The sequence below is a fragment of the Chionomys nivalis genome, chromosome 7, assembly GCF_950005125.1.
Source record: "Chionomys nivalis chromosome 7, mChiNiv1.1, whole genome shotgun sequence".
NCBI classification, from domain to species: domain Eukaryota; kingdom Metazoa; phylum Chordata; class Mammalia; order Rodentia; family Cricetidae; genus Chionomys; species Chionomys nivalis.
The window spans coordinates 90,332,747-90,404,835 of NC_080092.1; the positions used below are offsets into that span (position 1 = coordinate 90,332,747).

The following is a 72,089-nucleotide window of genomic DNA, read 5'->3' on the forward strand; positions in this document are numbered from 1 at the left end:
GAAATGAAAGAATCCAGGTTTTATGTGTTACATGTTTTACAGCCACCTCTTACTCTTGGTGACCACTTTGCAAAACTTACAAGGTTGTAGCCCTTGACACTTGTAGATACTTCTGAGGTCAGGGGGTCACATGGCCTTTGTCCACCTCTGACTCTGAACCATTTCTGATTGTTTGAACTAAGTAAGAGTTACTGAATCATGCTGATGGGACCATCTATCTGTCTTGACCAAACCTTCCTTCAAAGTTGTATGTTCAAGTTTCCAAAAGCCACGAGACTTCTTTTGACTTTACAGAAACAATTATTTTGAGCCTGCTTGTCAATAAATGGTCGTTTAATAAGTAGCTCCACAATAGAATAGATTTACTCTGACTTTTGCTTTTCTTACAGTCTAGAAAGTTGTTAAAGCAACAGACCATTATTACAGAAATAGGTTGTGCGTAACCCTTTGACTGGCTTATAATGGAACTGTATTGCAAACCATAGAGCCCTCTATTCATTGATATATGCCTTTCAAAGTTGCCCTTACAAGAGGCAAGTACAAAGTCATTGATTTGGACAGTTTAGAAGGAAAAACGTAAACCATGGGAACTATCTGTGTCAGTGGAAGAGTTCAAAAGTCAGCTGATGACCAATTGAAAGTCAAGAGGGTGAGGACAGGACCACCCACTCTGATAAGACAACCGTGGAAGGGAATATTGATCCAGGCTCCTTAATATTCTATGAATATTGATTCCAGTGCAGAAAAGACCAGTTAAGAAAGGCATGTCCTGTTGCAATTAGCTCTACCCATTAATATTTGTGACATTTCTACCTCTTAAATCAGTGTTAGACAAGATTCAGAGGCCAGGGGGAGCATAAGAACAGTGACCTGCCAGCTAAGGTCAGAGCCACCTGGTCTGAGGAAATAGCAGTTAAGGTCAAGTTCCACCTCCTCGCTGACTTCCCATTCTGCTTTTCTTCTGGCTTGAGACTGAAGTCAATATTTAAGGGATCAAAAACCAAATCACAAATGACACACAGGAGATTTTACTCCTGGGTAAAATAAGCCGACTAACTAAATGCTTAACTACACATTTTAATTTCTGGATAAGATTGTGGTGCGAGTGAGAAATGGGTAACCGAAGGAAGAGTCAGCCCGCTAGGGTGTTATAACAAACTACTGGATACATTGTACTGGCAAACCAGCTTGAATGAGAATGGCAGGAACTTTAGGAAAGGATTGAAAGGTGCAGTCTTTGTAGCAAGCTTTCTTGTTGGACTGTCTTTGGACTGCCATCCTGCAGATGATTACCTAAAAATTATTATTAATTATGAAAGCTTGACCTTAACTCAGGCTTGTCCCACTAGGTCTTATAACTTCAGTTAACCTACTTCTATCAATCCACATTTTACCATGTGGCTTTTTACCTTTCTTTCAATCTGTGTGTCTGACTTCCTCCATGTCTCCTTGCTGTCTCCTCCTGTCTTCTTCCTAGAATCTTTTCTGTCCCCAGAAGGTTAGTCCTGCCAAACCTTTTCCAGTCTATCTGATGGCCATCCAGCTCTTTATGAGACCAATCAGAAAGTGCATTAGTAAAGGCATCTTCACAGTGTAAACAAATATTCCACAACAGGTCTTGTTGGAGGAAGTATGTCACTGGGGGTGAACTTTGAGGTTTCAAAAAAAGCCCATTCCAAGCCCAGAGTTTCTTTCTTCCTGTGCACTGAATATAGAACTCTTGACTACTTCTCCAGTACCATGTCTGCCTGCATGCCACCATGCTCCCTGCCACAACGACAATAGACTAAACCTCTGAAACTGTAAGCAAGCCCCAATTAAATGGTTTGTTTTATAGGAGTTTCCATGGTCATGGTGTCTCTTCACATCAGTACACTCACTAAGGCAGTACCTTTATGAATGACAGAAATTTACTTCTCACAGTTCTGGAGACTGAAAGTGTGAGCTGAGAGGTTAGTGTCTGGAGAAGGCTTCTCCTCAAGACAGCTGTCATCACTGTGGCAAAATACCCACAGTCAGTATAAGGAAAGAAGGGTTCGTTTTTGGCTCACAGTTTGAGAGTGCAGTCCATCATTTGGGGAAGGCGTGGCCGCAGCGTGAGGCAGCAGATCACAGGGCATCGGCAGTCAGGAGACAGAGATAGATGGTACTCAGCTTACTTAGTGTGTGAGCCTAGGTCATGGAATGGCGTAGCCCACCTTAAGAGTAGGTCTTTCCTGCTCTGTTGAATATTTCTGAAGACACTCTCATAGACACCCAGAATGTGCTTCTGTGGTGTGTCTAAATCCCATCAAGTAGACAGTAAAGTTCAACCATCACAGGCATTGTGCCTGCCCATGAGGTCTTTCTATGCTCACAAACTTGTTACTTCTCAAAGACCTCGCCTCCTAATCCTATCAGAGTTCAGGCTACAGATAAATGATTAATTGCACAAATTTCTCCTGCAGTTTATAAATATATTGTTTGTAGTTTCAGGAGGCGAAGGAAGATTTCTTATCTGGAAGTAAAGGAGTTGAAGGGAAGGGGAGGGAAAGGAGGCAAGGGGAGAGAGGAGGGAAAGGGAGGGAAGGAAAGGGAGGGCAGGGGAGGAAAGGGAAAGGTGGTACGATTTTGATAAATCATAAAGAGCAGCACCCCATCCTGAAGGCTGTAGCAGTTCTCTATAGGTGTTAGACCCTCCACCTTATAAAAAAGCCCAGCTATGAAAGCGCTCATGCTGGCTCCAGCTTGGAGGCAAACCAGTTGTGTGTCTCAGGTAGAGATAGTGACAAACCTGTGAACAACTTTCCATCCAAGTCTGTGTGGCAGGTTGACATTTTCATTTATGACCACATGAGTCTGCTGCCACGGGCTCTGGAAATGCCAAGTTACTTCCTGAGCAGTTGCTCCTGAGCCAAATGGCCATTCCCAGAGCCTGGAGCCCAGACTGCCTTTTTCAAGTTTTGTGTTAGCATGCATAAATTATACATAATAATGGGGTTCGTTTTATTTCCATACCTGAGTATAATGTATTTCGATCACATGTACTTCTCTATTACTTTTGCCCTCTCCTAATCCTGTTATACCCTTCCTCTTCCCAACTCTAGACTGCCTTTTAAAGATGAACTCCAAACCCAGAGAGGCCTTACAAGCTGTCCTTGCACTTTATATAGGAAGCAACAAAGGGTTAAGCCCCAGGTGACTCTGTTATCAGTGGCAAAGCTGAGACCAGAACTCAGATTTCTGCAGCCTCCTTCCTAGACCTGCCACCTCCTTCTGACTTTCTAGCCTGGCATTCCACGACGGAAGTTCTCCTGTTTTCACAGAAGGATTCATTGACCAGTAAGTTAACCTTCCCACTCTAGTGTTTCCAAGATCTTCTTTGCAGGTGTGTGTGTGTGTGTGTGTGTGTGTGTGTGTGTGTGTGTGGCGGGGGAGGGGCATGGTTAGCTCCTGATGATGGTGCTCCAGGGACTAGTTCTGGTGTAGAGATGAGGAAGTGTTGTCAAAGAAGGAAGGCTGCACTCAGGGGGTGGAGGGACACAGTCCTCCTTGAGGAAGGTCTTTAAGTCTGCATTTGAATTGTTAATGTGGCATCTAAATGAAGCCCTAACAGCTGAGTGTCAATAGCTCATTAACCAACTCATAACAGAACCATGGCTATGGAAGCTGTATTGAGGGAAGAGAATAGTCCATGTTGTTTGGGAGGCTGGAGTTGTTAAACCGAATGCCTGCACATGTTTTAAACAGTAAAACAATGATGACCATAATGTGTCACCAGACTGTTATTCTGTAGAGGGCAGTGATTGGAGCTGAAACATTTGTCCCTCCCAGCTTTCCTTATGTTTATCAGCAGGCTCCCTTCCTTGGTCTTGCCTGTCTCCTCCTCAGCCCTTAGCCCAAAATGTGCCCTTCGGGCTGGCCCGATTGCCTGGGTGCTGTGGGTGTTGAAATCCCCTTCAGTGTCCTCCTGTGCTGCATGAGTTACACTCATCACGGCACTCAGAGTTTGACTGTGCCCCAATAGGAACAGGAAGATCTGGAGGTCCGGGGTTTATTCTTTCTGCACACTCCTGTGTCTCTGCCGCTTAACAAGTGCCCGTGGAAGAACGGGGCTCCAAGTAACAATGGCAAATAGCAAAATGCATTCTCTCCTTCTCTTGGCTGAGAAGATGAGAGGCCTCCACATATCTGTGGGTTCTAGGGATTCATCAGGTTTTGAACACAGTTGCTTTGCTACTGTCTGGAGGTTCAGCTCAGTTAGTGGGGTGCTAGCACAGCATGCATTGAACAGTGGGCTTGAGCCCCAGCACTGTACAACCTAGCCCATATGGTGGCCCGTGTTTATTGTACACACAGGACTGAGTCAGTTATCACCAGGAAACTTCCAAATTGTGCCTAATTAAATTAAATGTGCCTAAAATAGATTGCCCAGTGTTGGATTCTTGAAGTGTGAACCAACCCCATCTACTGAGTCATGTTGAATTGGACTTCCTTCTTGCCTGAAACTGATAGACACTCTGCTGGTCTCCGTGGTCTCAGAGACCACCCATGAAACTCCCCTCCCAATACCCAGGGGTTGAGATTCTTTGTTCGGTTAGTCTTCCATGCTCTAGTGATATCTACACATTTCACTCCTTAAAAAAACAGCTTCATTCAAGTCAAGATCCTTGCTACACTGAGAACAATGGTAACTTGCTTCTGAAATGTCTATGGGAAGTGATCTGAATGAAGACCTATATTCTCCAATGTGGAAAAACACCTCATGACTACTGTACCTTCATTTGACTCAGATAATTTTCCTTTTTTTGCTTATGGGAATACACAGGAAACAGTTCACCATCTCTCCGTCATTGTTCATCTATAATGCTATAGTTACATCCAGAGTGGGTAGGTGGATCTGGAGAGATAGACGGTTAGGAGACCGTGCCTTAGAGTACAGAAGAGAGCCAAACATCACACCTCCCAAGAAGGTGCAGGGAGTTCAGGGCGAGTCGGAGCAAGGCCAGGTTGATGTGGTGTGCTTCATGGCAGACGGGTCAAATTATATCTCTCGTACTGAGAGCCTCGTTAAGGGCCTGCACCTTGGAGACATTTTGCCCTATCAAGGTGCATCATTAAGGTGGACTGGGCATAATAACAGTAATTCGAGTGAACTTAAAAGAGAAGTCTAAATTAGAATGTGTATTCACGTTTCATCTATTGGATGAAGGAAGTTCACTGAAGGAATCATTAGCAAAATAAGCAGGTGAAGGTGAGCATTGCCAGCCGTCATGTGCAAGAGCTAAGAACGTACAGCACGCCCCATTGACTCTGGTTTTTGTGTCTTCTCCAACATCATTTCCTTACAGAACAGTTCACAACAGCAACTGGGTCTACCCAGTGATTCAAGTAACGCCAAGTCAGGACTTTTCTGCAAGGTTGCCTTGTCTCTATTGGCTGCATTCGTAAGTAAATCTTTGCATTTGCTAAACATACTAGTTATGTGGTTCTCTGCTAGAGATGGCTCCCTCGAGGTATCTTGGCAGGAGGGTGGGATGTTTTCCCCTTCATTAGCTGCATCCCACTGCAATCTTTCACCCAGTAACAGGAAGATAGCTTCTTTGGAGAAGGGATGGGGAGAGTCATTTTTTTGCTGTACCTTATAATAGAGAACAGGGGAAATGCATGGCATGGGTGTGGGAGTCTGGCTGACTTACGGTGAAAAATAAACCTGGTTTCCTGTCTGACTCTTATTTTCATTCTCCCTCTACTCATCCGAGTGGCTGGTAGCTACTTCCTGGCAGGACTAACATTTCTAGGCAGGCAGTGAAGGTATCACTTAAGAACCCAAAATACCAACCCCTGCAATTTTCTAGAGCTTCTCACCTTTCACTCATCAGCATATTTTCTTGAAATAATGTTGTCTTTTAATCAGACCTAACTCATAGTGTTACGTGTGTTGAATGAAGCATCGTAATTTTGAAGCTATACAGTCCTCTAATAATATGCCTCATTAGTTTGAAGAGATGTCAAGTCTACAAAACACTCAGTTGTCCATTTTCATCCCTCCATTATCATCCATCCATCCATCCATCCATCCATCCATCCATCCATCCATCCACCCACCCACTCATCCACCCATTGACGGGGCTAGGGTTCTACACTGAGGCAACAGCAGGTGCCTAGGACCTGAAGAACAGCAAGATCAATGTTCCAAAGTAGGTGTGTGCAGGGAGTGTATTACTAACTGAAGCATGGTGAGGATTGCGGGGAGGAAGTAGAAGGTGAACAAAAATACAGAAGGGAGGAGAGAGAAGATTGGAGATCGAGTCATGGAGATCTCTGGGGACCAGGAGTGAAGAATCCTGGTGACTTTAAGTATGATGGGAACACAATGGTGGGCTCTAATGCGCAGGGTGACATAGTGCTCTCTACAGTTCATAGGCATAAGTTACTGTTTGCGAGAGAAACTGTAGGAGGCCAAAACCAGACTGTAGGTTCCAAGTGACATGGAGAGAAAGGGGAAGATTCAGGCTATTGACCACCACCACCAACAAAAGCCCAAACAAGACAACAGCCAGGCGGTGGTGGCGCATGCCTTTAATCCCAGCACTCGGGAGGCAGAGGCAGGCGGATCTCTGTGAGTTCGAGTCCAGCCTGGTCTACAAGAGCTAGTTCCAGGACAGGAACCAAAAGCTACGGAGAAACCCTGTCTCGAAAAATCCAAAAAACAAACAAACAAACAAACAAACAAACAAACGACACTGAGAAAGAAGGAAAGAGAGTCACCATTTATGGTGTCTGAGAATGTGGCTTGAATAGCGAGTTTTGATACTGCTGGATAGATGGGTGTAGGGCTTGAGTATGACTATTGATACTGCTGGATATGTGAGTATATAGCCTGAATAATGAGTATTGATACTGCTGGATACGTGAGTATATAGCCTGAATAATGAGTATTGATACCGCTTGCTAGAACAGAAAACACCGAGGACGTACATAATTCGATGAGGGAAGAGAGGAAGCAGTCAGTCATACTTGTTTTTATAACTACATTTGCTACTTCCGTGAATCCCTGGAGAGAAGGCAGAGGATATGCAAGACTGACATTGGTCCTCGGGATGTATTAAAATCTGTGAGACCAGAACATTTACCTAGAAGGGACATTTACCTAGATCTCTCCAGCAGTTAGAGATTGATAAGAAGAGAAGGAACCAGAAAAGATGGTATCTTTGTCAGCTCAGCTTAGAGCCAGTGGACTCAAAGGATGGGAGAGACACCAGTGAGTCATCAGACAGTTTTTATTGAGACGTAAAGGACTGAATTCTTATGCTAGAAATCAACATTGGTAGGTGCATTGACTCTTAAGTTTCTCCGTTAGATGGGGTACTTACATCATCTCTGAATGACTTGGAGTAAGTTAAAACTTGCTGACTTCCCATGGGAGTCCTTATCCATTGTGAGGAGTGGATAGGGACCAGACTGGAGAGAGGTGAGGGGGGAGACAGGAGGAAGGGTGGGGGGGAGAAATGTGATTGGAATGTAAAATGAAATTAAATACATAAATAAATTTTTATTTATTTGTGTATGTGTGCATGTACATTTGTATGCATATGTGTGTCTGTTCATTTGCATGTCTGTGTTTAAGCTTGGAGGCCAGAAGATGTCTTCTACCACTATCTACATACCCCTTTAAAAGTTTTATTAATTTGTTTTAATGTTTGTGTATATGTGGATATCTAAGTTTATGTGTAACAGGTATATGTGTGGTGTGTGTGTGTGTGTGTGTGTGTGCAGGAGCCTGTAGATGCCAGAAACAGGCATTGGATTACTTGGAATTAGAGATACTAACAGTTGTGAGCCAACATCTGGATGCTGGGAACCAGACTTCAGTCCTCTAATAGAGCAGTAAGCACTCCTAACCACTGAGCCATCTCTCCAGCTCTACTCCCTAGGGATTCCTTTTGAGGTAGCGATAGGTACAAGATCTCTCCTTGGACCCAAGGCCCATGCTTTCTATTCTAGGCTGGAAACCACAAGCCGCAGTGATCCTCCTGTCTCTGCCCTCCTCCCTGGGTTTCCAGGTCTCCACGGGATGCCTAGCTTGGTATGTGGATGCTGGGATACAAGGAGCTGTGGCCCTTGTCATTGCACAGCAAGTGCTGTCAGCTATGCCATTGTCTCTCTGGCTCCTAGAAAGGGTAAAGTTTCTAACATTAGCTAATATAGTAGTTACTTTTCTTGTTCCTGTGACAAAATAGTTGACCCAGAATAACTGAAATAAAGAAGAGGTTATTTGAGGGTGTAGTCTGTCACGGCAGGGAAGGCGCTGGCAGTAGAGGCTTGGGACCGCTGGTCACATGGCATCTGCAGTCAGGGAGTGGAGAGAGATGAATGCTGATCCTCAGCTTGCTTTCTCCTTCTCATTTGGTGCAGGACCACAGTCCATGAAGTGGTGCCATCCACGTTTTAAGGCAAGTCTTCCCACCTACATTTACCCAGTCCTGAAACTCGCTATCAGACCCGTTAAATGATTCTAGATCCCGTCAAGTTGACAACATTAACTTGCAGACCTAGTAACCTAGTATTCTTAAAAAATTAAGCATCATGGAAGCTGAGATGTCCCTTAACCTCTTGTTTACCCAGTTAGTTCAGTGCAGGGTTAAAAAGGTATCAACAGCCTGGGTTCCCATCCTGTTCTCACCATCCACCAGCTCAGGGACTGTGCACAAGTTATTCCTATCCTGTTCTCACCATCCACCAGCTCAGGGACCGTGCACAAGTTATTCCCATCCTGTTCTCACCATCCACCGGCTCAGGGACCGTGCACAAGTTATTCCTATCCTGTTCTCACCATCCACCAGCTCAGGGACCGTGTACAAGTTATTCCTATCCCGTTCTCACCATCCACCGGCTCAGGGACCGTGCACAAGTTATTCCCATCCTGTTCTCACCATCCACCGGTTCAGGGACCATGCACAAGTTCTTTAAGCTTCCCCAGCCTCTCTTCTCTAACAGACTGTTCTGAGTTGTTAGCCATGATTGCATGACTGTGTATGTGAGCATATGTGCACATGAGGAACAATAGGAACAACACAGGAAATGGGCTTAGGGCTCTGCACGTGCTCATTCTAGGCATGACAGCTATGAGAGCCACCTTTCTCTGCCTCCAGATGGAATTTTCTGCCGCACAGTGTGCTCATTTTTACTGTTGTCATGGTTTTCCTTCATTTTTTTTTTTTTGGCCAAAGATAGCATTGAATTCCTTTGATCCTCCTGCTTCCACAGTAGTGTGTGCCCTCCTGCCTAGTTCTATTGACTTTTTACATGTTTTGCAAGTACTCTGGTAGCTGATATTCTTAGCCCTACGTCTTTTATTTTAGGTCTTTAATCAATAACCAAGAAATAGGTTCACCTGTTGTGCCAGGCACTGGGTACAACCTACCACTCATCCATCCATTCATCCATCCATCCATCCATCCATCCATCCATCCATCCATCCATCCATCCATCTATTTATCCATCTATGCATGCACTTAGCCACCCACACATATATCTAAACATCCATCTATTCATCCATCCTTCCCCTTGGTGTCTCTTTATTGCCCACTGACCTTTTACAATTTAACATTGATTTTATGCAGTCTTGTGACTCCAATTAGTTGTGGCTGGCTGTGCATAGTTTGCTTCCTTAAATAAGCCTGCAATTTCTTGAGGGAAAGGAGAATATCTCCTCCTTAAAAAAATAAGGACAAAGCAAAGGGCCAGATAATCAATGGGCATATAAAGTACTCATGTTAAAGTAAAAAAAATATTTGGCCAGCCTGTTGGGGAAGTCTTCCAATGACAGCCCCCTTTTGGATTCCCTTGCCAGATGGCCGTAGTGTGGCCATTTTCTGAACGTGATTTCCAAGATAGGCAGAAGTACCTCAATTACACAAATCACACATTGCTGCCTAAGGAAAATGCCTGCCAATTTCAGGGGAGTCTGCTGACATCCAGTTTTGTTTGTTGCAGCTTTCAAACATCCCATTTGCCCTCTGTCGCAGAGGCATTCACCTCTGAGTCACCTTTTGCCCTTCCTGACACCTTCTTCCACCCCTGGCAACAGCAGCTGCCGTAGTGCACAGCCACACCCGATGTTCTGATGCCTGAGTGCCATTTTCCCCTATCTATTCATTATCCAGACACTTAATGAGTTGCCTTTGGGGACCTGGCATTGAAATAAGGTGGAGGAAAACAACAATGAATAATGTATGAGCGTCACTGTCTAAGAAAGCCAAGCCCTCAAAGTGGACAACAGAGACAACCCCAAGTCATCATGACGAATAAGGGACCAAATAGAGTAGAACTGGTTCTATCTGGCAGTTGTGGGGTGCTTCATGGTGGTGATGGGAAGCAGGTATCCCCAAGGAGGTAAGGATAGGAAGCGCAGTTGTGGCAAAGGTAATGTTACGTGTGAGTCCATGGTAGCCGATGGTGTGGGGGGACTCTGGGTACAAGCTAATGAGCTAAAGTAGACGGTGAGAAGAGAAGAGAAGAGGCTGGAGCCAGTGGAAAAGAGCCCTTTGGGGCACACCAATAATTTGGGGTTACTGTAAAACATGGGGCCATTGAGGAAGTGATTCAGAAAGTTCAGTCAGTGAGAATTGTCACCAGGCTACTGCAAATGAAGATAAAAGGTGATAAGCTCAAAACTGAGGTACTGCAGGGATGTGGAGGTAAAGGATCCAATTAACTTGAACAGTTAGATGCTTAGAAGAAGGGTAGAAGCAACAGGTCCAGGTGCAGAGGGGCAGGACCATTAAGGATGACCCAAGATGTCCATTTACAACAGTTAGGTAATAGACTTCATAGAAGATAACAAGCTTCATAGATGAGATGGAGAAGATGGGAAGGTGAAAACATCAGAACAGACATGACGATTTGGGACATGAAACAGCCAGGCGCATCTAGAACTCCAGGGAGAAGTCTGCAGACAGAAGCAGTATCAGTTCAGAGCTTTAGAATGTGACCCTTTGTTTTGCTTGCAGACCAAAAATTTTGGTGCAAAATGGGAATCATTATCTTCATGAGTTTCAGTATTAGGCAGGTTAGGTAACAGTTCCATCACGTTCTTTTATCAACATGCTGACTTTGTTTTGTGTTGACTGCAGATCTGAAGACATTGTAAGAATTCATGCTGGCTTTGGGCAGACTGAGCTGCTCCTAAGGTTTTCAAGTTGAAGCAGCTAAACCAACCGCCCTCAGCAGAATCTTCCAGACCTGTTGCAGGCACGATACCTTCCTTCCTCACCTTCAGTATCTCTAAAGCAAAGCTCAAAGGATACTGGGTCCCTTGCTTACTTTTCTGGTATCCCAGGAAAACAAAAACAAAATGACAAAACTTGTTTTGGAAAAACTCCCCAAACCTCACTGTTTGCATGGTGTTTACTGCAATTGCTCAATTGCATGTTTTATTTATTTATTTTATTTGTATAAAGTTCAGATTAAAGAGGTGAATCTCTGAACAGCTGAAGACTCTGAAACTCAACCAGATAAAACTAATATCTAGAAAAAAAAAAAACACGGAGAGAAAAACAGTCCTCAAACATGCAAACACAGGACATTTTCTGAACATATGGCAGCGTTTAGCTCTAGTCGGCAAGAAATAAGAACAAAATTAACAAAGCCCAACTGTGAATGAGGCTGCTTCTTCCTCTCTGTTTTTCTACATTATGTGGCTGCCTGAAAGCTGGGCTCTGTTATAAGCTTCAAACTTTACTTGAAAACACCTGTATTAGTTAAATGGTAAAAGTACACCATTTCCTGCACCTTCTGTCTGGGCTTTGGTTTTGAACGTTGAGAGTTGAATCTGTGGTTTGAATCTTGGAATTCAGTTTTACACAGAGTTTGGGTCCTGTGTGTTGTGTGTTTGTGTGTGTGTGTGTGTGTGTGTGTATGCAGGGCTGAGATTCCAGGAAGCACCACCATCATCTACCCAGTTGCTTAAACCAGACACCAGGAGATAATTCAGCAACCTTTCAGTGCTACCCATGCTACCCACTCAACATCATCAGATAGGGCTAGTCCGCTGAAACCTGTCTCTCCCATCTTGTCTCCATGACACTGGCATCTCTCCTCTCCAATGCTCTCACGTCACACATATGTATTAGGGTCATCCTTCACTTTATCATACAGGGTTACATAAGACCATTATCTGCCAAGTATGCAACTGTACTTCAAGCACATGCCCTTCCCCTTCTCGTCTCTGTTAGTCCCCTTTATTCCCAGACAGGCTTGTTTCTGCTTTCATGTGTCATCTCTCTCTCTATGATTTCATGTATCTATTAAGTCTAGGACACACAAATGGGAGAAAACATGTGAAAAACATGTGGTACTAGTATTCTGGAGACTGACTTACTTCACATACTCATCTACAGTTATAGCCCTTTGGTGTAGAAAGTCCTTCTGTCTTTGTGTTGCTCTCATTGGTTAATAAAGAAACTGCTTTGGCCTGTTGATAGGGAAGAACTTAGGTAGGCAGAGAAGGCAGAACTGAACTCTTGGAGGAAGAAGGCAGAGTCAGAGAGACACCATGGATCCGCCAGAGTCAGACGCTGGGAATTTTACCCAGTAAGCCACTGTCACGTGGCGATACACAGATTAATAGAAATGAGTTAAATTAAGATGTAAGAATTACCCAATAAGAAACTAGAGCTAGTGAGCCAAGTAGTGATTTAATTAATACAGTTTCTGTGTGGTTATTTCGGGGCTAAGCTAGCCGGGCGGCCGGGATGAACAAGCAGCCCCTCTTTGCAATAGCCCTTTTCTTTATGGCTGAAAAACAATTCTGTTATGTGTAGAACAACTCATTATTTTCATCCATTCCATTGCTAATGGACATTAGGTTAGAGAGTTAAATTAGTGACCTTTTGCTAAGAGACACAATCCCACCATGCCTCTCTTAAAATGACTGGGCAGCTTTCAAAGCTCCCCCATCAGCCTCCCTGCCCCACTCAACTGCCAGGAGGTCAGTGTTCTCGTTTTTATGTATAGCTCTGGAAGGCAGCAGTTCCAATCAGAGGACACGAAGCCATTAGTATTTGCTGTACAGTGTCCCTTCCTCTGGAAGGGCTATGTTCTAAAACTCTGAGTATCGGAGACCGATTGTACTGATCTATCTATATCTATATACACTGTTTTTTCTATACATCTATGATAAAGTTTAATTTATAAATCAAGCATGACAGGAGACTTTCACCAATAATCATAATGCTTTATGATAAAATTGCTGGCTTTACTGCTCCTGTACTGTGAGGACATTAAGAAAATTAAATGTTACTTGAGCACAGATGCTGTTTTCAGGAGGACTGATCTTCAAACCGAGACAGCTAGAAAGCAGGTACCACAGGGAGTAGAGGTGTAAATGGGAGATTCCTACCCCAAGAGGGAAAGGGACCCACAGTGTGAGGTTTCTCTATGCTCTTATGGATAACGCACAAATTGAAATTTATGAATTGCTTATTTCTAGAATTGTTTTTTTTTTTGTTGTTCCGTGTGTTTGAACCAAGGTTGGATTGAGGTAGTTGAAATCCCAGAAAATGGTGGACTGCCACAAATGCCCGAATTATTTCACCAAGAGGACTGAGCGTGGGGACCAGCAAAGTTCAGGGCAGGCTGGGGTAGGAACCAGCAAAACCAGTGCATGGGGAGGGGGGCACTCTTAAAGTTCCAGCCTTTAAGTCTTCCTTTCAGGGTTCATTTAAAGATGCCATGGTAAATGATAGGGGTTAAAAATCCGAGGGTTAAGAAGTCTACTCACAGTGGGTTCCGTCTATCTATATTTCTTTGTTCTTTCTCTTTCTCATTTCTATCAGTTCTCCCTGTTACAAGCGTTCTCAGTCATATATACCCTTTAAACCAGCAATTTCCCAGCCCTAGCAGGTTCCAGGCCAGAATTCTTTTGTCCCATAAAAAAATCTGAGAAAGAGTACACACATACACATGCACACACACACACATACACACACACACACACACACACACACACACAGAGAGAGAGAGAGAGAGAGAGAGAGAGAGAGATCTGTGTCTGTCAGCTCAAAGGTGGGTGTGGCTAGTGCACGTCTGGTGAACTCCTCAATGGAGAAAGTTAATTAGGAAAGGATTTCAATCACCAGGGGATTCTAGAAGGGGAAGGTTAGTATGCTACACTGCATTTTTAGGTGGTAGATAAAAGAGCTAAAAGGTTTATTCTCAGTAAAATTATGAATAGGGCACCGATTGTTTAAATCAGCCGCGATAAACTCTTGGAATTTCCATTTTCTTACCTTCATCGTAATGGTACATTTCAGTTGAGCAGTAGTGTGGACCGAGTGGGGCAAACTCCCCAAAGTCCTTAACACACTGCCTGGGACAAGGAAATGAGACCCAAGACAGGACCGTGTGGGTACGTATTGCCACCTCTCACCTCTGAGCGCCACCTCAGTCAAGTTCTAGAAGGAGACGGCGATTCCCCCATGCAGATTTTGGTCTGTATAATTTAATGAGCTCCCACACAGCTGTGTATAAAATAGATTTGTTGGCAGTCATGGAGGAAATTGACAGTTCTTTCCAGCCTTGGGCATACGGTCAAAGTGTTGGAAATCTATCCTGTGTCTCTCAAGTTCTTGTTTCAATCCATTAGAATTCACAGAGCTTCAGGTCAGCTCAAGTTCTGGGTAGGAGGCTACATTTTGGTTAAAAGAAATCACACAGGTGAAGCGCAATGAAATTAACTCCCACCCCCGACTCCTACATGGGGCAGTACCATGTGTGGGAAATCTTTCTTCTCTCGGGAATGTAAGCAGATAGAGGGGTGGTTCGTGCCAATGGGAGAGCCTCCACATAGGCGACCAGGTCTCACACTGAATGTGCAGGATGGTTTCTTTCTAACAGAGACCAAGTTAAGTGGTCCACAGGCTGGTAAATAAGGCCATGGTGGGGTCACCTTAGGCGGATGCCCACTGTGGGTCATTCTAGGTAAAGACCTGGATAAATTCTTGGCTTCCTTTGCTGACGGTCTGATCTCTTAGTGAGTAGAGGAGAGCACATAGGAGCCTTCTGTTTGAGGCTTCAGTCAGGAAGGGGTAAGGAGTTGGGAACACAAAAGTTGGGGATGCAACAGAGAAAGATACCATCGCAGAGCATGCAAGATTGCTCATTGCTGAGTGTACGGGGGCTGAGACCCACATCTCCCAGGGCCAGCAGCTGGGTCTGCTACTTCCTAGCTATGTGCATTTATGTTGCTGTACCTTCATTTTCTCCTCTGTAAAATGGGGATAATATGACTCCCTGGTTCATATCATGGTTGCAAAATTAAGCAAATCAATATACTGAGTATAAGGGATGCTACTCAGTGAATGTTGGTATTGGTGGCAATTGAACTGATACTTGGAAACAGGAAGTGTAGATGAGCATAGTCTCAGAGATAAAATTAATTAAATTGAGTGTAAATAAGATATTATAATTGATTCTACTTTAAAATTCAGAGCTGAGAAATATAGAAACTGTAGAGAGAAATTTGGCTTAAGAGAGTGTGGCAACCTTTTCTAGAAAGGGTGAGATAGTCAATATTTTAACTATGAGCTGTGGGGTCTTCCTGGCAACTAGTTAACTGTGAGGAGTAGCTCACATCAATACACAATGTGTTAACAAATGAACAGGTCTTTGGTCTAATAAAGCTTTATTTTAAAAAAGATTTGTGAATTCTCATTTGCAAACCTCTGGGCCAAAAGAGATGAGAAACACACCACACACCACACACACACAGACACACACAGACACACACACAGAAACACACAAAATGTGCCTGTTGATGATGCTTGGGAGAAGAGAAGCAAGAAGACAAGTGAACCCACAGAACTTCACAGAAGCTGCTTACTTCATTGGCAGGGATGGGGGAAGGTGACAAAAAGGAGGGAAACTGGTGTCCTCTACCTCATGTAGTTCAGAAACCAACATCATAGTGGTGTGTGTGTGTGTGTGTGTGTGTGTGTGTGTGTGTGCCTTTTACAGATGAAAGGGTCCATGAATCTCTGGGAAAGTTTGACTGAGGAAAGAGAGAGGAATAGTTTTGTGGTGTGCTTTTCTCCTCCTCCTCTTCCTCCTTTTCTCCTCCTTTTCTTTTTCTTCCTCTTCCTCCTCCTAACTCCTCCTGACAGACTTCCCCTTTCTCCTTAGAAACCCACTCCTGCAGAAGCACCTGCTGCTGTCTTTGTTCCTAAGGCAGCCCCCATCCTATCCCTCTTGGGTAATAAAACCTTGGTGCTGAGAATTTGCTGTCTGGATATGTTCTATGCCCACTCCGAGGCCTCTTTAAGAACCGCACATTCCGCAGACACTTCTGCGAGGCTCATTCGCTGATCAGAACTTCAGCGATATGGTTGGGATGTTGCTGGTCTAGAGCCTAAATATAACTATCTTGGACTATCTTTAGCCCTTTGATAGCAACTCCTTGCCCACCTCTCTGACCTCACATCTCTGTGACTGGAAAGTTAAACCTGTTGGGATAGAATAACAGACCACAAGGTTCACCCTACCGAGAGACTGAGAATGTCATCAGATGGCATCTGAGGCCTATAGCAGAGATCTCCCCGTTGTGCTTTAAGCTGCCTACCTGATCTCCCCACAAAGGTGTTTGAAAGAGTCTTCTGATTTTCTTTATTTTGTTACAATTAAAACTTCATTACATTGTTACCAATTGGAGTATTGATTTGGGATAACTAGAATCTGTGTTTTTGGCTGGGGTTACTCATTTTGGGTTCTAGAATAAACTATTTCTAATCTAATTGAGAGATGCATTAGGCATCCATATGGTCTAGTAGTTTTATTGATGACCTGGAAGTGAAACTGATGACCCAGAAGCAGTTGACCCTTTAAGAGATGTTGGGTCTTGCTGCCATGAGACCACTTAATACCAACCACTGAAAACAGACCTTGACCCAAATACAGCCATAGTCAGTGAGGTAAGACATTGACAGACAATCCAAAAGTTCCAGATGCAAGAACATATTGTCTTCAAATACTGAGATCTGTGGCAATTATCTTTAAAAATACTTTTGAACAGTTTTTATTATGAGTATATATTGTTTCTAAACATCCAAAGAAAATGGAAGCTGTTTAGGGTGGAAGAATCCATTTGGCGGAGCAGCCTATTGGTGTTTAGAAATCATATAAAAAAAGGCTTCTTTTCATTGAGCGTAAATAGACATTTCTCCTTGTAACGGTCTGGCTTACAAACCACCAAGTGTCCCAAATCTTAATTGCTTTCCCATCAGCCATGTGTCCTTTCTTGACACCAGATCGTCTCTCTCAGTACACTCCCAATATGACTTCAGTAGCACCCTTTGAAGTTAGGGTAGAGATGAGACCCCCATTCCAGCCAAAGAGGAACTGTCTGTGAACCCAGGAGAGGCACAGGCAGAATTTCTCTCCTCTCTCTGTTTCTCTCTCTCCCTCCACCACTCTCTCTCCTCACCCCCCTCCCCAGCATTAGCAGTGTGTCTGGCATGCCACACTGATGACCCTTTGATAGCCTGGGGACAGCCAACCAGCAATTGCCAAAAGAGCAGGACTCCTGGTGCATGGGATCGCAGCCTTCTCCTTCCCTAAGTTTGTAAGTTTTCAGGCTTCTGAGGAAAGAGGTGCCTTTGACACTTCCTAATGGTTCAGCCCTCCCCAGAGCATCCACACAGGACACCATAAGGCCATCTCTTAGACGAGCTGAGCATTGTCATCTGCGAGGCTGGCTCAACAGTCTTGGATGCCCTGATATTATCTGTTTTCGTGTACAGTTTTGCAGTGAGGGACCACAAGGCAGTTTTGCAATTTTATTTCATGTCGTTATATTTTGTTGCTTTAACTATCGGGGGGAATAAAGGCGTCTTCATGTGGCTCACTGATTTCTCTTTCTCGTGGTGGCTGTCATCCTTTCCCAAGCTCAGCTCTGTGGGAGACAGGGGTAAATCCCGAAGATTCATGTCACTGAGGGATGAAGTATTTATTCTCTGCATTCGAGAACTTACGGGCAAGTCTTGGGGCAACACCAGCCTTCGCATCTCCTACAAGGCAGAGAAGAATCATGGTGAGAAGGAGCATGGGGGTTGAGAACACTTGTTGACATCACCAAAGGAAGCTGTCAACGGGAGCAACCTGCTGAACCTACCCAGGTTCAAACCCAGGCTTTACTCTAGAATACCAACAGCTACAGATAAATAACTGTTTTTTTTTTCCTAGCTCTTGATACCATGTGGAGAGTGAGCATGGTGCTCATTGGGCAGAGTGCATAAGGATTAAGTGTTCGCGCAGTCTTCAGTGCTGCACCCAGGAGACGTTTGCTAGAGAAATGGCCCCTGTGGGCTCACATATTTGAGCGCTCATCCCCAAGGGGTGCTGTTTGGGGGGAGGTTGTGAACCTTTAGGAGGTGGGGCCTTGCTGGAGGAAATACATTATTGGGGGCTAGCTTTGAGGGTTTACGGCCTTGCTCCACTTCCTGTTCTCTCTGCTTCCTGTTTGTGGAATATCATCATCAGCCATCTTCCTGACGCCATCATGCTGCAAGTATCACTGCTATTGTGGGCTCTGTTTCTCTGAAGTCATAAGCCCAGATAAACCCTTTCCTTCCTCATGTGATTTTGGTCAAAGTGTTTTTATCACGCAACAGAAAGGTCACTGCTACAACATGACATGTGTTAAGAACTTAACAGCTGGGCGCTGTACCTTCTAGCACATGGGAGACAGTCTCTTCCCACGGAGAAGGCAACCACATCCACTTCTTGGGACTTGTTCTGCAGGAAGATCACATGTGTGTGTGTGCGTGTGTGTATGTGTGTGTGTGTGTATGTGTGTTTGTCAGAAAGCAGTGCTAACAGAGACGACTCTTAGCTCCTTCTGAGTAACCAGTTTATACCTATTCTCCTTAACGACTTACCATGATTGCATCTGCAACACTCTTTTGGTTGGTGGCAGTGTTTCCCTGGAAGCACACAAGCTCCTTGGGGTTGGGGGCTTATATTTCATTCCCGGGTTTGGGTCCTGACAGAAGCACAGTGTCTGAAGAATATTGGCCAGTGGACAGAAGAAGAATCTGGCTAGTCTCTAGAAAGTTTGGAGAATTAATAGTTTTCAAGTTCAGCTTCCCATGGGAGTCACTGGTGGTTAGTGTGACAACCATCTGGTTTGCTCTGGTCTCAGGGAGCTGGGATGTTTGCTTTTAGAACAGGGACCTATGGGTTTTCTGAGGCTCATGGCTTCACATGCTAAAAGTTGGGGGCAAGTATGCCATTCTTGGGAAAACCAGAATGAGTCGGCCACTTCATCCACGGGGCTTCAAGACCTGTTGATGTGATGTCTGGGATCCAACTCCAAGCTTCTTCTTTAGCTGTTCTGAGGAAGATTTGGATGCTAACACTTCCAATAGCCTGGCTGATTCCGATGTTCAGATTCACATTTGTACAGATGTGTAACTGTCGGTTCCAGCATACCCTGGAGGGCTCCAACTAGTTGTAGTTGATATCCTGTCTCTTCCATGTTTGGGTTCTGGTTGTTTAACCCCATTAGTGGCCCCCTAAGTTTGCCCATGGTGCCTTCCAAGATGCATAATTTTTTTTTTTTTTTTTTTTTTGGTTTTTCGAGACAGGGTTTCTCTGTGGTTTTGGAGCCTGTCCTGGAACTAGCTCTTGTAGACCAGGCTGGTCTCGAACTCACAGAGATCCGCCTGCCTCTGCCTCCCGAGTGCTGGGATTAAAGGCGTGCGCCACCACCGCCCGGCAAGATGCATAATTTTTGATGTGTGCCACAGCAGAAGCAAGGTTGGGGTATACCGACTCAGCAATAACATACAAAGGCACTAGGCACGGAATCATTTAAGAAGGCAATTACAAGCCCCCACCTGTCCAGAATGGTCTGCATAATTGAAATCACGAAAGTCTGGGATCCATCATGCGTGCGCGCACACACACACACGTGTGTGTGTGTGTGTTGTGTGTGTGCATCCATGGACACATGGAGGTCAGAAGAAGATGGTAGATGCCCTGCTCTATCATACTCTTCCTTATTTTCTTGCGATATGGTTTCTCTCGCTAAACCTACAGCTAGGCTGGCATCCACTATGTCCCAGGGATCCTCCAGTTTCTGCCCCACCCCACCCACAGTGCTAAAATCACAGGCATGAATGGGGCCATGCTGAGATTTTCTATAGATGCTTGGGAGTTTGAGCTCAGGCCCTCATGCTTGCTCAACTCATCACATCATCTCCCTCAGTCCCTGGGATCTACGTTTTAATCAAGCTTTCCAAGGAGTGTAGAGGCACACTCATGTTTCGGTTATATGATAATTATACTTTCTTCCCAGTCTACATCTTCCCTTGAAATCCTCTCATTTCTGAACATCAAAGCTCTAATACTGCCTCTAATCTTCCCCTGGACTTCTTTGACAGGTAACGGTCCCATGCAACTTAAGAGACCATGTATAATGGCAGATGGGAAGATGATGCTCAACTCATCCCTTCCTGTTCTGTGAGCAAGGGCGGGAGTCTATTTTTCTACAGTCAGGAGATTAGAAGCCTGCCATTCTAAGATACCGAGCTTTGGAGTTTAGTTTTAATCCTTTGTTACTCATCATAATTGGGGGCCAGAACTGACTAATACACTCCTGAAAAGGACAAAGAACTGAGGTCTGGCATTAGTGCCCCACCCCAAGACTTAATTTGAAACTCACTCACCGTGGTGGCCAGAGCCTGGAAAGGGGAGAAGATCTGTCCAAACTGATAGCACTTGTGCATGCTGACGTCACCAAAGCGGCTACGGCGTTCCTTCCAGCCTGCCAATCTCTTCTCTGCCTTCATGTCTATAAGGTGCCGGAAAGGGCCCTGCTGGGGCAGACGGGTCATACGTGCCTGCAAAGGGACCAGTTACCATGGACACACCATAAGACAAACTGTGTTCTATAACAGGGGGCTCTTGTTCATGCCTCTCATCAATGAGAGTGACTTCTATTGACTTTTGCCTTCTATCTTTTTAAAAAACATTTTTCTATTTTTATTTTTATAAAAAAACTATCTTTTTTCATTTTACGTACCAATCCCAGTTCCAACTCCCTCCCCTCCTCCTGCTCCCTCTACTCCCCACCCCACTACTCCCTATCCACACCTCAGACAGGGTAATGGTGTCTTCTGTCTTTCTGTTGCTTTCATTGGTTAATAAAGAAACTGCTCTGGGCCCCTGATAGGGCAGAACTTAGGTAGGTGGAGAAATATAGAACTGAATTCTGGGAGGAAGAAAGTGGAGTCAGGGAGAAGCCATGGATCCTCTACCTAAGATGAATCCTGATTAGAGTCTTTCCCAGTAAGCCACTGCCACATGGCGATACACAGATTAATAGAAATGGGCTAAATTAAGATGTAAGAGTTAGCGAGTAAGAAACTAGAGCTAATGGGCCAGGCAGTGTTTTAATTAATAAAATTTCTGTGTGGTTATTTCAGGTGTAAGCTAGCCAGCCGGGCAAACAGGATGAACAAGCGGCCTCTCCTACTACAGGTTAAGGCACATTGCTTTGAGGAAGGACCAAGGAAGGACCTTTCTACTATATCCAGGCTGAACACAGTATCCCTCCAAAGAGAATGGGTTCCAAAATGTCAGTACAAGCCATAAGGACAAATCCTGGTCCCAATGCCAGTAGTCCCACAGTCTGCTCCAGCCATACAACTGTCATCCACATTTGTTGGTTTCTTCCCTGTCTGGCCAGAGTTGGTGAGCTCCCATTAGCTCAGGTCAGCTGTTTCAGCAGGTGTGCCCATCATGGTCTTCCTTCCACAGGTCGCTTACATCAGGCATTTTGACCCAGTCACCAGAAAAATGATAATTGTCATTGTCTCCTTCGTTCTCCCTGTTTCAGATCATATTACCTTCATTTCATCGCTCTCTTCTTGCCTTGTCCCCTTGGGCTGTCAACAGGTTCCAAGCTCTTCCTGGACAACACCAGTTTCTCTTATACAATTAGTGCCTCCTCTTGCCCGTGTGTGGCAGTGGAATAGCATCCTTGACTCCTCCCAGAAGACTTTTTCCTTGGTAGTGGAGAAGTCCCAGCAATTGCTATCTCTATCCACATCTTGAGTTCTTTGTTTCCACAGAGCCGGGAATGCGGCCAGTAACCGAGACTGGTGGCTAATGGCTCTGGGCAACTGAGAGCTGAGTGTCTCCGCTCCTTCTAAGTAGACATCTGGCAGGGTGAGGGTATACTGGGGAGTAGGAGGCTGGACTCACCGCAGGAACTTGGTCCCAGTGAAGAAGTTAAACCACATCCTGTCTCCCACATAGCAGGAAATAAGACCATATTTTGTTTCTTTCAGCATCTTCCAGGACTGACCAGAAAGACACCAGACAGGGAGTGATATAGCTGTCCCGAAGCAGGACAGAGGAATTGACCGACATTAGAGGCCAGCATGACCTCAGGAATCAAGCCTCTGCCTTCCCAGATGGAAGACTGAGACTCGGCGAGGTGAAAGGCAGGCTTATTTCGGCCTTGTCACCTTCTCTGGCAGCAGAGTTAAGTATCTCAATATAGGTTTAGTGCAGTGGCTCTTTCAAAAAAAGGCTGTTTTCAGGGTTCACCCTGAAGAGTCACAGCTTGTTGACAATGGACCTCTGTTGGAACAAGACAACCTCATCTGCTCTGACCAGAGCTGACCTCATGTGGAGCTCTCTCTGCAGTGAAAGATGAGGGAGCCTTCCATCTCTCAGCCCTGCCAGCTCTGCTGTCCACCCCAATCCGCCGTGCCAACTTTCTTTAGACGGCTCACGCTACCATCACCATCACCACCGTCATTCACCATCATCCTACTTTTGGTCTAGGATCTAAGTTTGCATCTCTTCTGCTTGCATCCTACCAACCCCAGCTTCTATTTGCTCTCTTGTCTTCTCTCCCCTTCACTTCCATTCATCTTTTAAGATTCTGATTTCAGCTTCTATTAACTTATCACCTTCGCTGGAGACCCTTCTAAAGTCTTCTCAGAGTTAGTTCCCCTCAGGGTTCTCACGGCATCCTCTTAGGTCTCTGTCCCTATGTGACTTACTGATAATGTGTTTCTATCTGGACCTGTCCCAATTAGACCCTAAGGGTCTTGTGATCCGGACCTGTGTTTTAGCCACCTACACGGATCACACACTGTGTAGGAAGTTCCCTACAGATATTTGTCACCCAAGTGAGCAATTGGATTTGGATTTTCTGGATAGATATGTATTCGGGATTAAAGATTCAGAATAATTCTGAAGTTTTGGGGAATCAGATTTCTTGCAAAGTGAAAAGAACCGTTGGGGAAATCAGTTAACCCGTTAGTGGTAGGAAAGACAAAAGGGCCTTCAGGGCATCAAGAGGCAAAGACCAGACCTTTAATACCTTCTGCCATGGACACACACACCCAGCAGAAACTCAGGGCAATGAGGCAAAACGGAGGTGTCCCAGGATAGAAAATGCACCAGGAATCTCAACCTCAGAGAATTGTGACTATGTGACTATGAGTGTTTCTTCCTCCTCCTCCCCTCCTCCCCTCCTCCCCTCCTCCCCCTCCCCCCTCCCCCTCCCCCTCCCCCTTCTTCTTCTTCTTCTTCTTCTTCTTCTTCTTCTTCTTCTTCTTCTTCTTCTTCTTCTTCTTCTTCTTCTTCTTCTTCTTCTCTTCTCTCCTCCTCCTCCTCTTGCTCCTCCTCTTGCCCCTCCTCTTGCTCCTCTTGCTCCTCCTCTTCTCCTCCTCCTCCTCCTCCTCCTCCTCCTCCTCCTCCTCCTCTTCTTCTTCTTCTTCTTCTTCTTCTTCTTCTTCTTCTTCTTCTTCTTCTTCTTCTTCTTCTTCTTCTCTTCTCCTCCTCTTTCTTCTCCTTCTTTTAATTAGATATGTTTTATTGGTCACATTACAAAGTAATAGTAAGGGCTGGAGAGATAGATAGCTCAATGGTTAAAAGCATCTACTACTCTTGCAGAGATCTGAGATTCAGACCCCAGCATCCATGTTGGGAGGTTCACAACTGCCTGTAACTCCTGCTCCGTGGGATCCAGCACCCTCTTCTGACCCCTGTGGGAACCTATATACAGGCATACACTCACACATACATACACATACATACACATGGGAATATCAAAATAAGTATTTTAAAGTAATAATAATATTTGTATTTAATCCAACACATTCAAAATATTATCTTATCAGGCAATGGGCATGAACTCATTAGTGACTTAAAGAGGAACTAAATGCCCACGTGTTTCCTCTTTTGAAAGATCCCCAGGTGAAGTTTTGCAGTACTGTTCTCATATTTGTAGTGTTTTGTTTCTTTCTAATCTGATACAGTAGCAGGCCAGGGGCAGGGTCAAGGTGAAAATCCTGGTGAGTCAAAACCACTTTCTCCAATCCCTCTGGTCCCTCCACCCCACCCAGCCACTGCTCCTCATTTCCTCAGCTCACCCTTCTGTGGGGATACATCTTCTCCGTCTGCAACAGGCTAGGAGAAGAAAGAGGACTCACGTCGTATATTCGGAAGCTCTTTGTTGTTGGAGGGGATAATTCACCGCTCCGACCTGCAGCCTTGCTGTCAGTCAGACCTGAGGAGATTAGAGGTGGATTCATAGCTCCCAGAGGGGTTGGCAACCTCCAATCTGTTTCAAACAAGCAAAAAGAGAAAGGCTGTAGTCCAGAATCTCTAATCTGTTTGTGCTTATACTAGCATGAATGGGGTTAATTTTGTGGAGTCTGACCACAGGGCATGACAAGACACGACAACACACCCTCCGCCAGACGCCAAGGATGAAATGGAAGCCTTGGTGGGGATGTGTGGTGGCTAATCTCAAGCCACTTGGCACTGCTGTGAGGGGTTTTCTTGGTCAGATTATTTTAAGCAGGAAGATTGACCCTCAATGTGAGTGACACCCTCTGGTGTAGTCCAGATGGACATGGCACAAGGAAACTGGTTTCTACCTGTGTAGTAGGAGGACCGCTTGTTTTGTTCCCGGCTGCTCAGCCCTGAAATAACCACACAGAAACTATATTATTTAAATCATTGCTTGACCCATTAGCTCTAGCTTCTTATTGGCTGATTCTTACACATTAACCCATTTCTAGTAATCTGTGTATCACCATGAGGCTGTGGCTTACCGGGTAAAGTTCTGGTGACTCTCTCCAGCAGGGCTACATGGTTTCTCTGACTCCACCTCCTTTCTCCCAGCATTCAGCTTAGTTTTCCCTGCCTACCTCTATTCCTTGCACAGGCCCAAGACAGTTTCTTTATTAACCAATGGTATTCACAGCATACAGAGTGGAATCCCACATCACACCCACTTGCTTGACCACTCACCAGCAGGTTCACCCCAACTTTTTTGGGATTTTGAAAGACTGAAGACGAGCAGCTCTCCAGGAACCCCTCAGGTGAACAGTGCCCTGTTGGGATTGCTAAGGCATTCAGCCTCTTGGGCTGAATAAGTACTGTATTTTTAGAATGCCCACTGTGAGACAGCCATTGTTGGACTAAAAGGACCATGTCCTTTAGCCAAGTCAATGAATTCCTTAGAGGACCCTAGCTATTAAAGGGTGCTGGATGATTCCTAGGTGATGCTTGGGTATGCCTTTGCGGACGCTCTGAGAGTGTGATGAGGAGCATGGGTAATTCTCTCAGCCAGGTGCATCATCAGGAAGCTGTTCTGCTGAGCTCTGTGAGATGAGTGGGTCCTCACTGTGGGGATTTAACCGAGTAGAAAATATCATTAGGGCCCCAGCATGACTGTTTAATCAGGTCAATTAAGGAGTCAGTTGTGTAAGCCCTTCCTTTGGCTGCACGGATGCAGAATTCTAGCTCTTCGCAGAGCTTGGCAAACTTTCCCCTCAGAGGCCAGATGGTAAATACTGTAGGATTTGTTGACCACGTAGTTTTTCCCCCCAGCTATACAGCATGGCTAATGAGTGCAGAAGTCGCTTCGGTTGGGGCTGGGGAGTGAGTTCATTTGGCAAAGTGCTTGCTGTGCAATTGTGAGGACCCAAGTCTGATCCCCAGAACCTGTATTATAAAAGCCAGGTTTGGTGGTCCACGCCTGTGATTCCAGTACTCAGGAGTCAGAGACAGGAGTATCCCGCGGGCTTGCTGGCCAGCTAGTCTCAGTATATGGGTAAGCTCTAGGTTCAGCGAGAGACTCTATCAGAAAATAAGGTTGAGAGACTAAGGAAGATGCCTGATGTCCATGTGAATGTTTGTACAAAGTTGTGTTTCAATAAAACTTATCTTGTAGAAGCTAAAATTTGTTCTTAAAATGATTGTGTGTGTGCATGTGTGTGTGTGTTTGTACATGTTGGTGCATATGTTTGTGGGTATGCGTAGAGACCAGGGAAAAACTTTGCCTGTCATTCCTCAGTTGCTATCCGTCAGTTCAACTAGGCTGGCTGGCCAGCAACTTCCAGGAACCCACCGGTCTCCACCTCTGCAGTGCTGGGATTATAGCCGCTGCTTGCTGCTGTGCCTGGCTTTTATCAGAGTGCTGGGAATCCAGATTTAAGTCCTCATGGTTTCAAAGCAAACACTTTACCTTCTGAGCCACCCTTCTAGCCCCGAGGCTCCTTTATATTAAAAACATAATAAAGGATCCTAAATCCTAGAGCAAGCAATTTCATTGTCGTGTTTGTTAACCACTAATTCCTACTGGCCAGCTCAGGATTTATGAGTTTCCTAGGTGCATTCTGTCTCCCAAGGATGCAGGGAAGGGTGATTCATTCTCCCACACATGAGCCCCGGGGGATAAGTTAGGACATTGGGGCATTGGGTCCTTTAGATTTTCTCTGAAGGTTTCCTCTAAGGGCCAGCCCTGCTCTTAGCTATTGTTCATGCATTTCCTTTTCCTCCAGGAAGGAGCTGCTGTTGCGGAGGGTATGGGTTGTTGTGTGTTTTGTGCTTCTTCAGCCAGGGGTGCTGTGTGCTTCTCCAACACTGCCTGGAGGCTGAGTGGAAGACTTGAATTTCTCAAAGGATTAAAGCCAGAGAAAGAGCTGGACGGTGGTGGCATGTGCCTTTAGTGCCCACACTTAGGAGGCAGAGACAGGTGGATCTCTGTGAGTTCAAGGCCAGCCTGGTCTACAGAGTGAGTTCCAGGACAGGCTCCAAAGCTACATACAGAGAGAAACCTTGTCTCTAAAAACAAACATAAAAATACCAAAAAAAAAAAAAAAACCAAAAACAGAGAAAGAAATAAACTTTGCCAAACAGCTTCCCCTAGAAACCCAAATTAGATATGAAAACATGACTCAGATCGCTCTTTCTGAGTCTACTGAAACAGTTAGTGTTGAGGCTGTGGTCAGTTCTAGTAAGTTGGAAGCATTCTTTTTTTTTTTCTTTCTCCTTTGTGTTTGTGTTCCTGGGTGTGCACATGTCTGCAGGTCCATGTGGAGGGTGGAGGTCACTGCAGGCCCATGTGGAGGGAGGTGGTCACTGCAGGCCCATGTGGAGGGTGGTGGTCACTCTTAGGTGTTGTTTCTCATGCACTGTCCACCTTTTTGTCTAGATGGGGTTTCTCATTGGCCTGTTATGCTAGACTGTCTGGGCTATGAACTTCAGAAATGCATCTTTCTCCTCCTATGAGGATGTCTGATGTGTGCCGCCATGCTAGATTTATCACAGAGGTGCTAGGTATCAAACTCAGGTCCTCATGCTTACAGAGCAAACATTTAAGTGACAGCCACCTCTCCAGTTCTAAACATTTTTTGGTGGAGTAAGGTCATGGTGGGCTACCATGGTTTAGGGGGTATTTGGTATTTAACAGATTCTTGATAACTGCTTGGGGACACACGCATGGGCAGAGGACGGTGAAGACAGCTGTCTGAGCAGACACTCTGCTTTTCTTCCAGCTGCTCTGGCCCCTGGAATGCCTCTCAGGACTTTCTCAGATATGTGTGATATGAAAGGAGGGCCTTCCCCTTTAGACACCAGGTACTAGATCACACATGGCTTCTCATCGCGAATGGTCTACAGTAGCCCCGCGTTATCTTAGAAGTAGAATCCAGCTTTTGGGGCTTTGCTGAAGCCTCCTTAGCCAATACATGTCTGCTTTTTCGACTCATTCTGCTGTACTCAGGGGTTGTCCATTTAGCAGGCAACAGAGGAGGCCCCACCCAGATCGGGATGTACTCCATAGGGAGATGGAGGCCCTGGAGATTAGAGGGGGGCACAGGGAAGTGGGGGAGGTGGCTGACTCCATGTCGCTCTTTATTTTATCAAGATAACCAGGACATTTGGGTAACTTTAAAATTCCATTGTTAGTAATGATTCTTAGGGGGTCAGGGTGGAATGAGGAGGAGGGGAAGATGTAGGAAGGCCATCTCTGGAAGGGATTAAGCTCTGGAGATAACATGTACTCATAGAAAACTGGGGGAAAAATTAAAAATATGTGCTTGTAACCTCAAAATTAATCCCATGCCCTTGATGCTGAAAATACTTCTCTTTGGGCACAGAAAAAAAGCATCTTCCTACTTAACTCTGAGCCCTTTAGAGCAAAAACAGCCATATTACTGAACTATTCTTTCCCTCCTAAGAAGAAAGACAAACACCGCTGGAGATTGAACCCACGCCCTCATGCATACATGGCGCATTCTCTAGCATTGAACTGCACCCACATTGCTTGGGTTTTTTTTTTTTAAAGGGCCTCACTATGTAGCACAGGTTACATAAACGCACCTTACCCTGCCTGCAAGAGCCACCATGCCCATGTCTGTGGAGACCAGACGACAACCCTGGGTGCCGTCTTTGGCCCTCCATCGCCTTTGAGACAGGGTCTTTCATTTCACCAGGCTGGCTGGTCAGCAAGCTTTAGGGACCCTCCTGTCTGGACCACCCCAGTGCTGGGAGTCCAAGTGTACACAGCCACATCTAGCGCCTCCTGCAGTTTTACGTGAGTTCTGGGGGACTGGTCAGGTTTTCATTCCTTCAAGGCAAGCCCTTTATGGACAGAACCATCTCCACAACCCTTTGGGACTATTTTAAAGGGGATTTTAGTGTTCAGGATGGGGCAATGAATGCCCGCTGGCTAGGGTAGCAATTCTCAGTCCTGGAAGTGTGGTGGAGCCTCCCAAGAAGCTTCCAGTCTAGGAGAAGGTGCACCGGTGCCCATTGCTTCTGAGGTTTGCTGAGAGGTGGTGCTTTGGACAAACTTCCCAGTGTTTCAACCCAGGCAGGGGCTCATACACCACCGGGTTAGAATCGACTTGTCCACGTAGACTCTAGCAGGCAAATAGCTGCTTCTGACTGAAAGCTCGAAGCCAAACCAGGGGCTGTTGAGAGTGGAAATAATAACCCTGTGGATAACAGAGTTTGGCTGGTGACAGCACTTCTTATTTCTGACAGTGGCTTCCATATGCCAAGAAAACATAGGGTTTTTTTATATATCAAAAAGTCATTTGGTTATATTAAAGCTCTAATGCTTCTTGCCAACTTTTGCATCACGGGAAAGCTGTTAATGACAGAGAAACGCTGCTTTAATTTAATTTTGTTGTTGTTACTTTCCCTGCTGTTTCATGTAACCCAGGCTGTCCTCAAACTTTCTATGTAACCAAGATTGGCCTTGACATCTGATCCTCTTTTATCTACTTCCCAAGTGGTGGATGACATGCAGACATAGCCATGCCTGACTTGTGACTTTTCTTAAAATGAGGTTTAGGTTACTATTGTTTGAATTCCCCAGCTCCTAGCATGGGGCCCACCATGTGAATTGACTATTCAGGATGATCATATGAGATGGGACCTGAATCTTCATTGTATAGGCTTGTATAGGGTATGACAGGCCGAATTCTAAGGTGCCTGTGATTCTGATATATTATGGTGCACATCCTAGATGAACCCTCTCCTTGGATGTGATCTGGGTTGGTGAATATGATGAGCCAGCATTCCCATGGCTATGGTACTACATGGAAAAGATGAAGGAATTTTGTTGTTAAAGACCCTAAGCAGTTGTCTCTAAAGTGATCAAGGAGGAACTTATGGGACTGAAGAAATGGCTCACTGCCCAAGACCACTTGTTGCTTTTCCAGAGAACACACATTTGTTTCTTAGAACCCGCATGGTAGCTAATAACCATCTGCAACTCCAGTTCCAGGAGATCTGATGTCTTTTTCTGGCTCCAACAGCACAAACACATGCAGGCAAAACACTCATACCCAGAAATAAAAACAAAAAAGGGGCTTATCTTGTCAAGTCTAATCTATTGAGTCCCTTAGAAATAATGTTGGGTTCAAAGCTTTCAAGAAGACAAGCCACCACAAGTTCTAAGTCTGCAAAGAAATAGATCTTGCCCAAACCCCAGAGTTTCAAGGAAATGCCAAAGACAAGAGTAAGCTGAGGTTCAATCAGTTTCCTGACCCATAAAAATGGACATAGTTAGCAGATGTTTTAATCCGCCAATGTGTGGTCATTTTCCTTGTGGCAAGAGGACTCTGATACAGTGGTGGAGAGATAATAACAGAGAGAAGCTAAAGGACTTGGCCAGGGATACACAGTAGAAACTGATGGAGCTTGGAGTCAAGCCTCTACATTTCCTACAGGGTGCTGTTGGCCACTGCTTCATCACCAGTTTACAGAGAAAGGTTCATCACCACCAGCTCTCTTATTTTCTGGAAAATATAAATTGGGACAAACCAAGGCTGATGCTTTGGAAATCATAATGAGGTGGAATCAGAGGAAAGAACTGACAGCACCTGGAAGATTGATCACCAGAGTCATAGACAGCCCCAACTACACCAATCAGAGGAAAAGATGGGTAGACAAGGTAAGAACATACACAACACCACAAAGAGCAACACAACACCAGTAAAAACTAGTGACCCTACAACAGCAAGACTTGAACAATCAAATATAGATGAGGCAGAAGAAAATGATCCAAAAAATAACTTTAGGAGAATGTTTGAGGCCCTTAAAGAGGAAATAAAATTTCCCTCAAAGAAATGGGGGAAAAGACAAAATATTGGAAGACATCAACAAATTCCTTAAAGAAAACAAAAAAGCAAACATATGAAAAAAAATTTCAAGACTTGAAATAGAGACAATAAAGAAAACACAAGTTGAAGGAATCATAGAAACAAAAATTATGAGAAAATAATCAGGAACCACAAATGCAAATATAAACAACAGAATACAAGAGATGGAAGAGAGAATCTCAAGTGCTAGAGATACAATAGAGGAAATAGACACATCAGTCAAAGAAAACATTAAATCTAACAAAAGCTTAACACAAAATATCCAGGAAATATGGGACACCATAAAAAGACCAAACCTAAGAATAACAGGTATAGAAGATGAAATTCAACTCAAAAACACAGAAAATATATTTAACAAAATCATAGAAGAAAACTTTCCCAACCTAAAGAAAGATATACCTATGAAGAAACAAGAAGCATATAGAACACCAAATAGACTGGATCCAAAAAAAGTTCTCTCGCCACATAATAATCAAAACACTAAACATACAGAATAAAGAAAGAATATTCAGAGTTGCAAAGGAAAAAGGCCAAGTAACATATAAAGGCAGACCTATCAGAATTATGCTTGGTTTCTCAATGGAGAAAATGAAAGCCAGAATGTTATGGTCAAGTGTTATGCAGACATTAAGAGACCACGGATGCCAGCCCAGACTACTAAACCCAACAAAATTTTCAATCACCATAGAAGGACAAAACAAGATATTCCATGACAAAATCAGATTTAATCAATATCTATCCACAAACCCAGCCCTACTCAAAGTACTAGAAGGAAAACTCAAACCCAAGGAATATGGCTAAACCATCAAAACCACAGACAATTGATGATCTCATAACAACAAATCCTGAAGAAGAAAAAATGCACAAATTATCATCACCAATGATGAAAACTAAGTTAACAGGAGATAGCAACCACTGATCATTAATATCCCTTAATGTAAGTGGACTCAACTCACCTATAAAAAGGCACAGGCTAACAGATTGGATACAAAAACAGAATCCAGCCAGGCGGTGGTGGCGCACATCTTTAATCCCAGCACTCAGGAGGCAGAGGCAGGCGGATCTCTGGGAGTTTGAGGCCAGCCTGGTCTACAAGAGCTAGTTCCAGGCCAGGCTCCAAAGCTACAGAGAAACCCTGTCTCGAAAAACCAAAAAAAAAAAAAAAAAAAAAAAACCAAGAACAAACAAACAAACAAACAGAAAAACCCAGAATCCATTCTTCTGCTGCATACAAGAACCACACCTTAACCTCAAAGACAGACATCGTCTCAGATTAAAGGGTTGGGAAAAATTTTCCAATCAAATGGATCTAAGAAACAAGCTGGTATAGCTTTCTTAATATCTAACAAAATAGATTTCAAACTAAAAATCAATCAAAAGACACAAAGAAGGACATTTCATATTAGTCACAGGAAAAATCCATCAAGAGAAAATCTCAATACTAAACATCTATGCCCCCAATACAAGGCACCCTCATATGTAAAAGAAATACTTCTAAAGCTTAAATCACAATTAAACCATACACACTAATAGTGGGAGACTTCAACACTCCCTTCTCACCACTAGACAGGTCAGTCAGACAAAAAATTAACAGAAAAATAAGGGAACTAACATATGTTATGATTCAAATGGACTTAACAGATATCTATAGAATATTCCATCCAAACAAAATATACCTTCTTCTCAGCACCTCATAGAACCTTCTCAAAAACTGACCACATACACAATAACAAAACAAACCTCAACAGATACAAAAAATTGGAATGACCCCATGTATCACATCAGATCACCATGGCTTAAAACTAGAATTCAACAGCAATACTAATTCCAGAAAATCCATAAACACATGGAAATTAAACAATGTTCACCTGAATCATCAATGGGTAAAGGAAGAAATAAAGGGAGAAATTAAAGACTTCCTAAAATTCAATGAAAACGACCACACAATATATACAAATTTATGAGACACAATGAAATCAGTGTTAAGGGGAAAGTTAATAGCACTAAATGCCTACATAAAGAAGCTGGAAAAATCCCACACTAATGATTTAACAGAACATTTGAAAACTTTAGAACAAAAAGAAGCAAACTCATCTAGGAGAACTACATGACAGGAAATAATCAAATTGAGAGCCGAAATCAACAAAATAGAAACAAAGAAAACAATACAAAGAATCAATGAGCCAAAGAGTTGGTTCTTGGAGAAAATCAACAAAATAAACAAACTTTATCCAAACTAACCAAAAGGCAGAAGAGAGAATATCCAAATTAACAAAATCAGAAATAACAACAGACATGGAGGAAGTCCAGAGAATCATCAGGTCATATTTTGAAAACATGTACTCCACAAAATTAGAAAACTTAAAGGAAATGGATAACTCTGGATAAATATCTCTTACCAAACTTAAATCAAGACAGACAAGCAAATTAAATAGACCTAAAGAAATAGAAACAATCATCAAAAGTCCCCCCCTCAAAAAAAGCCCAGGACCAGATGGTTTCAGCTTAGAATTCTACGTGATTTTCAAATCAGAGCTAATACCAATACTCCTCAAATTGTTCCACACAATAGAAACAGAAGGAACATCGCCAAACTCTTTTTAGGAGACTACAATTACCCTGATACCCAAACCACATAAAGACATTACTAAGAAAGAGAATTACAGATCAATCTCACTCATGAACATTAATGAAAATACTAAATAAAATACCGGCAAATCGAATCTAAGAACATATCAGAACCATTATCCACTATGACCAAGTCGGCTTCATCCCACAGATGCAGGGATGGTTCAACATATGAAAATCTGTCATTGTAATCCACCATATAAACAAACTAAAAAATAAAAACCACATGATCATCTCATTAGATGCTGAAAAAGCTTTCGACAAAATAATAATTATTATTATTTATTCATAATAAAGGTCTTGGAGAAAACAGGGATACAAGGAACATACCTAAACATAATAAAGGCAATATACAGCAAGCCAACAGTCAACATCAAACTAAATGGAGAGAAACTCCCAGTGATCCCATGGAAATCAGGAACAAGACAAGGTTTTCCACTCTGTCCATATCTATTAAATGTAGTTCCTGAAGTCCTAGCTAGAGTAATAAGACAACAAAAGGAGATCAAGGGGATACAAATCGGAAAAGAAGTCAAACTCTCACTATTTGCTGATGATATGATAGTACATAAGCAACCCCAAAAATTCTACCAAGGATCTTCTACAACTCATGAACACTTTCAGTAATGTAGCAGGACACAAGATTAACTCAAAAAAAGCAAAGCCCTCCTTTACACAGATGATAAATAGGCTGAGAAAGAAATCAGAGAAATATCATCTTTCACAATAGCTACAAATAGCATAAAATATCTCAGAGTAACTCTAACTGGTGTGGGATAATTGTCTGTATTCTGTCAATCATGTTTCAAATAAACACTGATTGGCCAGGCAGGATGTATAGGTAGGACAACCAGACAGGAAGTAGAGGTGGGTCAAGGAGAACAGGAGAGTTCTGGGAAGGAGGAAGCCCATTCCTCTCCAGTCCTACCCAGATCACGAAAGAAGCAGGATGTGACCTGCCCTGCTGAAAAAGGTATTGAGCCATGTGTCTAACACAGATAAGGATAATGGGTTAATATAAGTTATAAGAGCCAATGTGAAGCCTGAGCTAATGGGCCAATCAATTTATCATTAATGTAGACTCTCTGTGTAATTTTTCTTTGGGGCTTACTGGTTGTGGGAACTGGGCAGAACATAAACCCCAATAAGCCAGGCCTCATGTTACATCTAACAAAAAAGTGGAAGACTTGTATGACAAGAACTTTAAATCTTTGAAGAAAGAAATTGAAAAAGACACCAGAAAATGGAAAGATCTCCCATACTCTTGGGTAGGTAGAATTAACATAGTAAAAATGTAAATCTTACAAAAGCAATCTACAGATTCAATGCAAAGCCCATCAAAATCTCAGCATAATTCTTCAGAAAAATCAAAAGGATGGCACTCAACTTCATATCGAAAAGCAAAAAGCCCAGGATAGCCAAAACAATCCTGTACAGTAAAAGAATTTCTGGATGCATCACAATTCCTGACTTCAAACTCTACTACAGAGCTACAGTACTGAAAACAGCCTGGTATTGGCACAAAAGCAAGCAGGAGGACCAATGGAACCAAATTAAAGACCTGAATATTAATCTACATACATACAAACACCTGATTTTTGACAAAGAAGCAAAAAAATATAAAATAAAAAAAAGAAAGCATATTTAACAAATGGTGCTGGCATAACTGGATATCAACATGTAGAAGAATGAAAATAGACCCATAACTATTGCCATACACACAACTCAAGTCCAAATAGATTAAAAACCTCAACATAAAGTCAGCTACACTGAACCTCATAGAAGAGAAAGTGGGAAGTACACTAGAATGCATTGGCACAGGAGACCACTTCCCAAATATAACCAACCCCAGTAGCACAGACATTGAGAGAAACAATTAATAAATGGGACCTCCTGAAACTGAAAAGCTTCTGTAAAGCAAAGGACACGGTCAACAAGACAAAACAGCAGCCTACAGAATGGGAAAATGTCTTCACTAACCCCACATCAGTCAGAGGTCTGATCTCCAAAATATACAAAGAACTCAAGAAATTTGACACCGAAAGATCACATAATCCAATCACAAATGGAGTACAGATCTAAACAGAAAACTCTCAACAGAGGAATCTAAAATGGCTGAAAGATACTTAAGGAAATGTTCAACATCCTTAGTCATCAGAGAAATGCAAATCATAACAACTCTGAGATTCTATTTTACACCTGTAAGAATGGCCAAGATCGAAAACACTGATGACAACTTATGTTGGAGAGGTTGTGGAGTAAAGGGAACACTCCTGCATTGCTGGTAGGAAAGCAAGCTGGTACAGCCCCTTTGGATATCAATATGATGATTTCTCAGAAAATTAGGAAACAAACTTCCTTAAGACCCAGCAATACCACTTTTGGGTATATATCCAGAAGATGCTCAATTGTACCATGTGCTCAACTATGTTCATAGCAGCATTGCTTGTCATAGCCAGAACCTGGAAACAACCTAAATGCCCCTCGACCAAAGAATGGATAAGGAAAATGTGGTACATTTACACAGTGGAGTACTACACAGCAGAAAAAAAAATGACATCTTGAAATTTTCCGGCAAATGGATGGAGCTAGAAAACATCATATTGCATGAGGTAACCCAGACCCAGAAAGACAATTATCATATGTATTCACTTACAAGTAGTTTTTAAACATAAAATAAAGAAAACTAGCCTACAATTCACAATCACAGAGAATCTGGACAACAACGAGGACCCTAAGAGAGACATCCATGGATCTAATCTACATGAGAAGTAGAAAAAGACAAGATCTCCTGAGTAAATTGGGAGCATGGGGACTATGGGAGAGGGTTGACGGGGAGGGGAATAAAAGGAGGGGAGCAGAGAAAAAATGTATAGCTCAATAAAATCAATTAGAAAAAGAAAAATGTTTTAACTAAATAAATATTTTAAAAAGAAAAAAGTTATAAGAGTTAGCTAGCAATACACTTAAATGATGGGCCTAGCAGTGTTTTTGTTAATACAGTTTCTGTGATTATTTTGGGTCTGGGCAGCCAGGAACGAACAAGTAGTCTCAGACAACAGGAAGGATTTATTTGGGCTCACGGTTCTCAGTGTACAGTCCACCGTGGCAGGGAAGGCACGGTGGAGTTCTTGGCTTCAGAAACATGTGGCCGGCACTCCTCAGATCTCAGGGGACCAGGAAACAGAGAAATTAGTGCACAGCATACTCCAGCTTGTACCACAGAAGACAAGTCCCCGAGATCAGAGGCAAATTACCCTTCACTCCACAGCATGCTTGTAGAGGATCTTTACTCTCCCTGAATCTTGGATCTATCTACTGCCTCATCCCCCCCCCTTTTTTTCTTACAGTTGTAGGGACATAGCCCCACCCATTGGGGGCGTGTTCGCCTCGGGCTAATGTTTACGGATAAATCTGCCGGGCGTGAGCCCAGCAGCCTTTTTTCTTTTGCTCCGCTTTTCCGGTACACCGCGGGAACCTGTGGTCCTATAAGTTTATTTCCTTATTAAAGCTGTATATATCTATATAATCTGTCTACATACAGTGATCTGCTCCTTTCGGAAAAACAGCCAAGCTCTGCTAAATGACCCAGCCTTAGTGAGCATGTTTGGACAGGATGTGCAATTACGCAATATTGGTCTGAAAGATGAATTTTCCCCAAGTCTGAATAAATTGGAGCAGGCTCCTTTGATCTACAGTCTCCGGAGTTTTCCTTGATACCCTTGAGCAGAAACAGATTATAAGCAAGTGTTGTGGTTTCAGTTGCATACAGGATGAAGAAGGACCTAGGATTCTTCAGTCTATCATCTGTGCCCTTTGTTTACACTTAGATTCCAAAAGATCACTGTGCATTTAAAAGCAAACCCATTTCTTTTTCAAACATGCTTGACTCTGTCTCTGTCACACACACACACACACACACACACACTCATACACATACACAATTCCATTTGAAATACTAACATTTCTCTAGGTGTTTTATCAGGTAAGGAAAGTCAGTCTTGCTTCTGCCCCTCATCAGCCCTACAGTCAGCAGGGACACCCGGCTCCCACTTCTCCTCCTTCGGTACCATGTCAGGCTTGCAGGATGAAGGGAACGCGAGTTGGCAGATGTGGAAACCTGCCTAGTTCTGGCAAAAGCATCCATTGGAAACTTGCTTTGTAATTTCCTGAGCGTTTAGGGTCAGAAGTGGGAGGACACCCTCAGATGGAAGAAAAGTCTAATCACTTACACGTGGGAGGAAAATAAGAAACACACAGCCTTGAAAGGGGTGCAGCAATCAGATTCTGAACGCAGGCTCAAGGATAAACGTTCCCCAAACACTACGTATGGAGGGAGTGTGTGCCAACATCTGAGAAGATTTTACTCGGCCCAGATGGGACCACCCGTGGATGGGAAGGATGCTCAGAACCACCACCCACAGAACTGTTCTCTGAAAGACAGGAATGGCGAGGAGACTGGATAATACTGGATAATACATTTGCTTTTTTTAGTTTTATTCTCCAGAACGCTTTCAGTTCTTGGGACAGTGCCTGATGCACAGCAAGTATTTGCTGAATGAACGACAACAGAATGTGGCTTCCATTGGAAACTCTGAAGTTCCTGTCACCCAGCTGATGGCATAAAGACACCTATAGCTGAGGTGAGAAAGCTAGATGGACCTTGGTCTCCAAACAGAATTGAAGAGAAAGATGCACTGGGAAGGTGAGAAAGCTGGGAGAGAATCAATATGGATGTGTGTGGTGTCTGGGAAAGTTGAGGGCTCGCCAGAGACCCTTAGGAGGTGACTAACAGGAGATGGGTAGAGCCTTTGATGCGAGCATCACCTTCGAAGCTCTGCTGATGGCACTTCCGCTGCTTTAAAGCCAAAGCGTTTATCCCAAAGTAAAGGGGCTCCCCTCTTTTTCCTTCCTCCTTTGTTGCCTGTCAGTCATTTCTCTTCTTTCCTTCCCCCAGAGTTCTCTTTGAGGACTAAGAAGTACAATAGGCTTTGCAGGCAATCCATTCTCTAAGCTCTACATTATCAGGGTCGTGTGGTCATAGCTCTGAAATGTCGCTGCAATGAGGATTTTTTTCTGGGGATCAAACTGTAAGTTTCCAAAAAGTACGCTGTGTCTGCACAAAGTGAACTTGGACTCTGTGCAACTGGAGCGCCAGAGGTCATTGGGAGAATTTGGCAAATGCATTTTGTCAATCTCTTTAGCACTATTAGCTCCATGTTCACGACCAGGAGACCTTTGTCTTTCAGACTGTAAATGAGGGACAAACACTTCTTGGTTTGTCCCTCTGTCATTGAGGACCACTTAGCAGATCCATTGTGCATTTGCAAAGAGTTTGATGCCCTTAGCTAGAGGAAGACATGAGAATGTAAAGACAGCTTGCCCCTCTCAAGTTGTCTCAGCTCAGGCAACATGAATAACACCAGGGTAGAAAGTCCTTGTCTTTGGTACCAAAGTAATTCTGTGGGTAGATAACAGGAGAGGCTGAAAGGAAGGGACAAAAAGGGGGGAGGAAGGAGAATCTGCTAGGAGAATAGGGGTGTATTTCACTTGATACTTTAGTGGCCAGAGTGCTTGCCTAGGATCCAGAGAGCCTCAGGTTTGATCCCCAATGCAAACTTGATCACTGCTACCTAGCTGTCATCCAGCACTCCGTGGAAGCAGAAGGATCTGGAGTTCAAGGACATCCTTTGTTATAGAGGGAATAAGAGGCCAGCCTGTGACACATGAAACCGGGTCTAGAAATACATAAATGAATAAATAGAAACCATTGTCTCAAAAATAAACTAATAAAAACTCACTTCATTAAAAAATAGCATTTGCAAGAGTAGTAGAAGGTGCTGTGACATGTCTCCATCTCCACTGACTTTATGCATATCAGGTATGGCACCATTACCATGACTCAGAAGACACCCTCTGTTGGCACGAGGCAAGGTTTGTTCTTCAGTCTTGTAGAGAGCTCTCATTGGCTAGTAGCTATTCTCCTAATGGGAAAGTCTCTGGGATTCAGGTCTGAACCTCACTAGGTTTAGAAGCTCCACTCAGCATGGAGGAACCCAATTATAAACATGCCAAAGCAAAGTAAGGGACAAAGAGTTGCGGACCCCTTGCCAAAGGCAATGTATCACCAAGCGTAAGCTCCACACACTTCCATCAGATTCTCTCTCTGAGAATTTCTTTTAATTAAGTAAAATCTTGACCAGCTGTGAACTCCTTGAGTTTAATTAGCAACCAGCCTGGCAAGATATATGCTCACAGGTACAATGGTAGCACCAATGTAGGGAATAAAGGCCAGCCCAAGAAACTCACCCTGGCTCTGAGACCTGAGCCAGTGAAAGAAATACTTTAGTCCTGCACCCAGAACCAAAGAAATATACCCTGACCCTGAAACCAGTGTCAAAGGATTCTAGGATCAGAATCAGTGAAAGAAAGAAGCTGCTTTTGGCTAATAGCTTAACAGAGTAAAGCCAGGCTGAGAGAGAGAGAGAGAGAAGGCAGAGTCAGGGAGAAGCCATTAGTTGCCACTGGGGACAGATGCCTCAGTTGGAGTCTACAGAAACTTTGCCAGTAGGCCATGACCTCGTGATGCACAGATTAATGGAAATGGGTTAGTTTAGGATATAAGAGTTAGCAAGCAATATGCTTAAGCTATTGGCCAAACAGTATTGCAAATAATGTAGTTTTCTGAGTGATTATTTCGGGTCTAAAGTGGCTGGGAACAAACAAGCAGCCTCCCTCAACACACTTTGACCCTGAAACCAGAGTCAAATCTGTCCCTGACCATCTAAGCAGAAAACTAACAAATCCCTGAGCAGGAAATGAACCAATCCCTGTGCAGAAAACCAACCAATCCCTGAGCAGAGATCTAGTCATTCTGAGCTCAAGGGACTGAAACCAGATCAGTTTTGCACATGAACTCACAGCAGTTGTGACAGCGTGCATAATGACCATGCGAGTGCAAGGCAGATATAAATCTCTGCATGGAATGGGGGAGGGGGTGCCGATGAAGTCCCGCCCCTCGCTGAGGAGCTATTGGCAATTGATAGCTTCTGGGAAAGTTAGTTCTCTTGAAGGATGTGGCCCCTGGAAGGTTGACCATGCTCCAATGGTGACCCAAGAGTTATTAGACTGTGCAAATTGAACTCAATTGATTTTTTTTTTTAAAAAAAGAACACAAATTTGGAAGAGGTAGATCTGGGAGGAGTTAGGGAGAAGAGTTGAGGTGAACATAGTATTATTATTATAGTATTATCATTGAGGTACATATAGTAAAGATTTATGTAAAATTCACAAAGGATTAACAAAGATATTTTAAAAGATAAGCGCATGAAAATAAACCCTTCCATTCCTGTGCTCCTCTTTTCAAGTATTGTTTCGTAACAATGAAAAAAGCAAGTAATATGGAAAGTAGAGTTTTTGAGCCAAAAAGTTTCACCATGGATGGTAGTAGCTTGGCAGACTTGCTTTATAACAATATATATATATATATATATTACATATTATATATAATATGCTGCATATTATATATGTATAATATACTAAATATATAATACATGTATTAGTGTTTTCTTGTGACGCTAGCTTTCCCCTTGTCCTGGGCAGGGCCTGCAGCTCCAGAATCTTGGTTTGTAAGCCCCCTCCCTATGCTTATGAGGGTACCAGGGTTGGGCTCCCACCTTTCACATCTTTTCGTCGTTCTGTTTTACTAAGTAAGGGTCCTTCCTCTGCAGCTCCATCTTCTTCCTCCTCCTTAGTTTTGCTCCCAGTGCTCCAGACACCCTCCATGTCCTGTCGCATCTGACCGTGGTGGGAGTGGTGGTCTCCTGGAAGGTCTTCACGCTTTTTGTTCTCCTTCTCCCTCTCATGAGAAATCCTGCATGTAAAGAAAAATATAAAGTCCACCATAAAATAATTTCAGAATGACCCAGTGACCTACAAATAACTCACCCAGGATATGGCCAAGTGAGGTAGAGATTGAGCTGGGCCCACTTACCACTCCCCCCCCCCCCGCTAACTTCATGAAGAATGATTTAATGTGGACAGAAAAGAAATTGGTAATGTCCACTGATTATTGAAGAAGACATTGCTGGGAGAGGGTGAACACAGTCTCGAGGAGTGGTGATGCCAGCCATTACGACTTTTAGTTACTTTTAGCTACTTTTCTTATTGCTATAACCAATAACTTACAAAAGCAATGTTATAAGAAGGAAGGAGGAAGGATTTATTTTGGCTCACAATTTGAGAGGAGACAGTCCATTACAGTGGGGAAGCCTTAATAGCGGAATGGGAGGCTTGGTAGGTCACACTGCATCAGTCATCAGGAAGCAGAAAATGAAAAGGAATCCCAGGCAGGGCTGTTAATAAATAAATCCCCATGCCTACCCCAGTGACTAGCTTCCTCTAGTGAGGCTCCATCTGCTAAAGGTTCCACAGCCTTCCCAAAGAGCTGCCAGCTGGTGACCAACCATTTAAACTCATGAGGTCTATGGGAAGACATTTCATATTCAAATTGGACCAATTTTTTTTTTTTTTCGAGACAGGGTTTCTCTGTGGTTTTGGAGCCTGTCCTGGAACTAGCTCTTGTAGACCAGGCTGGTCTCGAACTCACAGAGATCTGCCTGTCTCTGCCTCCCAAGTGCTGGGATTAAAGGCATGCACCACCACCGCCCGGCTTGGACCAATTTTTTGATCTGGTATGCTCCCCCAAAAGCCCATATGTTGAAGATACCCAACTCATGGTATTCTTTTCCCCTTCTCTTTCTGCTTCCTGATGATGTGGTGATCATATTTATAGCCTGCTCACTCTTCACCATGAGGACTATCTCACTGAGATGCTTCGATACTCTGGCACTCAGGCTCAGAGATAATGGAGCTGACCCACCCAACACTGAGCTCATGAACAAAAGCAAATCTTCCTCTGTAACACGATTAATAAAAATCCAGAGACAGAAATTGGGGTTCAACCTGAAGGCCAGATAAGCAAAATGGCCAGCCACTGGCTCTTACCTCTACCTCAGTCTGAAATGGCGATCCTGCCTGCAGGAATCTCAGAATAAGACTGTGTGTGAGAGCTGTCTCCTCTCAAGTGCTAAAATTAAAGGTGTGTGTCACCACTACCTGGTCTGTAAGGCTAATCAGTGCGGCTTTTTTACTCTCTGAACTTCAGGCAAGCGTTGTTTATTAAAGTACAAATGAAATATCACTCCATCTCTCCTTTCCTCTGATTTCCGCAGGAACTTTGTCACATCCATGGAAAGTTAACACATCAACTTGTTTCATTTTTGTTGACTGAGGATGGTATCTGTCGACTTTTTCTTCCACATTAAATCAATTTTTGTCTTTTGGTTTTTTTTCCCCCCAGAGTTTCTATGTAGCTTTGGAGCCTGTCCTAGAACTTGTTTTATAGACCAGGCTGGCCTCAAACTCACAGAGATCCATTTGCCTATGCCTCCCGAGTGCTGGGATTAAAGGCGTGCACCACTACTGCGCAGCCATTTTATTTCTTTTAGGATCTTCAAACACGGATCTTCAGGGATTCCCAAGCACCCGCATCTCTCTCTGCGAGAGTCCCACTCTTCTTCCTGATGCAGATCTGCTCATATCTCTGTCCTTGCTGTATTTCCTAATGATGTTCCAGACTCCTGAGCCTTTGTAACTTGGCCAAAGTTTCTCCCTCCAACCGGAATGCAGCAGTTTTCTTCCTTCCGCCAACTCTAACTAATCCTGTCTCCATTCTCTAGGAAGACCTACAGTCACTTCCTTTGTATACTGTCCACGACTCCTCCCATCCCTACTTCCAGAGGCAGATCTACCTTTCCTCTGGTCACCAACGCCTCTTGAGTAAATCCAGTTATATAATAGCCAGCCACACTTTAATGCTCAGGTCACATGTCTACTCCTTTATGAGATTCTTGACGCCACGAGGTCCCAGTTTCTGCTTACTCCGAGCAACTGTTTCTCTGTCACATAGTGCTGTCCTTGGCATGAGCTAGGCAATCTCTATTTGATGGGCAGATGGGAGCGTATTGGGTGGGTGAGGGTAGAGAGAAACAAAACAAGTGATTGAAAATATTGACTACAGGGGAGGGAGAGTTGAGGGGTGTGTGTGTGAGAGAGAGAGACAGAGAGAGACAGAGAGAGAGACAGAGAGAGAGAGAGGAAAGAGAGAAAACTAAATTTAGGATTTGGAGTATAATAGGCAATTTCTCTGCTTCTGACTGAACTGTATTCCCTTGGATTTCAAATCCTAACTTTACCTCTGGAGTGCTAAGATTACATATGTGTGCCACTATGTTCATTTAAGTGATTCTGGACACTAAACCGGTTCTCTCTCTCTCTCTCTCTCTCTCTCTCTCTCTCTCTCTGTGTGTGTGTGTGTGTATGTGTGTGTGTGTACTAGGCAAACCTTCTATTAATGGAGCCACATTCCCAACCCCAACTAGCTTTAAACAATTCATTATTTTCACTTTTTAGATAGGTTCTTGCTAACATGCAGCCAACTATACTTGGAATAATCTTCTTTTAGGCTCCCAAGTAACTGAGACAACAGGCCTGTACCAGCAGGCCTGACTTGTATTCTCCCTTTTTAAGCAACCCAAAATCCACAATCATGACCATAAAATCGAAGGAATGCATTTTTATCTGAGAAGATTATGTCTGGGGTTGATTACGGGTACCCTGGGGTTGAGTCAGAATGTCTTAGCCCTGGCTAAAGGTGTCCTGGGGTTGGATAGGCTGTCCTAGGATTGGGTCAAGGTGTCCTGGGATTGAATGAATCAGGCTGTTTTGGGATTGGTTAAGGGTGTGCTGGGGTAGAGTCAGACTAGCCTGAGATTAGTTAAAGGAGTTTTAGGATTGCATCAGGGTGTCCAGTAATTGGGTCAAGGCTCAGAAAGCAGGACATAACTTTTTTTTTGGTATTTTGAGCTTAGTCTATCCATCTGCAGGATTACTAAATGATAATATGTCTCTTGTGTTTAATTTTTTTTTTGTCCAAACCAAAGAAACTAAGTTCAAGCCCTATTAGTCTGTCTGTGGTTACTGGGATTTAGAAATATCAGACTTCTAGATGGCCCCTTCTGTCCTCATCATCCTCTGGACTACACATTACTGGACAGGAACCTGATGTTTTCCTCTTGCATCCAGATGTGAGAAGCTGTACCAGTTTCCTTTTATGGGTTTGAGCTTGGTTTCTGGCATTGTGGTTTCCAAAGCTTTGCTCCCTTCTGATATCTCTTGTTCCTCTCCAAAGATTCAACTTAAGCAATTCCTGTATACACAGCGGTGGGGAGCTAGGCTTTTTTTTTTTTTCCAAAGGAAAACAAAATTGTTAAGCTTAGGAAAACATCTGTTCTGTGTCTTGCTCATTGGATTCCTCAACGTTTCTGGCAAGCTGTGACATTTGAACTGACAACCTTGAGGCATAGTTGGGAGCATTAAGGAAATCTACACTCAATAAATAAGTGATTATGCATTTCTCCAGCGGCCCATTCTGAAAGTGCTCCACATGCCTTGGGATTCTTGTTTACAAAGCTGCAGCGAGGCACTGGGCTTCTACGTTATTAGACACATGTGCAAATCTATCTGAGCCCATAGGACTCAATTAAGCCAGGCCTTGTCAGGAGGAATGGAGTCATCAAGGGGCTTCCTGAGAGCTGGGATGCTCTTCCAGAGGACAGCTACTGATGGTCAAAAATTCTACTCATAAAATATTGATGGGAAAATAACAATTTTCAAAAGGCCCCAAATTCAGTAACTAAGAGTGTGTGGCAGATTTCTGTCTCTCTGAAAGTAAACATATTTATTACCACTCCCCTCAATGTAAATCAGAAAATGTTTTCTGCAATCTTAACCAGTTTTTTCTTTTTTAGAAGTAGTGGTATTTCTTCCTTTTTGGTTTTTTGTTTCTAATATATGCTTTAATGAAGGTGGAACAGGTAGTCTGCTGGCAAATGTAGTAACATCTATCTGTCTGTCTGTCTGTCATCTGTTTGTTTGTTGTTATCTGTTCTTCCCTCCAGGATCTATGCTGGATGTTAGAGCCACAGCCAGACAGAGTCATTAAGTAAACCAGTAAGGTAACTGAATTTATGGAAGCTGCCAGAGAGAAATCCAGGAGCTACCGTGGGGAGAGATGCTGAAATGAGAAGGTTGGAAAAGACTCTTTGGCAACAGGATTTAAAGCGGAGACCCTGAGGCTCAGTCGGGGCAGCCACCCAGATGGAGACCGGGGATTGCACAGCGCACACGGGGTAAGCAAAGTCTTTGAAGCAGAATTTAAGAATAGTTGAGGAACAGAGAGAAGCACTGTGGTCGGAGTGGCTGAGATGGGAAGTGGCATGAGATGAGGCTAAGGAGAGGCCTTGAGCCAGGCCACACAGCCCCATGGGTAATAAGTATGATTTTAGATCTTATTCTGAAAGTGATGGGAAAAAGGGGAGAGTGCCGTGCTGGAATTTGCACTTTATGAAAATTAATCTGGCTGACCTTTGAAGAATAAGTTGAAGAGAAAAAGGATGAAACAGGGAGGGAGGGAGGGAGGGGAGGGAGGGAGGGAGGGAGGGAGGGAGGGAGGGGGGATTTGGTAGAGTGTACAGGACCAGTGTCACACGAGGTGGCTAAGGGAGGCCGGATGGATGATGGTTTTGGAAGCAGTGCCGATGAGACTTGCGGACACATTGAGTTGATGGAACGGAGGAAAGAAGGACTCAAGGGAGAGGCCAGTGTATTTCTTTACATATGTATGTGTTCATGTGTATGTTGTGGTACACAAGTCTCTGCATGTACATGTATATATAAGGAGACCAGACGACAAGCTTCTGTGCCATCCTCAGGAATGTAACCACTTCCTTTGAGATAGCCTCTCTCAGTGACTAGAAACTCACTAGTTAAGCTAGACTGGCTGGTCAGTGAGCTCCAGGGATCCTCCTGTTTTGAATCCCCCAATGTTGGGATCACAGGGCAATGTCACCATGCCCAGCATTTTTATGTGAGCTCTGGTGGCCAAACTCTGGTCTTCAGCTTGCAAGGCAAACACTTTACCCTCTGAGCTACCTCCCCGGCCCCATTGTTAATGTTTGGAATTGAACAGTTGCTCAAGGGGGGGTTGTCGGTGTCGCTGGATGCTGGAGAACTCTTAAAGAGAAGGGTTTTCATAGGAAGGCTGGGGATGACACTCAGGAGCCCCTAAGTTGGGGAAACTTGTTACTAGTGTTATGAAGAAATGAAGCCTTTTGGCTACACATCATTTGAATGTCAAGCCTTGTCGTTTGTTACTGCAACTCTCAAAGCCATGCTAGAAAGACTCGAAGAACAGATCACAGAGCTTGAGACACCCAGTCTGGGGCATTTGAGGTGGGTCAAGGATCAACAATATGTTTTGCAAATGATAGCAGAAGGAAGTGTGTAATCAAAGGTTTCTTTTCCTTGAAGATTGCCTGGCCAGATCTTGCTACTGCTTTTGAACTGGACGTGCTAGAGGACATGCACGTACAAGGAGAGTGAAGGGATGACCAGGGCATCTAGAAAGGACGAGAATGGTGGAAAAGAAAGTGAGCTAGTGAGGGCTCAGTAGGTCAAAGTCAGTGCTTGCTGCCAGGCTCAAGGACCTGAGTTTGGTTTGATCTCTGGGAGCCATATGGTGGGAAGAGAGAGCAGTCTCTCTCTGTCTCTCTCTCTCTCTGTCTCTCTCTCTCTGTCTCTCTCTCTGTCTCTCTGTCTCTGTCTCTCTCTGTCTCTGTCTCTCTCTGTCTCTCTGTCTCTCTGTCTCTCTGTCTCTCTCTCTCTCTCTCTCTCTCTCTCTCTCTCTCTCCCCTCACCAAATAGATAAGTAAAAAAGGCAGAGAGCGTGTGATACTCTAAGATGGCATAGTCTCTCCATTTAGCTTGGACTGTGTGGCATTTCAGGAGTGTAGCTCAGCTTTCTAAAATCTACTCTTCCAGATTAATTTTTCTTCCTGAACCAAGTATTTTAAACAAATAGCGAGAGCCCTGGAGCCCTTCATAGCATTCTCCAGCAGAGTTGCCTTCCTATTAAATTTCACAGGCCTGTTTGCTTTGCTGCCAGGCTGCCCACGTCCGAGGACACACTGTCCTGTGCTTCGCCCCGCTTATCTCTGCTTCTGTTTGCTGTTCTGACAGTGATGGTGGTGCTTTTAGGAAGTATAATATTTGGGTGGTTGGTTAGCAATTTGTGGAGCAGAATGCATAATTCTGGGGACGACAGAGGGCAAGGCACCTGACTTGAAAGAATGGATGGTTACAAGGGGCTTCTGGTTTGCAGGTCTAGAATTTCACTGCTGGGCAGGGCTCAGTTCTCTGCAGTTGGTATAACACACAAACTCTGCAGTGATAGAGAAGTTCAGTGCTTAGCTCTGAATTGTGAGTTCAGTGCTTAGCTCTGCTGTTTTCTACTTTTTAACCTTAGGTTTGTGATTTCACGTCTTTGAACCCCACGTTGTCATCAGTAAAGTATAGATAATTATAGATATGCAAATTGCTGGGTTGTTGGGAAGGGTAACTGCTATAACTCATGTAAAGCACTTAGCATGCCACTTGATTCGTGCTGGGAACCCCCCAAGTTTATTTTATCCATCATATTATAAATATTGGGCTTGCAAATATGGCTGTCAGTTTGACAGGAAATGCAGTCTGTTTGGAATCCTGGAAGGTCTGTTGGTAGCCCTGATGTCATGTGTGGTGGGTGTTGAAGTGATGGGTGAGTCTACTCTAGTCCAGCAATGGGTGTGCGCTGGAATATCCTGGTGTGTTGTACTCAGTAGTTTTCAAATTTAATTGAAAATTAAACAATGAAGGCTAGATGGGCATGGATAGACAGGTAGATTACAGGTGTGGATGAGGTGTCCTAGTGATACCAACATCCAGGAGAATCAGGAGGCTAAGGCGGGAATATCCTGAGTTTGAGTCTATCCTGGGCTCCATAGTAAGAAACTATCAGCGAGAGGGGGAGGGCTAGGAAGGTAACTTAGTTGATAAAATACTTGCCTTGCAGGACTGAGGACCTGGGTTTGATCCTCAGAATCCATGCTTTTTGGTTTTTGTTTTTCTTAAAGTTAGACATGATGCCATAAACAGGCAACCCTAATACTGGGAAAGCAGAGTCCAGCTAGATCATGGAAGATCAATGTCACACTATAGAGCAAGCAGAGAAAATGGAAATTCCTGGTAGAAAAGAAGAAGAAATGGAAACTATTGACAAAGGAGGAAGGACAGAAGAGGAGCAAAGAGGGAGGAAGCCAAAAGACTCTGAAAGGGTACAACTGATGATTGCAGAATGACTCTGAGCTTCCCTACTCTACCAGGTTTAAGCAAACTTAGGGCAGGGATTGTTGACACATTAGAAACTCAAGGACGCTTAGACCCAACCCTTCCCAGCATTCACACTGTGTCCACCATGGTCAAGAAGGGTTCCTCGTGGTTTGGATCTCTTTCTACCTCAGTAAGAGGTCACCAACATGCCGAGGACAACACTGTCCTATTCCAGGCTTGGGACCAGGGCAAGTATTCAAGAGGACGCAGAGAGCGTGGATATGGGTGATGTGAGGAGCAGAGGTCTGAGTGATGTTGGGCATCAGTAGCAGATGCCAGCAGGACACTCCACAACGGACAGTGGGATTAGCTAAACTCCAGCAAACATTAGTCAGCAGTTTAGGAACAATCTCATAGCCGGGGACACCAAAGGCTCCCCAGGACACTTAATAGTTTCTTTTCCACTTGGTAATGTGGGGAGCTTGCAGTCTTCTCAGTGACTGGGGCTGCCCAGAATCACTCGCCTGCCTTCCTCCATAAACAATGCTTTCCAGTTCCTTCTCCCATCTTCTGGAAATTTCTTTGCCTGTATTTGGAAAGAAGGAAAGGCCAAAGGGACTTCTCAGAGGGGAAGGTGTGTCCCTTGAATATAGTGGCTATTTTCTTAGGGAAGTAAGTTCGTCTCAGAAGGACAGCACAAGGAATACTCTGTTGACAATTTCCATTCTTCTCTGCCGTTAGGATGGATGGATGGAGGCTCCAGAGGAAACGAGTATGGTTTCAAAAGAAAACAAGGATCCAGCTGTTGTGGTGCGTGCTTTTCATACCAGTGCTCATGAGGCAGAGGCAGGAGAATCTCTGCTGGTTCTAGGCCAGCCTGGTCTACACAGTGAGTTCTGGGCTAGCCAAAACTACATAGTGAAACCTTGTCTGAGAAACCATTATAATGAATTTCATCTTCTTAGAAAAAGGTCTGAGTGTTTTGTGTAAATGTTGACCCATGTTTTGGGGTTCACTCACAAGGTTGATCCTTTCCTGAACTTTCACTTTGAGCTGTGGAGTCATAGAGTAAGTGTGGCAGGCAGCTTTTGTTTAACGTCGTCACCACGTTTACTTAGTAAGTCATTTTCAATGTAATCACATGAAAGGAAATCAATATGAAGAGAAAATACCTATCTACAAACGTATCCCTTCAATAACGTGTTGTCTTTGCCTGTGTCAAAAATATCTAAGAGTGGGGGAAGATGAGACTGGGGAGAACTGGGAGGAGTGGAGGGAAGAGGGAAAGCTGTGGTTGGGATGTAGTATACGAGAGAAGAAAAAAATCTCTATATAATATGTAAATATTATATATAATATATATAAATATATCTATATATAAATTATATCTATAACATTTTGGTTGGCTAACTGACCAAATCTGCCACAGGAAGTCTGTGGGTACTCTGTTACCCACATTCTTTGCTCGCCCCGGCAACACAAAAAAAAGGAGAGAGAGGAATAATTACCTGATGCTGTCATGGGACACCAAGCTTTGGCTCATTTGGGTGCTCTTCCAATTATTGAAATGGGGCATTCTTAGGATGGTATCCAGACTCAACAGTGTTGGCAGAGTTTTGCTATGTCCTACTTCCTAGCCGTTGCCTTTATACAAAACCCCAGGATTTGTGGGGATTGCTCTCCATCCTTTCTCTGGCATCCTAGACCCTGAGAAGCTCTGGACTCCTTTGGAATGTTGACATTATGATGTTATGGAAAGGGTGCTGGCAATGCCATCCCAAGGATTCCGCAGAGCCGGCACTATACGACAGATGTGTGCAAACTCTGCACGTTTTCCTCCCTGTGTTCTACAGACCATGACTTTTGGAGGAAGAGCTTTCCTTGGTTGACTGAAGACCGGACAGGCTGCAAACATCTACCCCTGCTTTTGTTTGCCTTGTTCTGATTCAGAAGCATCTGATGTATAAAGATTGCTTGATTGTGTGCTTCCTTTAACATAGACCTCTGCCCACATCCGAGAGCAGGGGAGGTCCCCGTGTCAGCAGCAGTGACTATCAGAGCTGCAATCGTGGTTATGGAAACCACTACATGGCTTTCACTGTGCTACCAGACGTGGTCACGTGAATCAAATCAAATGTGCATTGTTCATAATTTCCACCATGGTTTCCTTTCTGACCCACAAAGAATTTCAAACCATTTTTAAATTTCCAGGCAGGCAAGACCATGTTAGTGTATTTCTCAACTTTTCTGTGTCTCTGCCCCCTCTTCTCTCCTCCCCTCCCCTCCTTTCCCCTCCCTTCTCTTCCTCTCCCCTCTCTTCATCTTCCCTCTTCTCCCAATGCCTTCTTTTTTAGAAGGCCATGCCTCTTTCTTCTTCTTCTTTCTTTTCTCCCTTTCTGAAATTCAGTTCCTACCTTGCTATATTATGGTCAGCTATTATAATCTACGTGGCTTTAAAAATTATTCATTGAAATGTCCTTTATGACCTGCCTGGAATGTGCCGTCTTTGAAAACATTCCCTGGATAATTGGAAAGAATAAAGATTATCTAAGAGTTGACAGAAAGTTCTACAGAGGTGATCATGATCCAGTGTTGTATGTTTAACTTCCAACATCATTATTAACTTTCTGATGACTTAATTTACAATAATTTAATATTAAAATCTCACCTGAAAACATTCATAGTTTTATACTTCTGTTGGCTTTCACTTTCAACACATTTCTGTTACAGAGACAACACACACCACACAGAAAACCAAACACACTACACATAAAGGCAAACACTGTCTTGGACATGTTTCAAACCAATTTTAAACCTATGCTGGGCTGGAGAGATGGCTCAGAGGTTAGGAGCACTGACTGCTCTTCCAGAGGTCCTGAGTTCAATTCCCAGAAACCACATGATGGCTCACAACCATCTGTAATGAGATCTGGTGCCCTCTTCTGGTGTGTGGGAAGCAGAATGTTGTACACATAATAAATAAATAATTTAAAAAATAAATAAATAAACCTATGCTACTGATATTTTCAGGCTCAACTTTGTCAGTTTTCTGGTATATTACATAATAGCTTTCCATCTCACTAAATGATATTATAATTTGGAGTTTATTTAATATAATATTTTATGATTAAAGTCTCTTAACTTTCATTAGTATTTTAAAAATATAATTTATGTTTCTTTGTTCTGATTACATTTGTTTGGATTGATATTTTTGTTTTTCTACTTTTCTGTGTTTTGCTTCAATTTTTTTATTCCCATCTCCCTTTAGATTAAACCAATTTTCCTCAGCATGTTTCCTCTCTCTCACTGTTCTTTTACAAATTACTTACTCTGCTTAACAAGGATTTCAATGTGTAGCTTACTCTAACACGCTAAGCGAGCACCTTACCACCTAAACTCCACCCCAGCTCTCACCTCAGGTTTATTAGGAGCCTAAATCTTGAACACTTTAATAACAAGGAAGAACTTCAATCGAGTCAATTTCTACTTAGTTTAATTTTTCTCCCTCAAGTGATTACTGTTGCTAGTCATTACCATTGTCAGAGTTCAGTTTTGCCGATCTGACACAAACCCAGATGCACTTGAGAAAAGGAAACACTAGTTTGAGGAATTGCCTCCGTCAAATTGCCCTGCGGTAATGGCTGGGGGCGGCATTTTCTTGGTTGTTGATTGATGTGGGAGGGCCCAGCTAAGGTGAGGGGTGCCATTTCTAGGCAGGTTGGCCTGGGCAGTTTAAGGTAGCTGAGAAAGCCAGAGGAAGCGATCTACTAAGCAGTGATCCTCTGTGGTTTCTGATTTAAGTTCCTGCTTTGAGCTCCTTGCCCTGGCTTGCCTCTCGTCTTGATATTAGACTGTAACCTCTAAGCTGTAATCAACCTTTCCTCCTCAAGCTGCCTTTGATCATGGTGTTCATCACACCAACAGAAAGCAAACTAGAACAACCGTGTATTTAACTTCTTAGAAGTGCGTTTCTGGAACTCATTTTTACTTTCCCTCTGGTTGCAACCCAGTTTGTAAACAAAATCACACAGAATTGTGGAAAGAATGTTCCAATGGCCTCATAAATATCCGAGAGAAGTGTTGAAGAATGTGAAATTCCTCAAGCCACGAGCACCTTTATGGAGTCAGGTCAAAAAAATTAAGAACCCTTTGAGCTTGTAACATATTCTTTCCTACTTTACGTGTTTGTTCATTAAGAAAAACTCCACGCAAACACTAAGACACTGTAATACACATTTTATTATTTATGTATTATCGCACTTCTATTCAGACAGATAACAATATATTCCTTTGGAATATGTCACCTAGTACATGTCCTGTGAAATGTTGTTGTTTTTAGCCAATAGGCAGGTCTCATTGTGTAACCCAGGCTGGGCTAGATCTCACAGCGACAGCTGCATTCCAATACTGGACAGTGAACAAGATACTGGTGAAAAGGGCCAATAAGCAAAATATGACATCATCTTTTGGCGGGGAGGGAGGGGAGAATAAAACTTATGGAAGATTGGTCATTTCATAGAGCCCTGTTTGCGAAATTCTATTACCGAACCCAATGGTCTTCATTACTCAGCAAACGTTAAGGGAGATGGATGTAAACATAATTAACCGCAGGGACTCAGGCTTAAATATTAATCAAAGAATCAAAATACTAAAAGCTAAAATCCTCCTGAAGGCCATGTCTCTAACTTTATTCACATCTCCTCAGGCTGCAAAGAAATCACAGGATTGTCCTGTTCGCTTAGTGTCTTCTCTTTCTGGGGTGCGCCTGCCCCCTTCCCTGCCTTCAAGCCTCTGCGGAGGGAAAGGGTGAAGCTCAGATACAAGCACAAGTGGGGAGATACAGCAGCCGGTGTGGGCGTGGTGTTTCCATCTTCTATTTCTGGGCGTCTGGGTAAGTCACTCTGGGCTCTTGTGTCTTCATCTTCATGATGTTTCCTCCTGAAGAAGTGACCATGAAGGTGAAATAAACTAACAGCTCAGGGACCCAGAAAACTACAAACCAGATGGTTTAATAACCACTATTTACTCTTCCAGGGTCAAATTTGTTAGTCTGAAAGGAGAGGTGGAAAGACAAAACGGGAAATACAATATAATTTAGTTAAAATATTATCTGTATGTATATGTACACAAAAAGATGTGTAGATTTTCTTTGTTTATGGATTATTATATCTTTATTGCTTAGTTTTCAAAATGACTGCATGTTTGTGTTTAAAGATACTCTGGAGTAGAGCTACTTGTGTGTTTTCTGTATGTGGATTCAAACGATTGGGCTACACTTGAGAGAGCCTACAGCTGATGCTGGTCATCTTTCTGGCTTCACGTTGTTGGTAGGAAGCCAATCAGACAGGTAGCTTCTGCCTACAGAAAGCCTTTCTAGAAATCCTAAAGCTTCTTGGTGCTTAGAAAGGACTTCATGGTTCTCAACAACACTCAGGGTATTTCTTCAGAGAAAACCATGCCATTTTCCCAAGGCCCTTAGGGAACAAACTGTATTTTGTATTCTATTTACTGGGGGAGGAAAGAAGAGTTAGATCAAAGCACCCACAGGGAGTGGAAACCATAAACCCTACCTAATAGCATAGGGTATTCTAAACACCTTTGCTTCACCATCTACTTTTTTTAAAAATTTTTTTAATTAAATTTTGTTTTACTTTTTTTTTAAAAAAAACCTTTTCTTGACATTTTTAAAAAAACAGAAACTAAGAAACAAAGCTGTTCTTCCAATTCCAGTGGAAGCAAACATCTCAGGTTTCCCGAGAAGCCACTGTTCTGTCTCAGTTGTAATTATTTCTCTCCGTTCGCCTTATTTTCAAAAGCACTTCATGCTGGAGAAAGCAGTCCTATGGGACATCTTTAGAAGTCACCCGTGACTCTGACAACTGGTGGGTAAGAAACTTCAATGACATGGCAGACCTAAGCTGGACTGGTGTAACAACTGTGCACTGAGACACAAACACCTAAGGAAGAAATGATATCAAACTGACTCTTAGTGGCTTATCGTTATACCTGTGTTCGTTCTTTCAGCTCTCCTCACGGAAGCTTCTTTCTATTTGCAGCAGATGGTGATAAACACAGAGGCCCACAACTGGTTGCAGGGCAGAGAATAATTGTGGGGTGCTCATCCCTAAGTGGGTCTTCTCTATCATAGCCCCTCCTCCCCAGACTCGGAGGTCAGGGCAGAAGAGGAGACAGTAAGAACGAGAGGTGGCAGATGGCTGTAAGGAGATGGTGTTTTCTGGACAGGCAGCTGCCCATGTGAGCTCACAAAGACCATGATAACATGCACAAGCTCTGAACTAGCTCAAGCGGGACCAAATCCCAGCGTGGAGAGGGGAGGGGGGACTCAGTCACTGTTCGTAGAAGAGGAGCTATTGGTAATGGACAGCTGCTGGCTGGAAGGCCACACACCCAAAGATGTACGTGCAGCGCAAATTGGACTTGGTGGATGAAAAAAAAAGGAGGACACAAAGTAGGGTGGGTAGGAAGAAGGCATAGGGTCTTGAAGGAGCTGGGGGAGGAGTAACAAGGATGAAAATACATTGTATGAAACTCTTAAAGAGCTAATGAGAAAACAACAAAAAATCAAACATTGAAACAGGGGCTGGGGGATGGTTGAGACAGCATGAAGACCTGATCTCAGATCTCCAGCACCTAGATAGAAAGCCAGATGCAGAAGCCAAGTACCTGTAATCCCAGTCCCGTGGGAGAAAGGACTGGAGCATCCCGGGGCTGACTGGCCAGCTGGTTTTACTGGAGTGGTCCAGATCCAGCGAAAGGACTTGTCCCAAAATTAAGGTAGAGACACTGCAGAAGCAATGCTGGCTCTCTCACACTTCCAACATGCAGTACCAGAAAGGGGGTGTGGCAGGAAACGACCAGGAATGGACTTACAACTTCCTTTCACACACCAAAGGTCCAAGAACACTGAGGCTGCAGAGATCAGCGGCTTCCATTCACCCTCTCTGCACACAGCCCCTCGTAGTGCCTGCTAGACCCAGAGGGACCTGAGATCTCCGCCTTTCAACTCGGCACAGCCATGGCGGTGATTCACTCCGGAAGTAGGGTGCTCTTTCAATTTCAGCTGGAGAAGCTGAAGTGGGCTGTAGGGAAAGCAGAGACTCATAACTGGTCAAAGTGCTGAGAACAGGTAACTGTTGCATGCTCAGCCCTAAATGGGACACCTTTGTTGAGCCAATCTGTCTTGCAAGACTCAGGCAACATGGCCTGGAAAGAAGAGGAAGGAAGAAGAAGAAGAAGAAGAAGAAGAAGAAGAAGAAGAAGAAGAAGAAGAAGAAGAAGAAGAAGAAGAAGAAGAAGAAGAAGAAGAAGAAAAAGAGGAGGAGGAGGAGGAAGAAGGAGAAGGAGAAGGAGAAGGAGAGGAGGAGGAGGAGGAAGAGGAGGAGGAGAAGAAGAAAAGAAAGAGAAGGTGGAGGAGGACAAGGAGAAGAAGGGATGGCAAGAATGGAAGAGTGGAGGGTAGGGAGGAGTGTTGGGAAATGTCTCCTGGATGTGACACAGCTTTCATTCATGAACTCACTGAAAGTGTGGTCACCTGTCTCCGACCAGAAGGTCTACACAAGACCAGTCAGTATTCCTGGAGGCAGCACCAATCCAACTTAGTGGGTTATTGAAAACATAAATGAAAGGCCATGACGGCTGGAAGGGAATGTGCTGGGGGATGTTCTAGCTTCCTTTCTGTTGCGGGGGTAAAAATAGCCTGACAAAATGCAGCTTAGCAGAGCGAGGATTGATTTCAGCTCACAATTCCAGGTAATAGTCCATCAAAGGGAAGTGATGGCAGGAACTTCAGCTAGTCACATCCATGGTCAAAAGCAGAGAGGACTGAATGCAGGCATGCTGACTTGCTTGGTTGTGCTCAGCATGGTTCCTCCATCCTTATACAGCTCAAGGCCCCCCTCTCCAGGGAACGGGATTGTCCACTGTGGATTGGGTCTTCCCATAATTGACTTAAGACAGTTCCTCACAAACATGCCCAAAGTCTATGCCAATATAGACAACCTCCTCATTAAAACCCTTTTTGCAGGTGATCCTTGGTGGCAGGTTTGAGTTAATCCTCACAGGGGATTTGAGAGGGAAAGTTGATTATGGATATGACCAATGTATACATATGTGAAAATTTCAAACAAATAAAAGGTTATATAAAAATCAACAACAAATTAAGGTGTAAGGCAATTGAGGAGGACCCCCAACATTGACTTCTGCCATATACACAAGGCACACACAGAGACTCACACATATATACACACACACACACACATATATGCACACATACAAACATACATAGGCATACATGCACTCCCAACACCCCACAGTGAGCAATTAGCTATGCGTAGAGGAACTGAGGGTCATCTGAACAAGGCTTGGGGATTCGCAAGTGGATCAGTGAGGAGTGACAGCCGTTGGCAAAATGAGGTTGATTTGGAAATCATGCATTAGAGACCAGGAAATGTAAAAGAGAGGTACGAAGAAAAACTGCCTGGGTTCTGGATGGAATACATGCTTGCAGGGTCAGTCCATCTGGGGCTAGTGTTACATGTGACAGGCTCCAAGCAGTACCTACACCCCCCTACAACTTCAGTTCCCATTTTTGTAAGCCAGCTATTACAAGTTCCTTGTACTGCAAACAAATGCTCTGGGGATTTGCACATACTGCTTCTCCCAGCCCCTCAGAACCCTGGATTGCCAGTCCTTCCACTGGCTTCTGTGACTGTGTTGAAAGTAGCTTTGGTTTAACAGGAGCAGGGTGGGTGATAAGAGCCTCTGTGTTAGCCGTGAGATTGGCACTTGCTTCCCACAATTGTTAATAATGATTGGCTTCAGCCCCGTAAAAAGAATGAGCCCCAGGAGTGGAAGAAGGCATCCTTTGAGACTTCCCATCCCGAATCTCAATTTTTCGGAGATGACCAGGGTCAAGATGTGCCCTTTAGTTGCAGGCTCTGAGAAGTGAATAACAATAAGGTCGGATGACTTCATTTCCATTCCTAAATGTTTGCGATAGGATATGAAAACAAGAGATTTCAACCCAAGAAACCGAAGCTTATTGCTCTAGGACACAGCAATTTCCTCTGAGTCAGAATGGATGTCATTTGAGGCCACATAAAGCACTGAGTTCCTTATAATTTCTTTTTAACTAAGGAAGAGCAGAATCTCCTAGTTAATAATAAAAATAAACCTAGATTTTTGGTCTCTTGATTCCAAGCTTTTCATTTCCCTTATAAAGCCACCCAAGTATCTTTTGTGGGCACTCACTTTTAAATGATCATACACAAATCATTATGATTTACTTGGTTGTTGTTTTGTACATGCATGTTTGTGTCTGGGTACAAACCTGTGTGTGTGCAGGCCAGGTGTGGTCCTCAATCGCTTTTTGTCCTAGCTAGTTTCCTATTGCTGGGACAGCTACCACGACCAAAAGGAACTTCAAGAAAAAGTTTACTTAGGGCTTTCAGTTCAAGCAGGCGAGAGCCCATAATGGTAGGGACAGCAGGCAAAGGATGTGGAGGACAGAGCTGGAAGTTGAGAGCCCACATCTCGAAGCACCAAACTGATAGAGCAAACTGGAATTGGTACAAGCTTTTAAAGTCTCATCTTCCACCCCCTACCATAAGGCCACACCTCCTCAGCCTCCCCAAGCAGGGCCATCAATGGAAGACTGGAAGACTGAGCATCGTAATGTCAAAGACCCTGGGGGACATTTGACCTTCAAACCACCATACTTCTCCACCTTATTTTTTTGAGACTAAAGGCTAGTCTCTCACTAAACCAAAAGCTCACCAGTTATGTTATCCTGGTTGGCCTACAAGCTGAAGAGATCCTCTTGTCTCTGCCTCCCTAGCACTGGGATTACAGGTGCGTCAGGCCGTATCTGTCTCTTTACCTGGGTGCCAAGGACCTTTGTTCTTGTATGACAAGCACTTTACTGACTGAGTTATTTATTTCCCCAGGCCCACAAATTATTTCTTATTGTATTTCATATGATAATATTTTAATTGTATTGTTTTCCCTCTCCCAACTCCTTCTAGGCCCACCGCCCTACTCATCCAACTTCATGGTCTCTCTTTCTCTGTCTCTCTCTCTCTCAAAAAACCCAACAAAACAAATGTACAAATAAAACACCACCAAAAAAACCCAAAACAAACTTAAAAAAATAAAAACCAATAAGACAAAAAAATACCACAGAGAGAGAGAGAGAGAGAGAGAGAGAGAGAGAGAGAGAGAGTCCATTTTGTATCGGTCAGCTACTCCACGTCAAGGGGCCTGCCCTTGAGTATGGTTGATGTACCCAGATATACCCAGTGACACTCCTTTGGAGAAAACTGAGATTCTTTCTCCCAGTAGGTGTTGACTGAAAATAGCTTCTCAGTTAGGTGTGTGACTTTGTGTGCACTTCCCTTCCTCAGGGCTGGGGTTCTGTTTGGTTTGAATGTGTGCAGTTCTTGGGCATGGTGGCACAGTCTCTGTGCGTTCATGTGTGCACCAGCTCCATTGTGTCTGGAAGACACTGTTTCCTTGGAGTCATCTGCCATCTCTGGCTCTCACGGTCTTTCCACTCTCTTCTTCTACATAAATCCCTGAGCCTTGAGGGGAGGAGCTTGAAAACGACATTCCATTTAGGGCTTTATGACCTCAACCACGGCACAGCATCTATTTCATGGGCCTAACCAAGAATTAAATGAGTTGAGATTTGCTAAGCAGTTAAAAATTACATGCAAGTATTTGGTAAAATAAAACTCTTCGGGATCGCAAGTTGCAACTGTCTGTAAGTAACACCAGACTTGGAAAAGTCATGCACAGAATTCAGTACCACAGATGAGACCTGGTGGTGGCTGTTTGCTTCTGGATCTGTTCAACCACAAAGGTTTGACTTTCTGTGCCAGGGTTCCCCAAATGGGGATGTGCCACAGTCTAACTGGGTCCTATGATAGCTAATATAACATATTTATCTAAGATTGAAAGGAGGGCTTTGGGGTTGTTGAGGCTGATCTGTTTGCGATTGGACTGATTACAAGTGCACGCCAAGGGCTCAGATACGAACAGCAGTACCCTAACTGGCATTGCTCCTCATCGTTGATAAAACTCACGCGCATTTCTCTGTTGTAATATGGAGTGCTGGGGCTGCGTCCCGGGCACCCAGCCGCCTGCATGGCTAGCTTACGCCCCGAAATAATTACACGGAAACTGTATTCTTTTAAATACTGCCTGACCCATTAGTTCCAGCCTTTTATTGACTAGCTCTTACATTTTGATCTAACCCATTTTTAATATTCTGTGTAGCACCACGAGCTGGCTTACCAGGAAAGATCTTAACATGCGTCTGTCTGGAGTGAGAGAATCATGGCGACTCACTGACTCGGCTTCTTTCTCCCAGCATTCTCTTCTGTTTACTCTACCCACCTAAGGGTTGGCCTATCAAATGGGCCTAGGCAGTTTTTTTATTAATTAACCAATGAAAGCAACAGATTAATACAAGACCCACCTCCATCATTTTTCAGTCAATCTCTTCTCTTGCAGGAGGGCTTCCGAGCCCTTCGTAGAAATCAGGAAGACTTGCTGGGGCTACAATGGAAGACGCTATCTGGAGATTCCAAGGTCCTTCTGGAAGGGGTGAAAGGGAGCTAGACTTCCTAGAGGGGTGGAGATGAAGCCTGAGAAATACTCTCTAGAATATCGCTGGACCTCCAATTTGTGAGAGCACTTATTCTCATAGATGACCTGAAGACAGTTCCCAGAAACTCACAACTGGCTCTAACTCCAGATCCAGGGGCTTTTCTGGCCTTGATGGGCACTGTGTGTATGTGGCACTCACACATAGACACACTCAAACACTCATATGCACAAAATATTTAAACAGATAAATCTTAAAATAAAAGAGTTGGAGAAGCAAATACAAGCCTGGTGGTGCCCCACCCCCGCCATCATCAGCACCTGCTGTCACTCAGTATCAGAAGTTTTCACATTCACGAAGCCTCCTGGGCCAGGCACACTCCAATCTATGAATCCAGGGCACGATGTGACCCGTTTCCTCGGAACCCACATAAGCTCTGAAAGCCTGAACTCTCCTGCAGATTCTCTGCAATTATCTTGCACCGTCTTTGTTCTGAGAGAAGCGCAGCTGACTGTAATTCATTAGCTCAAGAGTGAAATAAAATTAGAGCCAGGCAGATTACGCAGGCTGCCTCCATCATATGGATGACAGGAACGTTCCGGCTTTATTTTCCTCTTTTCTGGCACAGTGTTCTTACTCTTTCTGAATCAGACTGCTCTGAGCTCATCCAAGAAAAAAAAAACGTCAGTCTCGTGTAATGCCCAAGGGGAGAAAGATACACCCAGAAATGGATGGAAACTCCTCCTTATTCTTGAAAGAGAATTAAGGGAGGGATAGTTACTGTGACTTGGAAGAAAACACTCAAATCTATTTATATCTTTCTAAAGACAGACAGCATGCACATCACTGAAGGGTCTTTCAACCCCTTTCAGTTTGAATGAATTATAGCTGAGGTTTGAAGTTAAATATTTAAAGGCTACACTATGACATTTCCACTAAAAGAAGTCTTTTAATGGCTTAGGATATTTTGTAGCCATCTCCCCATGGTCCCAGGGCCTAGCTTGTTTTCTGTTGCTGTGATAAACACCATGACCAAATGAAAATTGGGAAATAAATACTGTATTTGACTTACAGCTCCTGATCCAGTCCATCACGGGGAGACGTGAACTCGAGGCAGAAACTCAAGCAGGATAGGAGCTTGGAGGTAGGAATTTAAGCACAGACCCTGGAGGATGGTAGCTTACTGGCTTGCTTCCCGTGGCTTGCTCAGCCTGCTTTCTTACGGAACTTTATCCCACCTGCTCAGTCACAGCCCCCAGTGGACTGAACCCCACCACAGCAATCATTAACCAAGATAGTACCCCACAGACCAACCTGATGGAGGCAAATCCTCAACTGAAGTTCCTTCCCAGATGACTCCCTTTGCGTCAAGGTGACAACAACTAACTGGTACAGCCAGTAAGGGCACACCTACAGACAGCAGTGCCCCAATCAGCATCTAGCCTCATTTATAAAAGTCACACATATCTTCCCATTTGATCCCTTCAACAACTCTGTATGAGGAATATTTTCTCCATTCTAGACATGGGAGAAACTAAAGGCAAGTGATGCCCTGAGACCAATCTGCTATCATGTTTCCGGCTATTGGTAAATCCAGGACATTTGAAATATTCTCATTGTTGTGATTTGAATGTGGAATGCATCTTCTGGGATTATGTATGTGAACTCCAATTGCTGGTGCTGTTTTGGGACCTTTAGGAGGTAGAGCCTTGATGGAGAAATTGGGTCCGTGGAGGCTGATCTTTAAAGATAATATCCAAACCTAGTTCTAGCCTGAGTACTATGTGTCTTGATCTGCTGAGACATAAGTTGAGCCACGAGCTTATGCTGTGGAGTGAGCTGCACTAGCTGCCTTGTCTTCTTGCTGTGGTGGACTGAGAGCCAGGAGGCAGAATAAATACTGGCTGTCTAAAGTTGGTCCTGTCAAGTAGGTTGTCACAGCAACAAGAAGAATAACTAAACATACTTACCTCACTACATTTTTCCTGACTGAAGAAAAAGAATCAAATTATAGTAATAAATTTGATGCCCACAAAAGTAGAGATAGCATGATGCTCGATATGTAAGTTTATAAAGACATGCCACAGAGGAAATTAGCTCATGAAATTGCTATACAACTACCAATCCATATTTTCCAGATATAATATGCATGCAATATTTTTCTACTCGGTTACTTGGTCCACCCTCCCACCCCAGAACATGGGGAATTGACTATTTACAAAGTTGACTGGTTTACTTCTTTTAAGATAGACGTCCGTCAGCAAAGATTTTATCCCATTCTGTAGACTGTCTCTTTGTTTGAGTTGAGTGACAGTTTCCCTAATCCATGCTCTACGGAACATTGCTGAAGAGGAGGTGGAAAGAATGTAAGAACTTGAGGGTGGAGATGTGTGCTGTTCAATGCTGGGTCTAGATAAAACATGGCCATTGAATCATGAACACACCATAGCTCTGCTTACATCCAAAAGGTCTACAGATGAGGCCCTTTAATGTTCCATCATTGATGGGGTCGGTGGACATGAGATGCCACCCTTTCCTTAGGAACTATTGGCAGTTTTGGAAGTTAATGGTTATTGTAATCAGTGTCATTTTTCTTCAGTGGTGCAGCCACTGGTAAGTTGCCCATGTTCCAGTAAATAACACTTTGCCTATGCTCCCATGAGCAATCCCAATTAAACTCCATGGGGCAGAAAGGGGAGGAAATAGGAGGAAGGCTAGTTGGGAAGAAAGAGATTCAGAAGGAGAGGAAGGAGGATGAGATTAATAATGCAGGTGAATATAATCATTATACATTGTATATCTGTCTTAAACTGTAAATAAATATAATAAAGAAGAAGAGCCAGTTCAGCCTTGGGGCCACACTGAAATAATGCTACATTGTATCCTCTGAGAATTACTAGATGTCACATTTAAAAAGAGAAGCCTCATGGTCTACCCAGTCTCTTACAATAGTATTGAAAGGGATGGATAATAAGAATTCTCTTTATTAAATGGCATTTTATGAGATTTATGTATAGATTGTGAGGGTAAGTAATTATGAGGAAGCCAGCCTACTAACAGAAAGGCTTCGTTTTCGCCTCATCACTAACTTGGAGGGAAGCCAGCCTGGAACTCTATGTTTCTTCCTCATTCAATGCTATCTTGAGAGGGACGTGACGTCTTCTCCTGAAGTAGAAGAGGATCAGCCAAGTCCCTGCATTTTACATCATTCTGTCTCCATCAGACTGGAGAGAGCACTAAGATGCAGGGGTGGGCAGCCATTCACAGCTCAGATAACTGCCCTCCATTCTCAGGTGTATGCATTCACACGATGGTTCCTGAGAGAATCACCCAATTCTGGGGGTGGTGTGGAGGCCCAAAAATGTGAGCCTGTTTCCACGGTGACCAAAGGTCAGAGAGTTGGAACTCACCTCTATTCCTTCAAGGTTATTGGGTATTTATAGGGGTATTTTAAGCAGTAGGAAATTAAACGCAGGCAATTCCAATACTCACTGGAACTCCCTCCTGATACTATTCTATGTGTTTCTACCTCAAACAAAGGTCCCACCTAGATTTAGGCCAGAGAGTTCCGCTCTCTCAAGGTTATTGTCAACAGGTGTGGCTAATAGCCAGACCTTTTATTTCAGGAACAGAGAAGTAGATGTTTCTACCTCAAACAAAAGTCTCAGGATCCAACTAAATTCCAGTATCCTTAAGGAGATAACATTAGATTCCACCCAGGGAGTGGTTGCCTACAGAATGTTTTGTTCTAGGGTGTGAGTGTGATGTTTTGTTCTACTAACAGAATGTTTAACTGTAGGTGTAGCCCACGTCCTTCAATTGGTCTGTTCATTTCCTTGTATCATGTTAATGCAGTCTTTTGTCTTACCCCTACCTTTTGGGGTTAGGGGTATTTTAAGCAGTTGGAAATTAAATGCAGGCAATTCTAATACTCACTGGAACTCCCTCCTGATACTATTCTGTGTTTCTGTTTTATTATTATTAAGTGTGTCTTCGTATTCTTTACTGTATTTCTAAATCCCAACACTCCTACCCTAGCGAGTGGTATTTTTGTCAAGGCTGGTCCCCAATAGTGTGGAGGTGCACATCTTTAATCCCAGCACTTGGGTGGAAGACGCAGGCAGATCTCCAAAGTTGAGGCCAACCTGGTCCTTGGAGTGAGTTCCAGGAACTACTTAGTGAGACTTTATTTCAAACAATAAAAAAGATCAACCTTGGTGGAAAGTAGCATAGATTTCCAATGAGGACAGGTCACTCTTGCATGTTGGATTATATAGACTGTGGCACACATTCTACAAAAATAATTAAAAGCAGGGCTCCGACAATCCTGGCCCCTCCCACCAGTGGAGTGCACGAAAGAAGAGGCACCTACAGACTACCTTCTGCTCTGGGTACTAATGACTAGGAGAAACAGAAACATAACAACCAGTCTCTTTGCCCCTAGTGATCTTGTATCTGAAATTGCCTGGTGCAAGTGAGAAGGAAACATGGAACACGCAACAAACCCACTTAGGAGTTTATTAGAGGGGGCGTGCACATGCCTGGGAAGTCAGTGTGCAGAGAGAGGGAGAAAGATGCTGCGTCCAGTTTTAAAAAGCTGCCTAGAGCATGTGCACAAGGGTTGACTTGGCTACATCATATGCAGATGACAGAGCTCACGCATGTGCGCAAGGGCTTAGCTGAGTCATACGTGAACGATGTCATCCATGTATACACATAAGCGTTTAGCTAAGTCATACAAGCAGAGCTCTTTAACATCCCCGGGGACCATTAGGCACTTCTGCCTGAGGGCTTGTCTGCACCTGCACGACCCCTAGAACCCGGAAGTATCAGCTTTATGTGGCTGAAATCATTACAGTGTCTCCTCTCTCCCACCTTACCATCTCTTAATGTCTGATTGACTGTCATTTTCTGTGTATTTATGTTGATTGCATATTTGTGCCTCTTGTCTCCCTTATACCTTTTCAACAGGGTATGGACACATGTTTTATTTTATGTATCTGTGTGTGAGCACACATGACTGCATGTGCACACGCACACCATAGCACATATGTGGACACTGGAGGACAACCCATGGAAGTTGCTTATCTTCCATCATGAGAGTTCTAGGGACTGAACTCAAATTTCCAACCATGGAAGCCAGCGTCTTTAACTACTGAGCCACCGTACCAGCTCTGGATGGGCTTTTTTTCACCTCCAATCACCTGTATCTCCTCACAGGACTTGGGATCTCTAGGGGAATATGTGGAGTTGCTTGTTCAGAAAGTGTTGGGTCCTCCAGTTTGCTGCTCCTTGCACCCATAAAGGAGGTCTGACTAAATCCTCCTTCAGTTCCAGTTGATGCTGTTCACAGCTAATAAAAAGCCCCTGTTATGAGTGAAAGAAGGCTTAGAACCTTCAAGAGAACGAGGCAGTGTATGTCTCCCAGTGTTTTCTGAGCAGAAGGAGATTTCTCATCAGCTTTCCACTGGGCAGTTCACACATCCTAATGGGTCTAGGTAGCTGTGAAATGTGACATCAGTAATGTGTTACGAATAATAAAAAGGATGAGTTGTCTTTTAAAAAAACATAAATATGGGTGGATTCAAAACGACCTTTTATAGTAGGCCTTTGGAATTTTTCTAGCTTTATGAGTTGTGAAGCTATAGTTTTCTATTGTTGTACCTGCCCAGAACCGCCACGTTCCTCTATAGGAACTGATTGTTTCATTTCATTTGAGATGTGAATGGGGGTGGCGGTGACATACAGCTCCCTGGTTCTGACTTCTGCCTTTCCCATGAAGGTCAGAATGATTACTGCATGTGCTGTCAGTAATGGTGACATCACTACAGACCCTGCTTATTGGGAGAGAGGGTGAGGAAAGCACCAGAAGAGAGTCGAGTTCTTGCATAGGGCTGATTTAAGCTGGGTCTTTAACAGTCGTTTGACTTTCAACAAACGGTTTTGGGATGTAGGGACATGCCAGAACTGAGAGGATTTGAGCCAAGCTGCCTAAGGGGGGCAATGTGGGAAACGTTCTGTGCGTTGCTCAGCATCAGAAACAGAAGTGGGGCTTAGCTGTTTTCTAGACTAGGCAAGTAAAATTCTCTGAATGAAAGATGGTATTACTTAGATGGTCTCGGTACAGGACAGGGAGCCATCTAAGTTAATCAGATTGAGTCCATAAACCAAATAGTTACAGGTGCCAGATATAAAATAATTCTAAATGACTCCTGGGTGTATCTTTCCAATGCTTGAAGGCTTTTAAATATCATTTCTAAACATAGCACAAGAGCTAACTTCAGAACAGTTTTATTTATTTTTCATTCATTCATTCATATTCGTTTTATGGAGAAAGGGTCTCTAGTCCAGGTGTCAATTTGTCATGTAGGCCAGGATGACCTTGAGCTTCCGATCCCCCTGCTTCTGTCTCTGGCTGAGATTACAGGTGTGCTCCACCATGACTGGCTCGTGTTACGCCAGGGATTGAACTGAGGGCACCAAGCATGCTAGGCAAGAATTTGGCCAACTCTGACCCTATCATTTATCACTTATAAAACTGGATCATTTGTGCTTCGGTTTTGCCATCTAAGTAGAGGAACTGAGCGAGCAATGTCTCATAGATTTGTTGCATCTTGACTAGGTTGAAATACAAGTGCTTAGACCTTGGTACAAACTAAGCATCCAGCACAGTCCAACTGCTTGTAAGATTGCTGTTGACAATCAGTTTCTTTTGTGAATGTGCATGTGTGCACAGGCATGTAGAGAGTGATGGGAAATGTCAAGTGTCTTCCTCAACCTCTCTACATTTTAATTTTTGAGACAGAGTCTCTCGCTGACCTTGAAGCTCACTGACTTATCTAGAATGGCTGACTACCAAACTCCAGGATTCTGCCTGCCTCTGTTGTTTGCCCCACATTTTATCCCAGTGCAGGGGTTACAGATATGCACCATCTGGCCTACATTTTATGGGGGTTCCAGGGATCTAAAATCAGGTTTTCACACTAATGCAACAAAGCACTTTGCCTCAGACTCCATTGATAGTACATTTTTTTTTCTAGGTGACCAGGAACATGCCTTGGGGTTCCTAATAGTGTGACTAAAGTAGGAGCATATTTAACAAATAAATGCATAGCTGTTGAATGTCCATTGTAAGCACTGTGCAATGCTCTGAGGGACAGGGAGAAGAAGGTCAAGAAATCTTGTAATATTTGAAAAAAAGAGACACACCAAGTTTGTATAAAACAATTAACCATGAAGCAAAACTTAAGTAGTTTATTGGATGACATAACCCAGTGCCCATTGCTGTTCATGACAGCACACTTCTGTTTTTGTTGTTTTTACTGAGCTATACATTTTTCTCCAGACTGCTCCATTCCTCCCCTTTTCCCTTCCACCTTCTCTCATGTCCCAGTTTACTCAGGAGATCTTGTCTCTTTCACCTTCTTATGTAGATCCATGCATGTCTCTCTCAGGGTCTTCTTTGTTTTCTAGCTTCTCTGAGGTTGTGGCCTGTAGACTGGTTTTTCTTTGCTTTATGTCTAAAAGCCACTTAAGAGTGGATACATATTATATTTGTCTTTTCTGGATCTGGGTTACCTCACTCAATATTTTTTTCTAGATCCATCCGTTTTTCTGCAAATGTCAAGATGTCGTTATTTTTCATTGCTGTGTAGTACTCCATTGGACAACACTCTTCTTACTAAAAGTACAGAGAAAGAAGAAGTGACACTGATCCAGAGTTTGGGGAAATCTTTAACACTAATGAGGGTTTGACCTAAATATGAGAATGAAAGGCTTCCTCTACCTTTCTTAATGTGTATGAGTAGTGCCACTTTTTATCCTTTATTCTCTTCCATTTACATGCTGTTAAGTAGTTGAAGGTGTTGTCTACATTTTCTCAAGCTCTCTTCTGCAGCATGATTAATAAGAACCCAGAGACAGAAATTGGGGTTCAACTTGAAGGTCAGAAAAGCAAAACAGCTAGCCACTGTTTTGCTCTTACCTTTACCTCAGTCTGACATGGGGATCCTGCCTCCAGAAATCCTCAGAATGAGACTGTGTCTGAGAGCTGTCTCTTCCCATCTTATATTCCTCTCTAGGGTTGGGATTAAAGGCATGTACCACCACTGCCTGGTTTCTATGGCAAACTAGTGTGGCTACTGGGATTAAGGGTATGTGTCATCACTGCACGGTCTGTAAGGCTGACCAGTGGGGTTGTTTTACTCTCCGATCTTCATGCATGCTTCATTTATCAAAATACAAATTAAAAAATCAATACACTGTTCTGTGTGTGTATCTGTGTTTCTTGCATCATGTTTATCTTTATAGGGCCTCCCCAGGCTCTGACACTGGGTTTCTAAGAAATGGATTTTTTCTGGTTCTATGACTTATAAATATGACCATCACATTTGTCTTTTAGAATAATCTGAACACACAGATGTTTTAATCTTTTAAAGAAGACATTGCTTTGCTTTGCCCAAATCTTTTTCTTTTCTCCGGTGAGCTAGTCAGTCAGGGGTTGCTTATGACATATAGAGTATCTCTGTTTGCTTCATGTCTGCTGAGAAAAAAAATGCCTGAAGAACTTTGCAAAATAAGCTCCCCCGACATGGCCAAAGGAGGAATAACAAAGGGAGCAGAACACAGAGGGAGATATGATTTTGTATTTAAGGAAGCCAAAGAAAAGAAAAATACAATTCAGGAGTATTTGAAACAGGAAACTGTCAGGGAGAAATTAAATTGAATCTTTGCTATTCCTTGCTCATAATTATTTTGTCATTATCTTTCATTTCTTGTAAAGGGACAGACTCCATGGAGTATGCTTCTAACACAAAACAGGTGGCCTTGAGTATGAGGACATGTTTGTAGGGTGCCTAGGTCAGCAGTTCTAGAGCCCCAAAGGAAAAAAATGAGGGGAAAAAAGGAGAATCACCAAAAAAAAGCATCAGATGACAGTTCCCAAACATACACAAAAGATCCTACAAGTAAGTGTTCTGGATGGTGTACCCACTCAGCAGTGCAGAGACATTTGATGGCTAAAGGACCCAAGAGAGACAAAAAGACTAAGGGAGTTGGATGAATGAATGCATCGTTCAATAATAAGGGATGTAAAGGAGAAGGAATCACATTGTTCTCTAGCAGGTGTTGCCATTTGTTGTGATGTGAGTGAGGAATGTCCTCTGTGGGCACAGGTATTTGAACATGTGGTCCTCAGCTGGTGGTGCTTGGGGAGGTTGTGTTACCTTCAGGAGAGAGAGTCTTCTTAGAAGTATGTCATTGGGCTCTGAGTTTATAACTTTGTCTGATTTCCAGCTCTCTCTCTCTCTCTCTCCCTCCCTCCCTCGCTCTCTCTCTCTCTCTCCCTGTGTGTGTGTGTGTGTCTTTCTCATGTGGATGATAATGTAAACAGCCACCTTCTTGCTCCTTCACCCACATTTTTCCTGACTTTTGCAATTCCTTCTCTGCTCTGCTGGACTCTCCCTGGAACTGTAAGATAAAATAAATACTTTTCCTCCTTAAATTTCTTTTGGTCATGGGATTTAAGCATAGTCAGAGAAAAGTAATCAACACATACCTATAGGGGCTGATTCTGCTGTTTAACTTACCTGAGCTACAGTGCCCACATAGTTGATCAAGATGTTACTGTGAGGATGTATTTGGATGGCACTGACATTTAAATCCATGTGGTCATCTTCTACTCAGGCAGAGTTTTCTCTATAATATGGATGGGCTGCATCCTATCTGTTGAAGCCTAGTGATCCTGAGCAGGAGAAACCTTGACAATTTATGGCTTACAATCAGGCTCCTGGCCATCAGCATTCTGGGTCAGATTTTGGGCTTACAAAGCCACTGCTATCACATGAACCAATTCTGATCTGTGTGAGTCCTTCAGCTTCAGTAGAAGGAGAGAGAAAGTTTTTCCTGTTACAATGATGGGAAGTTCATAGAACAAACACATTATCCTGCCAAAGACTTCTTTGTCTTTGTCCTTTCCTTTCTTGCTGTTCCCTGATACAGACCCATCTATCATCCCTGCCCCTTTCCATATAAAAAAAAGCACAGATGTGGGGTGGTGGGGGGAAACTCCAAGTCTGTGGCAGAGGAGAGGGCCTCTACTGACTGAGGGACCAGGAAGCTCTTTCATTAGTCCACTAAGTTTTGAGATAGGTTTTCCCATAGCCCAGGTTGGCCCCAAATTCACTATGTTGCCAAGGATGATCTTGAATTCTTGATCTCTATCTCTATTTCTCAAATATTGGGATTGCAGGCATGTATCGTCACATCTGGTTTATACAGTGCTAGGGATTGGACCCAGGTATTTTGTGCAAGTGAAGCAGGCACTCTACCAATTGAGCTACACCCCCAGCCTTCCTTCCCGAGCCACCCTGTCAGCACAGAGAAGAAGGGATGTGATAAAGGACTCTTCTTACTGTTTCTTTCTCCCTTTGGGAAGTTTGACACTTTGGAACTGCAAAACAACAGGCTTTTCCAATTGCTTTGAGCAGCAGAGGGAGTCCCAGATGTCACATGCTTGAGCTCCTTCACTTCCTGAAAGGAGGACCAGCTGCTGACAGCTGGCAGCCGGGAGAGTGGAAGAGCCTGTTGGTATACAGGAAAAGTAAAACCCTTCACGCTAACTGGTTTGTGGCCCTTCTGGGCTCTGGGAGCAGGAGATGGGAAGGGTAGTATGCAGGGTTCATTCCTCACTGGTTTTCTTGTAAATGAATGTACAACTAGGCTGTAAATATTTGGTATGCCCGAAGTTATACATCCCAGGGAGTATTAAACATATTAATCCTTATCGAGTGCTATCCACATAACCCCAAAACTCTGATGGAATGTAAATTTTCTGTAATCACTGTTTTTTTTTGCTTCATCCTACTATAATTTTTAAAAATAACTGGTTAACAAAACAAAATCAAAACTCAGTATATGCTGAGAAAAGAGATATATTTAATACAAAGTCACTCATAGAAGATGAAAATGAAAGCACAAGACAAGGCATGCCTAGGAAAGGGAACTTAAAAGAATGTGTGACGTTAACCCTAAGACAGAGAAATTAAAAACATCAGACAACCCCCAACCTCTGCCCCAAAAGAATCAACTAAACAACATGCCAGCACAAAACCACTAAATAAAACAGTTTACAATCTGAAAGGCAATCATATTTAAGCTCTAAGACTGACCTGGAGTCCACTTGGGCCATGAAGAATAGTTTTCTTTCTTTTTGTGTATGTATAGGAACTGGGTTCATCTCCTACCACAGTCAACAACAAACAACAACAAAAAGTCTCAAAATAGAGACTGTTCGAGAAAGAGAAGCAACAGGCTGATTCTGTCATGACCATGTGTTGGCAGATTTTTCTTCAGGCTCACAAAAAATGACATGGAGACTTATTAATTATGAAAGCTTGGCCTATAACTTAGGCTTGTCCCACTAGCTCTTACAACTTAAATTAACCCATTTATGCTAATCTGTTTTGCCCCTTGACTTTTTTTCCCTCTCTTTCATCTTACACATCTTGTTTTCTCTCTAGCATCTCTCCCACACCTAGATTCATCTCCCCTTCTTCTCTGCCTCTGCCCAGAAGTCCTGCCTTACCTCTTCCTGCTGAGCTATT

General features: G+C 43.6%; 1 protein-coding gene across 1 annotated transcript; it reads right to left on the bottom strand.

Moving 5' to 3' along the window:
- Positions 1-17,813: 17,813 nt before the first annotated feature.
- On the bottom strand, positions 17,814-50,436 carry LOC130878825 (uncharacterized). Its single transcript, XM_057776965.1, has 5 exons — positions 50,369-50,436; positions 41,270-41,466; positions 24,432-24,568; positions 20,706-20,879; positions 17,814-18,044 (listed from the first exon to the last, which is right to left on the bottom strand). The coding sequence occupies exons 1-5, from the start codon at positions 50,434-50,436 to the stop codon at positions 17,814-17,816; spliced, it is 807 nt and encodes a 268-aa protein (XP_057632948.1).
- Between the last annotated feature and the right edge of the window lie 21,653 nt (positions 50,437-72,089).

Excerpts from the sequence above, each read along its gene's own strand:
- LOC130878825 (XM_057776965.1), bottom strand. The coding sequence starts at position 50,436 with ATGCCCCATTTCAATAATTGGAAGAGCACCCAAATGAGCCAAAGCTTG. Across the intron at positions 41,467-50,368 it reads GTGTCCCATGACAGCATCAG|GATTTCTCATGAGAGGGAGA; the intron begins GTAATTATTCCT and ends CTTTACATGCAG. Across the intron at positions 18,045-20,705 it reads TCCAGGCTCTGGCCACCACG|GAGATGCGAAGGCTGGTGTT; the intron begins GTGAGTGAGTTT and ends TCTGCCTTGTAG.